Genomic DNA, 72,089 nt, shown 5'->3' on the forward strand with positions numbered 1-72,089 from the left:
CACTCTCACATTGTGTAGTTCCAACATCATATGTGACTGTTCTTTTGTCATATTTGGTGGTTCCTTTATTTTTTTTCTCATATTTGATGGTTCCATTGTCACATTCGGTAGTACAAACATCACATTTGGTAGTACAAACATCACATTTGACAGTACTTTTGTCACATTTAGTGGTTCCCTTATTTTTTTCTCACATTTTATAGTTTCATCATCACATTATGTAGTACCAACTTTACATATGACTATACTTTTGTCACATTTAGTAGTTCCCTTATTTTTTTTTTCTCACATTTCACGGTTTCATTATCACATTAGACAGTAATAACATCACATTTGACAGTACTTTTCTCACATTCGATGGTACTTTAATTTTTTTTCTCACATTTGATGATACCATTTTCACATTGTGCAGTACCAACATCACATATCTTTTGTCACATTTGGTGGTTCCCTTATTTTTTTTATCACATTTGATAGTTCCATTGTCACATTAGGCAGTATTAACATCACATTTGACCATACTTTTCTCACATTCAGTGGTACTTTAATTTTTTTTTTATCACATTTGACAATTCCATTATCACATTGGGCAGTACAAACATCATATGCGATTTTACTTTTGTCACATTCATTGGTTCCCTTATTATTATTATTATTATTTTTCACATTTGATGATTCCATTATTACATTAGGCAGTACCAACATCACATATGAATGTACTTTTGCCACATCCGGTTGTACCCTTATTTTTTTTCTTTCATTTGACAGTTCTATAGTTACATTGGGCAGTATCAACATCATATGTGACCGTACTTTTATCAAATTCAATGGTTCTCTTATTTTTTACTCACATTTGATAGTTTCATTGTTACATTTAGCAGAACCAACATTACATATGGGCATAGCCAACCCAACCCAACTCCACTAAATTACCTAATAATCGACAAATATATATAACAAAAATATTCCTAAAACCTCTAAAATTTTCAAAATACCCTTAAATATTCATAACACGACCAAAATAACTCTGAAACTCTCAAATTTTACTAGGATATCCTTAAAACCTAAAAAATGATTAAAATAACTCTAAAACCTAAAAATGACTGAAATACTCTCTAAACCTAAAAAATAATCGAAATACCCTTAAATACTAAAAAATAACATAAATGACTCTGAAACCTTAAAAATGACTGAAATGACCTTGTAACTTAAAAATAGACTGTAATGCCATTAGAACGTAAAAAATGACTTAATGCACCTTAAACCTAAAATGACCGAAATGACCTTGAAACTTTTAAAAATTTTGAAATACCCTTGAAACCTATAAAATGACCAAAATACCTCATAAAACTTGAAAATGACCAAATTACCCCTAAAACCCTCAATAATTACCAGAATATCCTTTGAACCTAAAAAAATGATCAAAATATTCTAAAAACCTAAAAAAATGATCAAAACACACTTAAAACCTAAAAAATGAATGAAATTACCCTAAAACATAAAAAAATGATTAAAATAACTAAGAAACATAAAAAAAATTATCAAAATACCCTTAGAATAAAAAAATGACCGTAATGCCCCTATACTTAGAGAATATCTAAAATACCCTTAGAAACTTGAAAATGACCGAAATACCCTTAATACCTCAAAAATGGCTGAAATGACCTTGAAAACTTTGGAAAGGACTGATATACCCTTGAATCCTAAAAATAACCAAAATACCCCTAATTCCCTCTAAAATTACCGAAATACCCTTAAAACCTAAAAAATTACCGAAATGACCTTGAAACATAAAAAATTACTAAAATACCCTTAGAACCTAAAAAATGTCTATAATTCCCCCAAAAACCTACAAAATTACCAAAATACCCCTATAACCTAAAAATGACTAAAATACCTCTCAAAACCTAAAAAAAATGATTAAAAAATACCCCCTAACACTTGAAAATGACCATAATACCTTCAAAACCCTTTAAAATTACTAGGACACCCTTAGAACCTAAAAAATACTGAAGTACGCTTATAACCTAAAAAATGACCGTAATGCCCCCCAAACCTAAAAAATGACTGAAGGGCCCTTGAAATCTAAAATTGAACAAAATACCCCTTGAAACCTCTATTTGCAAGATCAAAATGAAAATAAAAATGCATACATATCTTGTTTATCTCTCTCTCTCTCTCTAACGCAGTCTGCCCTTGGTTTTGTGTTTCTGTTTTGTTTTCCTCTCTTTTTAGATCTTAGAAATGGCCCCTAAGAAATCTAGAAATATCAAAATGAAAGCCAAAAGAGTTGTAGGGTCCACTTCTATCTTTGATGAGGATTTTGATCAAATTAGGTTTAGTACTCTCCAAAATGCTCAAAAGTTTGAGAAATTGGTTAAGTATAGGTCTATTTGGGGTGAAAGGCAAATTAACCTAGATGAGTTAGACTATTCTATAAAATACAATCTAGAGTCTAGGAGCTGGTTACCTTTGTGTTTTGATCTTGTGCCCACTCCTGCTTCCTTGATAAAAGAATTCTACTTGAATCTCTCTCCCATTCTGCTTCATCCGATGGTCACTACTTGACTATTTGGATTCGAGGTGAAGAATTTCATATTACTAAACAGATAGTATCTGAAGCTCTTTCAATGCCTCTTTTTCAAAGACTTACTTACCCATACATTGAGTCTCCTTCCTTGGATGATGTCATGTCTCTTCTTTATGGAAGACCTGTCACTTGGGGATCTAAGCCTAGACTCAATTCTCGTGAGTTAACTAAGGTTAACTATTTGTTGTTTAGGATAGCATGCCATAACATATTTCCTATTTCTCATGTGTATAACATTCCTATAGATAGGTGTATCTTCTTGTATGCTTTCATCACTGATGGTTCCATTTGCTTTCCGTCTCTCTTTATTCAAACCATCGTTGAGGTACACAGGAAAAAATCTAGGAAACAAGGTTTATTCTTTCCAGTCTTTATCCACAGGATCTTAGACTACTTAAAGTTACAGTGTTTTCCATCCCTAGAGTTGGTCCATCTCACGCACCTATAAGAGCTATCTTCCTCAAATAGCAAAGTGCACAAAAGAAGACTGTTGAAGCAAGTGCTAGTACAACAAAGAGATCGAGAGTAGAGTCTATAGCTGAGGATGTTTCTAATAATCCTCCTACCGAGGATGTACCTATTGACCCCACAACTACTGTTCCTGATGATGATGATGAGGATGATTCTGATTTGGATGCTGGTGATGCTAGTCCTTCTACATCCTCTCTTCTCTCCGCAACATGATGGAGACATTCATGATGACTCAGGCAGCTCATGGACAATTATTAGATGACCTTATATCATATGTAGCTGCCTTGAGAGCTGATTTTGCTGAGCATAAGAGATCTTTTCCACCTTCTCCACCCTCAGATTCTTAATGGCAATGCGTAACAAAAAGTGGGAGTAGATGTGTGAGCTCTTGTACTTAGGGGGAGAGCAGATTTGTATTTAGGGGCAGTTGTTTTTGTTTTTTGTTTTTGATTAATCTGTTATGCATATTTTTTGGTTATGTACTTGTTTCACAAACTATGATTATTCTTATTGATACTATGAATATTCTCCTGGATATCTTGTTTTTAATTTGCTTTGTGAAATCAAGTTCAAATTATGTTTTATACTGTATTTTCCACACACGCGTTTATGGTTTGTTTTCGGTGTTTTAGAAATTTACAGGTTAATTCTTTTATCATGTTGCTACCTATTCTTGAAACTTATAGATAGTACATTTTGATTGAATTATACTAGGGCAATAACTTGTATTGGGTTAGTTCTTGAATTGAGCAATTATGTTTATGTATGTTTTGTCATGGATTGCCAAATGGGGAGATTGTTAAGTTCTAAATATTTAGGAATAAATGTTTAGGTTCTAATTTTATGTAAGTCGGAAAACCAAGAACAAAAACATGTCTAGTTTAAGTGTTAGACATTGCTCATGATGGTTCAAGTCAAGATTCAAGAACAATCAAGCTACATAAAAAGGAATTCAGAACTTGCAAGGCTCGACCAATCGAAAGAAAGGCTCGACTGATAGAAGATCATGTTTTGCATAATTTTATTTAGGCCCAAAGCCTGCGAAAACGTTTAGGGTTTGTGCCCAACACTACCTAATATAAAAGGAAAACCCTAAATATGTTTCAGAAGTTATTGGAAGTCTTCTAAGTTACTCCTGTGAGATTTGTGTAGTTTCTGTAGCTTTCTAACTCAACAAGCATCTACCGGAAAGAAGATCCATAGACAAGAACTGGTGGAATAAGTTGCTGCATACAAGATCAACTACTACTGATGATTTAAAGCTTTGAGTGGGATCTCAGAGTCACAAATGGCGGTATTTGTGTGCGACAAATTCAGATAGAAGAGTCCATGAATTTAGAGCTGTGTGTGGTCACGTGAGTAAGTACTAGAAGAGGTAGCTTTAGATTTAGGGGAAAATCTATTGTGAAATTTCTTTCTATCATAGTGAATTTGTTGATTTGAGGATAGTTTTGGTTAAATTCTCCCTAGGTTTTTTACCTTGAAACTGTTGGTTTTTTATGTTTTCCTGGGTCATCATACCGCTGTCTTCTTTACTTTTCCCCACTTAGTGATATGATTATTTGTGTTTAACCTAGATCTGAATAATAAACCTAAGTAACAACTTGGTTAATTAATTAGATTAAACAATCTGGTTTACAGTGGTCTAAACAAACTAACAATATATATATATATATATATATAAAAGTTTGTGTCTGTGCAGTTTAACTTTTTTTTTTTTTTGAAAAATATATAAAAATAATATTTAATAAAGCATTAAGTTCATCTTAACCACTAAGGTTGTATCTTAACCACTAACCTTAGGGCATTTGTTAACAGAATTATTATACAAATGATTAAATATGTATTTGTTTTCCAATCTTCCTACATGTTCACTTCTTTTTCCTCTATATAAAGAATCTTTATGGCCCAATATATTGGACCATTTCCTTAATCCTTGTTGTCGTACATTGTGATTAATTCTTGGGTTATATTAATCTCTAGGTAAAGTGAGTTGAGATCATCTTTGTTTCCACTATGTAGTTTCGAGTAGAATAGTGATCAAGTTAAGTGAATATGATGTGAACCAAGTGTTGACTCCATACATCAAAACCATTTGGTGTATTGGTCTGATGATAATTTAAAAAAAAAAAAAAAAACAATCATCTTAATGGAGACGTCATAAGTTGAAATTCTACCATATTAAAGAAAAAAAAGGTAAAGTGTTGACCGAATACATATAAGAGGCAAATAAAATTTTGGCGACAAAGTAGAATTGGTTAAAAATTAGCATGGTTATCAGTATCCCAATCCAAATCTTAGGGTCGATCCTAAGATCTGACATCCCTAAACAGTCTTGAATCTCACAAGGATCTCTACTAAGGTAAAATCTGTGTGAGATCCCGATCTAGATCTTAGGATCTTATAGGATCCCGATCCCATAGTGATACTAAAGATACTGTGATATAAAAGAAATTTTTTTTTTCTTTTTTTCAGCCTCCAAATGGATTCTTAATGCCTTAAATTGATAAAAAAAAAAAATAATAAATAGATTAGCCTAGTGGCCCTAACCCAAATTGATTAAAAAAAACATATACATAAATGAAACCCAAAGGCTTACATCAATAATAAGTCGTCACCTTAATGTCTTAACCTAAAACAAAAAAACAAAAAACAAAAAAAGAAGAGACTAGAGTAGAATACTAGAGAGTTGAAGGCGAGTGCAAGAAGCTAAGAAATACGACATGAGACCATTGTGAGAGAGACCATCGACAACAACAGTGAGGTTTTATTTTATTTTATTTTTTCTAATTCCATTGTCAGTTGCCATGAGAGAGACTATTGACATGAAAAATGAAGTGAATGAACCTCCAAATGCAACATTAAGAGATTTTGATGATTATTTAATGGATGATGCGGACCATTTTGTTGCTAAAAATGATGATAAAATTGTTTATAATGATCAACCGTACTTAGAGGAACCCATCCAAGATAACTAAAACTTTAGTCTTGATGATTAAGTGTGTTTGTGGTGTTGTTTGAAACATTGTTGATAGGTCAAGAATGTATTGACCCCTTGTGATAAATTAACAAATTAATTAGCCAAGTTAATTAATTAATTCAGTCAACATGCAATACGCGTGGTAGCTCAAACAAATCACCAATTAACCAAAAGCAACGGAAATTAAATTAACACGGTGATTTGTTTACGAATGGAGAAAACCTAGACGGCAAAAACCCCATCGGGTCATTTTGAGGTCACCACTCCCGAAAATTCACTATTATCTCAACAAGCTGTTACAAGTAAAGGAATTCTAGTACCTTATATCAACCTACAGTTGAACCCTTACCCCATACCCAATTGGATTTATTTTGTAGTGACAATCTCTTCTTTTCAATGCACGGCTCCTAATACGTGACTAACCAATTCGATGCGCCGATCCTAGTGCGCGGCTCACTCACCAACTTGAGAAAGATGTTGGTTGGAAAGTTCTTCAGTTCTTCACACGATGAAGATCACGAAACTCCTTAGTTACAAAACCTTATGATGTATAAACACAGTAGCTTCTTCAAGAGAAAGATGAAATAGGGCAAATTTTTTCTCCGGTTATAATTTGCATGAACACAACTTTGCTTCACACTCGCACAAACTTTGACGGCCCTTAAAATAATCCTTATATATGTTTAGAGTTGTGAGAAAAGAAAGCCCAAACATATACCCATGGATTGAATGAAAATTAGAGCTGAAAATCTGTTTTTCATAAACCTCGATAGATAGCTTATCTGTCAAGCTAGTTGTTGAGCATCGAGCTTCAACAGCTTTTTAAGTCTTGAAAGATACTAGCTATTGAGATAGTCGTCAAGCTTTAAAATCTAGTACTTCTTCACTTGTTTCTTGGACAGATTTGCATGGTTTTAACACTTGATCTTGAAACCTTGTTTGTTGAAGCATTAAACACATCCTAGATCTACCCAAATACAAGTAAAGTGCATTTTGTCAAAGGATTAGCCGATTCTATATTGACATATGTTCCTAATATTAAATCACATATGTCCTAACAATTGTTATTTGTTTTGTTTTGTTTATTGAGATATTATGTATGCTTTGAGTTGTTTAACTTAGAACTTGGTATTTGTGAGTTATAATTTTTGAACTTTGTAAGTAGTTGTAATTTGGTACTTTTTACGTTTTATTAGTAATTACACTAATTTGTGTCAAAAATAAGTTTTTTTTTAATATATATTATGAATTATAATTATGAGTATTTTTTAGTATTTTTTTTTAATCAAAATGTAGGGTCTTATGATTCTCGTGCCGATCCTACGATTCGATCCCCGAACGCTCTCATCGATCCCACGATTCGATCCTCGAACCCTCTCACCGATCCCATGTAGGATCTCGATTTTGATAACCTTAAAAATTAGACTAGTTTTCCGCCAACTCTACTATGCTCTATCCAAACTGGCTACTAGGCTCAAATCTTATAAAGTAAATAACAAAACAAATAAGCATTGACCCATTCTAACTATATAACCACCATTATTGTGCATACTACTTAACTCTAACAATAATTGTTAAATCGCAATTTTTATTTTTATTTTTTTGGAACAATTTACAAATGATCCTGAAAAGTTGGAGTCCAAATTAGAAAACCTCCTTAAATAGTAATATAGGTGATCACTATTATTGTGCTTACCGCATAAATCTCAGGGTAAATAAAAATTTTCTAAATCCGACAATGATCGGTAAATCGTTATCTTTTTTATTTTTGGGAATAATTTACAAATGCCCACTTGAGATATTTCGGTAACAAAAAAGTTGTAGCTCAAATTGGGCAAGCCCCTTAAATAATAGTATGAATAATTACTATTATTGTGCTTATTGCTTAAATCTAGGAGCACTTAAGATTTTTCCAACTCTGAAAATGATCAACCAGTTGCTATCTTTTTATTTTTGGGAAAATTTACAAATGTCATCCTCGACAATCAGCATGGCACATGGGCTGCAGCTCTAGGAAATTCCTTCTGGCTTGTGAGACCTCTCTTCCTAGTTCTTGCCTTTGTTCTAAATTTCTAATCAAAATAGTTTATAGCCTTCCTTGTGGAACTCTACAATGCAACTTGGCAAAATCTAGTCAACGACATATAAACCATCCAAACTTCTCAAATGGCCTACAACCCAAATGAGCTTTCACCTTCTCTAGATTGAAAACACACACAAATTAATAAAGGGTCATGGTAACTGGGGCTTGAGTAATATAATTATTAATAAATTATTTTAAAAAAGTTTTTACAGCAATTTTATGAGAAATATAAACTGTAAAAAAAAAAAATCATTTATTTATTTTCCAAAAAAAAAAAAAATTAAAAAAATTTCTTAAACCAATACCTTAAACTCTTAATAAAGCATCCGTTAACTTTTTCCACTTATAATAAGTCATTAATCTGAAACTTTTTTTTCAATGAGTCAATATTGTAAAACTGTGATATGCTCTATATTTATCAAAATCTTGTTACACATTCTATTTCAGTATTTATTTCCAACTGACTCATTATATATAAATACGTATCTTGCAACATTGATAACTTAAGAAGGAGTTTTTATTCATCATCTAACACATTAACAAGCGAAAAATTTCTCACCACTGCATCTCTCCATAATGGTATCTCCTAAAGTTATTTTCTACGTTACACTGACTCTCTTCCTTTTCCTAAATGTGTCCAAGGCACAAAACAAAACTTCTACCAAGACTATCATAGTTGATAAGTCAGGCAAGGGACAATTCACCACAGTGCAGAAGGCCATCGATTCAATTCCATCAAATAATAAACAATGGACAACTATCCTTGTCAATGCTGGTGTTTACAAGTAAATCAACATTAGTATATATACTATATACATAACTCCAATTTTCATTTATAAGCTATCCATTAAATTTCAGTCACTAATAATATTCTTTTTTCTTTTATTGTCTAGAGAGAAAGTTAAAATCACTAGTGATAAACAATACATTATTCTTAAGGGAAAGGATAGGCTTTCAACTGTAATCGAATGGAATGATCATGGAAACTCCTTGGGAAGTTCAACCTTCCAGTTGTATGCTTCAAATTTTGTGGCTCGTGGTATTACATTCAAGGTTAGGCAAAACTCAAAAAGTTTCATCTTGGGCTAACACAAAAATATAATAATAGAGAACTAAGAAGTTTCTATTAGCAAGGAAAATTATTTAAAAATAGCAAAAGAATACCAACATTTATTTTATTTATTAATTAACTTTCCTTATATTCCTGCTACTGCTAGAATACATATAACCTCGTGCTGGTGAATGATGCGGGGGAAAAGATTACATGGGCACCAGCAGCTCTTGTTAATGCAGAAAAAGCATCATTTTATGAATGTGGTTTTGTTGGCATACAAGATACACTCACTGACTTACAAGGTCGTCACTATTTCTATAATTGCTATATTGAAGGTGCAGTAGACTTCATCTGGGGCTTTGGTCAATCACTTTATCAGGTTAGAATCAACATGGTTATATCATATTTCTTTTTACCAATACTTAAGGGAAATTTATTCAGCGGTATATATATATCTTATCACATACTCCCCTTGACATTGCTTCATATATTTTGTGTAGAATTCCGAAATACGTGTACAATCAAAAGGTATAGGCGTCGGGAAAGCTTTTATCACAGCTCAAGGTCGACAAAGTGATTCACAAGCCAGTGGTTTTGTGTTTATGTACTGTAAAGTAACAGGAACTGGTCCTGCATATTTAGGGAGAGCATATAAAAGCTATTCGACGGTAGTGTATTACCAGTCAAGTTTCGACAATATTATTGCCCCAGAAGGTTGGGATATAATGCGTCAAGCTGGAAACGAGTAAGTTCTTCTTCTTCTTCTTACATTCATCTTATAGATTGTTAGACCGATCTTCTTCTTTTTTTGAGAAATAGTTAATTTAGAGATCGTTTGGCATTACGATTTCATGGAGAAAATAAGTGATTTTTAAATGAAAACACACAAAAAAGAGCCGCTTGGCTTTGTACTTCGAAGAAAATTGCATTTTTTAAAAAATTGGGGAAAAACCAAAAAAATGCATTTTCAAATCAAAGCTCACAGAGTATTTTTCTAGAATCACTAGAAAATCGTGTTTTCACACCAACATATTTCACATTCATGTTTTCAAATAGTTGAGCCATTTTTCGAAAGAATATCGAGCAAGTAATAATTTTCGTTCTTCCATGTTCTTGTGTGTATAGGAAATATATCACATTCGCAGAGGTGCAATGCAAGGGACCAGGGGCAAATTTGTCAAAACGTGTGAAATGGGAGAAAACATTATCGTCAGGAGCACTACAAAAGTTTATCGATCGAAATTTGTTCATAAACCAAGACAATTGGATTGAAGAACAACGTAAACATGTTTAGTCACACCGTTTTCAACATGTTTGACCATGTGTTTGTAGTCATTCCCTTCAAATGTCACATATTTGTAGTATTTTATAATGTTGCAAAGATGAGCTAGTATGCCAATTTGCAATAGCTCATGTAATAAATACTCAATTATAAGTTGTAATGCACACTTTTCAAAGAATAAAACATAAATGTTATTAATTTATTGGCTGCTTACACGTACATATTCATTATGGTTGTGTATTATATATATATATATATATATATACACTATTAATACGTGGATTTTCCTATTTCATTTTCAATTTTTGGTGTACCAAAATATCTTCATATAAATTCTGAAATAACATACCATTTAGTTTAATTTTTTTTTTCCTACAAAAAAGCAAAAAAGGTTAAAACAGTAATACTATCTCACGTACAAAAAAAAAAAAAAAAAAAAAAAAAACCTGTTATTCTCACCACCCATTTGTATTCAAATGTTTGAATCCTATCTATATTTATTATCTATTCGAATTCAAATGCTTCAATTATATTTATAAAACAAAAAAAAAAAAACCAAAATTACTTCTTCCAAAAAAAAAAAAACCTCATTACCACACGTAAAAGCTACTCATTCTTATCCCGAAATTTCTATTTTTTTTTTAAATTCTTTAAAACAATCCAAAATTTGTTTTTATTCAAATTCCAAATTCTATACAGTTATCACAAATCTTCATCCATCTGCACTAACGTATATCATCTTTCTTTTGTTCAAATCTCAAATTTCTTTTACTTCTCACAATTTTTATCCCAATCAATAAATTCAAATGTTCCATTGGGTTTCAACTTCTTACGGTTCTCTATCTCATTTTTAAATACTATTCCACGTTATCTTACCTCCTCTTTTAAATAAATAAAAAAATAGACAGTTATTTATATATCACTTTCAAGCATTATAACACTAAACCAAAAATAAATAAATTAATAAATAAATAAGAGCATTATTGCACGTGCAAAGCATATATGATGAGTCTAGTATATATATACTACTATTTAAAGAGCTTCCCCTATTTGGGACCCTCCTTTTTTGGGTTCAAAAATGCCCCTATACCCCTATATTTAAGTAGAGACAAAACTAAGAAACAATCCGGTAAAAATACAACTTTAACTCCCACTAAAATATTGCCTAAAAAATAAAGTCATTTTCCTGTTCATTTTCAAATTACTTTATCAACTTAGAAATTAGATTCTTAAAATAAAAACACAATTTTTTTTTTTTTTTGCTACAAAAAAAGCCTCATCACACATGTGAATTCACACATGTGAATTCACACATGTCACACAATTTTTCAATTTTGATGCCTAAAATATCCTCATCATACTCACTTATAAGTTTTCAACCAATGGGGATAAATATGTAAATTAAAACTCTTATACTTTAAGACCCACAAACTCATGCTCCCTTTGCTAGTTTCTCTCATTCTTCTTCAAATTGAAGACATTCAGTTTAACTCTGCATCCTCTTCTTTCTTCTTCTTCTACTTTCAGATTTGATTTCTAAACAATTTAAATAGACTTTGTCAGAAGCTCCAATGGCTTTTCAGGATCTTTTGTAAGTTCCTCTTTTTTTATTTATTTATTTATATTTTTTTTTATCATTAACTTTCTTTGAGTTCTTACCTATCATGGCTACCAAGTATTCATAGCTTGAGGAGTACTTACTTTTGGGTGAATGTGATTAATTAGGGATTTAAGGGTGTTTGATAGTTACTTATTACCTGTGGCTGACTTAGAAATTTCAAAAAGGAGGGTTTGTGCTTGAACTGCCTACTTGAGAAAGGATATTGGCAATGGCTCTTTCTTTTTGTTTTGACTTGCAATCAAACACAAACTCTTTTTTTGGTTTTTTTTATTCAAAGTATTACACTGCTATATTTTTTTATACGCTACTTTTTTTTCCTGAGTGGATTAAACTACTATGTTTGGGTTTTTTTTTTTTTTTTTTTAAGGCATTACACTAAAACTTTTTTTTATAAGACATTACGATGCTACTTGGTTTCCAATTTTAATCAAACACAAACTCTAACAAACCTATACTATTACCTTTAATAACACACACGCTAGCTTTGGTTTATTGATTAAAGTTTCCTTTAAAAAAAAATACTTGGTTTAATTGTTTCCCAATTTCAATCAAACACAAACTCTAACAAACCTATACTATAATCTTTAATAACTCCCACTCTAGCTTTGGTTTATTGATTAAAGTTTCCTTTAAAAAAAAAAAATACTTGGTTTAATCTTAATTCTTTTATCTCTATCAGGTTGACCTATACACAGATTTATTGGATTGCATTGAAAAGGCATTGGAATGGAATATTAGATAAGTTCAGATCAAACATGAAGTGGTTGTTATTTAAGAAATTGTTGTAAAAAAATTTCTTTTGCAACAGAAACTATATTTATCATTTGTATAATTCTATGTGAAATTCAATTTACATTTTTTTATAAGTATTAATTTACTACTCCATCAAAAATGTTACGTACCTTTTCTCGGTTTTAAGGGTGTTGATAAATTTTAAATTTAAGCTCTTTTTAACTTTTTTTTAAGGATATGTAGTAAGTGGCTAACTTTTGGGACTAAAAAACTAAATTTTTGGATTAAACAAAAATCGATAATTGTTATTAAAAATTATTTTTAAAAAACAACAACACCAAAAAGCGTGGATCCTGCCATACATAAAATTTTAAATTTAAGCTTTTATTTACTTCTATTATGGATGTGTAGTAAGTGGCTAAATTTTAAGATTAAAAAAAAAACATTTTAGGATTAACCAAAAATGATAACTGCCACACAAAAAATTTGTAAAAAAGAACAACAACAACAACACCAAAAAAAAAAAAAAAAAAAATCAACAACAACAACAAAACTTTGAGTCTTTTACCATAAAAGAAAAAAAAAAAGTAGTTGCTAAATTTTAAATTTAAGCTCTTTTTAACTTTTTGTTATGGATGTGTAGTATATGGCTAAATTTTAGGATTAAAACACTACATTTTAGGATTAAATAAAAGTTGAAAACTGTCATAATTTTTAAAAAAAAAAAAAAAAAAACAACAACACCACCAAAAAAAAAATCTCAGCCTTTTACCATAAAAAAAAAAAAAAAAAGTGTGCATCCTGTAATTAATCCAAGGAAATAGTATATTAATAAAATAAAAAGAAAGCTCAAAAAAGAAGGATCCCATCTCTCCTTCTCTCTTAGTGAGTGCTATCTCTCTAATTTTAAGTTTAAGCTCTTTTTAACTTTTTGTTATGGAAGTGGAGAAGTGCTACGTCTACAACATTTTCACAACAAATTATAGGTAATTAGTTGTTATTGGTTCAAATTTGAATTTCGCACTGAGATTACTTTTTAACCCAACAATAACAACTAGTAACAATCTGCCACTTAGGATTTGTTGTAAAAATGTTGTGGACATATCATTTCTCTATGTATGTGTAGTACATGGCTAAATTTTAGGATTAGAACACTACATTTTAAATAAAATAAAATTTAAAAAAAACACAAAAAACAACACCCCAAATAAAAATAAACGTGGATCTTGGATGCTTTTCATTTAAAAAAAAAAAAAAAAGCCCTAACACAAAAAAATGTTAGCCTTTTACCATAACAAAAATAAATAAAAATTATTACAATTTTGTACTTTGTTTTGTTATGGATGTGTACTAAGTGGCTACTTTTTACTCTTTTGGATTATCATAAATAGATAACAGCTATGTCAATTCTTCTAAAAAAAACACACATTTATTTTTATTTCCATAAAAAATGTTACGTACAGTTTCTTGGTTTTAAAGGTTATTGTTAAATCTTGAGTTTAAGCTCTTTTTGACTTTTATTATGGATGTGTACTAAGTGGCTAAAACAGAATTTTCTCTTAAAAAACATAAGAAACAATTGAGGAAAAAGATGTAAATAAAAGTTTGGATAAATTTCAAAATGAAGAATACTCAAATATCAGACTAAATTCAGTACTAATAATAAAAAGGAATAGATATGGACTTTAACAATTTTAACTTAGTAATACTATTATTTAAGCATATTTTATATTTTAGATGGTAGAGTCGATCTAATTGGGTGTTGGAAAACATAAACTGCTTCTAATAATGAGTAACTAGATATGATTCAATTGGCCTTGCACTCTACCACGCTTATTATTTGGGACTATAAAATGGACTTGGACTATAACCTAAGCTTAAATTTGATTGTAACTACATTAAAAAAAAAAAAAAAAAAAAACCGTGAAAAAAGCAATATAATATATTTGTATTAGCTCTAGTGAGTAAGCAAATTTCACTGGCTAACTATAACTTGGACTTCGCCTTACAAAAAGGCATGATTTTGTTTTAAAGTGTGTCAAATGAGTCTAGCAAATTTAATCTAATTTTAAGTAGAAATGAGCTTGGGAAATAAAATTTAGACAATTTCTAAATTATATTTTGCTCACATTGATCTAACAATTCATAACCTAAAGCTTAATACTGAATTATAGCATCATCTTCCAATCATTAAGACATTGATGACTACATTAACAAAATTGCCAAAAACAGATGATAATTACCGTATAAAAGCCAAAAATAAAGCTTAAACAAAGAATAAAATCTTCTCTCGCATTCTCACTTATCTCAATATTGGGGGCGAACCAAGCAACGTATATGCACAACAAGATAAAGAAAACTGTTGAATTCTTGAAGCAAATCTTCTCTCACATTCTCTCAATTTTAAAGAGAGATTGTTTTGACAATGAAATTGTTTCTTAATCTTCTCCCATGAGTGTGTGCTCTGTGTGCATTGATCTCCTTTTTAGCATTACGTCGATTTACTCACCGGTGAAGATAAAGATCAAAACAAAACCTTAATTTCAAATGATCAGTGTTGGCTGCATATCATTTAGATCTGCTTGGGTTTAATTACAATGAAGAGCTTTGAACTTGGGTCATTAGGTGTTAGGTCAATGTGTTCTATTATACCATGAAATTGTGTTATTATTATGAGTTTGTTAATAAGATCCTAATCTTGACCTACTCAATTTTATGATAATGACCTCTTGCATGTGTATTCAATTGTCTTTGAGAACTTGTTGATTGAAGAAATCTAATGATAGGTTATGGTTGTGGCATGTTTTGTCGATATCAATATTCACTAGCCGGAATGAGATAATTGTTGAATTTTATTGTGTCTGCCTGGGATAAGTTTGCATAATTCATTTTGTATGTGTCACATGCTTTATGGTTTTATGCATTCTGGTGTAACATGTACTTATATAATTGTTATTGAGAATACTTCCTGTGATAGTTGGAATCCAATCATATTTTTTCATATCTACGCAAGTTTTAATATCACTAGTAAATTTCATACTTCTCTATATATTGTTATTTAGCAGTATGCTTGGAGATTTTTTTGGGCCATAATTGTTCTTTGGTTTGGTAATGGATTGTAGTTGTTTTCACAATTACCTTCACAATATTTATTTAGTTTGGCTTATCTATCTATATATTTTGTTTGTGTTCTTTGAATATAATGAAGCCATTCTGCATCTTGAAATAAGAAAGGAATTGAGGGCAGATAGAGCAAGACAGTGAGAGATACTCTGTGTGTGTGTTTTGTTTATCACATAGTGTCATTAATGTCCCTTGTCATATATGTTCAATTGGTTAGAGTCTAAACAGCTTCTTCTTTGGACTCTATGTTTTAACATCTTTTTTGAGAAGTCACTGTTTTTTTTTTTTACTTCTTTTATGATAGATAATTTCATGTATCATAATGTCTTATATTTCATCTTATAACTTATGAATGTGAGTTTTACTCATAAGCAATTTAGTTATACTAATGCTTAATCAGCCATCGTTTCTTGATATCAAGTAACTAATAATGCTTGATCAATGTAATTGCTTGTTTGCATCATTTACACTTCTAGTATTCTTTAGTAACAAATCAAGGTAATTATAGTCGGGTGAGTATATCAAGTTCCTACCATGATATTTATATTTGAAAAAGAGAGGGTGCATCAGGTTTAGTGATGAAAGCCTTCTGTTAGGTTCTAAAACTTTAAGAACTAATGTATTAGAACTTCAATTTGTATTATGTTAGCAAACCATGATCAAAACATATAGTCCAGGTTTAGGCTTGCTCAAAGGGTGTTTAATTATAAAATTGGAATCGAGTGATTGCAGAAATTAATGGACAAAATCTGCAAGGCTCGATCGATCGAAAATTAGACTCGATCGATCGAACCACGTGTAGATTTATTTTTCTGTAGAAATTCCAATTCAGCCCAAGCCCGTTTGACGTGTAGGGTTTTGTGTTTTTCTCCAAGTATAAAAAGAAAAACCGTAGCTACATTTCAAAAGTCTTTTGGAGAGTTGTGTGTTGAATCTTTTGTGAGATCTAGAAGTGTTTACCTTCATACGCACACTTAGGGTTATCAAGATCAAGATTCATGTCAAGAACTTGAGGATCTCTTTTGTTGTTGCATAAAGAACTTTAAAGAAGACCTGAAACCTTTAAGTGGAGTCTCAAAGTCACAAGGAGGAGAACTTGTGGCTGTAATGGATCAAAGAAAGAAGTAGTTTGTGGACTCGAAGCTGTCACGTGATCGTGGTAGTAAGTTTTCTACACGAGGTAGCAATAGGATGTTAGTGGTCTAAGTTCTATTGTAAAAACTTCAATTCTTTCATAGTGAATTTGTTTTATCTTGAGGATAACTAGATTAAATCCTCCCCATGTTTTTTATTGGTTTGGTTTTCTTGGGTTATCATATCATTGTGTTTTTTATATTTCCGCATTATTTACATGATACGATTTTATTGTGTTAACCTAGAACTGAATAATTTATCTAAGTAATCACTTGGCTAAATAACTAGGTTAAACAACTTATGTTAAGAGGTCTAAAAACATACACCTTTAGTGGTTGATGTTTTGGTTTTAAAGAACTTCTCTTGTATCAAATACTTGAAAATGGATGAGATTATAAAAAGTTTTTCAAATGTTTATATTATGTTTTGAAAAAATTGTGGATATGCAATGATATTTATGAAATTGATTTGAGAAGTGGGTGTTCCTCCTTTCTTTTATTTTGGTTTCTGAAGAGCATGTTCTTTGTATTCATTCCGGTTAGATATTATCTTATAGTTTGGCTGTTCCTAAGTTGTTTTTTTCCTTCTAGTTTCTGGTCTTTGGGCTATAAAAGCTTGCTCCTACATTTTGGCTGTTACTAAGTTGTTCCATTGTCTTCCTTGAAACCCAATCAGGCACCTCATGCATATTTAGAGCAATTTGAGTGGAAATTGCAGCAACTGGAGCCTCATTTGTCAAAGTAAAGAGGCATATACCCGGGTTTACAATTGTCTTGAAGTCTGTAGCTTGTGACTTTTATTTTTCTGCTACTCGTTGATGCTGTATTATCATATCTGCTGACAAAATTTGCTAGTTATTGTAAATTGCAACGCCCTGTATTTTGTGTTCCAGGCTAGATCATCTCTTGGGACATGAGAAAATTGATTAGTAATTTTAGTTCTAATTGGGCCAGGTTTCTCTCTCTCTCTCTCTCTCTCATTTGTAGTGAAAGTGTAAAACCACTCACAATTTAATAATATTAGCATTTACTAGTGGGCTCATTGAATCGAGGTGTGACAAAAACCAAAAGGTTATTGGTCCAATTCACCACACCATCGGTGCTTATTGTTTTCAGAGTATCTCATGGTTAGAAATACTTATATAAATAAATATTATATTATGTTATATATATACACACACACTTCCTCCGACATCTCAAACTCACTCCTCCCTCCCCCAGGCATTTGTGGTTTAGGAAGGTACCAACTCACCCAATTATAAGCATATTTTAATATTTTCACCGGCGTGCTTTGTAGCTTATAATTGATATTTATTATTACTTAATCTATATCCTTTTCTTTTAAGGAAATAATAATACTTATTCGAAACACACAAACACGAAAGTAATATATAGAGTTTTTTAAATAGACTTATAATACATTATATAACCAAAGTACCACTACAAAAGGGCTTAACCCTTGTAGTAATAGCTTGGGGTTATAAGGACTGAAACTCTAACACACACAACCGATGTGGGATAAACATCCGTATATTTTTTTTTTGAGGAAATAATAATACTTATTACAACACACAAACATGAAAGTAATATATAAAGTTTTTTAAACAAGCTTATAATACATTACTTAATCAGAGTACCAATACTAAAAGGTCTAACCTTTGTAGTAGTAGCCTGGGGTTATAAGCGCTGAAACTCTAACACACACAACTAATGTGGGATAAACATCTTTTTTTTTTTTTTTTTGAGGAAACAATAATACTTATTGAACACACAAACATGAAAGTAATATATAGAGTTTTTTAAACAAGCTTATAATACATTATATAACTAGATTACCACTACAAAATGGCCTAATCAAAGTACCACTCATTAATAAGTATGGTTTTAAAAATTGGACCGACCGATCGGTTCAACTATGAACCAAATGACAATGCATGTAATAGTTGAGTCCAAATCTCGTGGTTTTAGTTTGAGTTTTAAATGTTGTAAAAAAAAAAAAAAAAAAAAAAAAAACTCATGCATTTGGGTTCTCTCTTTATATTGATATAGAACATTTTAGTTGTCAACAGTTGACCAAAAAAAATTTAGTTGGCTAAGATGACAGATTTTTAGTCATCATCTTGTCAATTGGATTATCAATGGCTTTTTCATTACCTCATGTATTTATTAAAAAATGTTACTAAAATTAAAATGTAGAAAGTTAAAGAAAAATAATAATTGGAAAAATTATTTTATTGATCTTAAATCCAAATCTAAATCCAAATCCAAATTTAGGTATCCAAACAATGGAATTTCAAATCCTTTATTGTATAAAAAGACCCAAACAAGGAATTTAAAAATCAATGGATTTCAAATCAAGGCTTTTTAAATCTATTAATTTTAAAATCAATGGGTTTCAAATCAAGTAAATAAAGTGGTTTTATAACATTTTTATTGTCATTTTGATCTTGCAAATAGAGGTTTCAGTGGGCATTTTGGTCAATTTTAGATTTCAAGGGTCCTTTAGTCATTTTTTAGGATTTAGGGGTATTTCAATAATTTTTAGGTTTCGGGGGGCATTACGGTCATTTTTTAAGTTCTAAGCATATTTCAGTAATTTTTTAGGTTATAAGGGTGTTCTAGTAATTTTAAAGAGTTTCGAAGGTATTATGGTCATTTTTAAGTGTTTGGGAGTACCTTTTTATCATTGTTTTAGGTTTCAAGAGGTATTTCAGTCATTTTTAGGTTTTAAGGGTATTTTAGTAATTTTGTAGGTTTCGATGGCATTATAGACTTTTTTAGGTTCTAAGGGTATTTTAGTAATTTTTTAGGTTTTTGGGTCACTTCAGTCATTTTTTAGGTTTTAAGGGTATTTTGGTAATTTTAGAGGGAATTAGGGGTATTTTGGTCATTTTTACGATTCAAGGGTATTTTAGTCCTTTCTAAAGTTTTCAAGGTCATTTCAGTCATTTTTGAGGTATTAAGGGTATTTCAGTCAATTTTAAGTTTCTAAGGATATTTTAGATATTCTCTAGGTATAGGGGCATTACGGACATTTTTTTTATACTAAGGGTATTTTGATAATTTTTTAGGTTTGTTAGTTATTTCAATCATTTTTTTTTATGTTTTAGGGTAATTTCGTTCATTTTTTAGGTTTTAAGTGTGTTTTGATCATTTTTTTAGGTTCTAAGAATATTTTGATAATTTTTTAGGTTCAAATGATATTCTGGTAATTATTGAGGGTTTCAGGGGTATTTTGGTCATTTTATAGGTTTCAAGGGTATTTCAAAAATTTTGAAGGTTTTAGGGTCATTTCAGTCATTTTTGTGACTCTGTGGGTATTTCGATCATTTTTTAGGTTTAAGGTGCATTACGGTCATTTTTTATGTTCTAAGGGCATTACAGTCTATTTTTAAGTTACAAGATCATTTCAGTCATTTTTTAGGTTTCAAAATCATTTAGGTTATTTTTTAGTATCTTAGAGTATTTTGATTACTTTTTAGGTTTAGAGATTATTTCAGTCATTTTTTAGGTTTTAGGGTTATTTCAATCAATTTTTAGGTTTTAAGGATATCTTAGTAAAATTCGAGAGTTTTAGAGTTATTTTGGTCATTTTTAAGTGTTAGGCTGTGTTTTGGTAAGTTTAGTATATTTAAGGGTATTTCGAAAATTTTAGGTTTTAGGAATATTTTTGTTATATATATTCGTCGATTATTAAGTAATTTGCTGGGGTTGGGTTAGGTTGGCTACGCCCATATGTAATGTTGGTTCTGCTTAATGTGACAATGGAATTGTCAAATGTGAGTAAAAAATAAGAGAAACATTGAATGTGATAAAAATACGGTCACATGTGATGTTGATACTGCCCAATGTGACGATAGAACTGTCAATGTGAGAAAAAAAAAAGGGTACAACCGAATGTGGCAAAAGTATATTCATATGTAATGTTGGTACTGCCTAATGTAACAATTGAATCATCAAATGTAAAAAAAAAAAAAAAAAATATATATATATATATATATATAAGGGAACCACCGAATGTGACAAAAGTACAGTCATATGTGATGTTGGTACTGCCCAATGTGATAATGGAATTGTCAAATGTGATAAATAAAAAAAAAACAAAATAAAGTACCACTGAATGTGAGAAAAGTGTGGTACAATGTGATGTTAGTATTGCCTAATATGACAATGGAACCATCAAATGTGACAAAAAAAATAAGGGAACCACCAAATGTGACAAAATATGTGATGTTGGTACTGCACAATGTGAAGATGGTACTGTCAAATGTGAGAAAAAAATTAAAGTACTATCAAATGTGAGAAAAGTACTATCAAATGTGATGTTATTACTGTCTAATGTGATAATGGAATCGTGAAATATGAGAAAAAAAAAAAAAAAAAAAAGGAAACTACCAAATGTGACAAAAGAACAGTCACATATGATATTGGAACTGCACAATGTAAGGGTGGAACCATTAAATGTGAGAAAAAAAATAAAGAAACTATCGAATGTGACAAAAGTATAAGCACATGTGATATTGGTACTACACAATGTGAGGATGAAATCGTCAGATGTGAGGAAAAAAATAATAATAAGGAACCACCAAATGTGACAAAAGTACTATCAAATGTGATGTTGAAACTGCACAATATGAGGATGGAACTGTCAAATGTGAGAAAAAAATATTGATCTACCAAATGTGACAAAAGAACCGTCACGTGTGATGTTAGAACTGCACAATGTGAGGATGGAATCGTTAAATGTGAGAAAAAAAAAAGGAACTACCAAATGTGACAAAAGTACTGTCAAATGTGATGTTGGAACTACACAATGTTAGGATGGAACCGTCGAATGTGAGAAAAATAAAGAAAACCACCAAATGTGACAAAAGAACAGTCACATGTACGGGTGTCCACGGGTCAGGCGGGTCGGGTTTGTGCCCAACCCGCAACCGACCCGTAAGAGATCCGGTGGGTAGATTCTCAACCCGCAACCGACCCGTTAAAAGGGTTAGGTTTTGCGGGTCAGTTTGCCATTGGGTGGCATCAATTTTGGGTGAGGCCGAAACCCGATGGAAAACACAGAAAAAAGGGCCAAAATCGGTGAGATCTCGCCCGATCTGGCCAAGTTCTGGTAAGGATTTCGTCAAATCCGATGATTTTTCCCCTAAATCATGCCCAGAATAACCAGATCTGGTGTATCTATGCCTGATCTGATTATTTTGGTTGTCGAAATTTGCCAAATCAAGTTGAAAACTCGTCGGAATCGCTGGAGAATTCGCCAAAATTTGATGTCTTTGGGTGGGTCAGGTTTCACGGGTTTTGAACGAGGGGACTCGAAACCGACCTGTTGACGTCGGGTTTTGGAGCTTGGGACCTGCGGCCGACCGTCGGAGCAGTCGGATCGGGTGAACACCGGTTGGGTACGGGCGGGTGGCCGGGTGGGTTGGACAGCCCTAGTCACATGTGATGTTAGAACTATACAATATGAGGATAGAACTATCAAATGTAAGGAAAAAAAAAAGGGAACCATCAAATGTGACAAACTGTTAAATGTGATGTTAAAACTGCACAATGAGAGGAAGGAAGTATCAAATGTGAGAAAAAAAAAAAAAAAAAACTATCAAATTTGACAAAAGAGCTATCCCATGTGATGTTAGAACTGCACAATGTGAGAATGAAACTATCAAATTTGGTATTATGATAACCTGGTATAACAAATTGCCTACTAGTGGATACCGTACCAAAAAAAAAAAAGAGTATGACAGAAGTGTGTATAGTTTAACCTTTTTTTTAAATGTATAAAAACATTCTTTAATAATGCATTAAATGCATCTTAATCACTACCCTTAGGATATTTGTTAACAAAATTATTAAAACAAGGATTAAATGTGTGTGTTTTCCAAATCTTCGTACATGTTCCCTTCTTTATCCTCTGTTCAATGAATCTTCATGGTCCGATATATAAGAACTATTTCCTTAATCCTTATTGTCGTACATTGTGATTAATTCTTGGTTTAATTTAATCTCTAGGTAAACTGAGTTGAGATCATCTTTGTTTTCACTATGTAGTTTGGAGTAGACTAGTGATCAAGTCAAGTGAATATGATGTGAACCAAGGGTTGATCCCATACGTCAAAATCAATTGGTGTATTGGTTTGATGATTAAAATAGTCATCCTAAAGTAGACGTTGTAAGTTGAAATTTTATCATATCTAAAAAAAGGTAAAGTGTTAATCGAATACATACAAAAGGCAAATAGAATTTTGGTAACAGAGTAGAGTTGGCTGAAAATTAGACTAATTTCCGGCCAACTCTACTCTACTTCCCCTCCATCCAAACTGGCTATATATTTGGCCCAAATCTTATGAAGTAAATGAAAAGTGCTACGTCCACAACAAATCATAGGTGGTTAGTTGTTATTGATTCAAATTTGAACCTACCATTGAAATTACTTTTTTGCTCCAATTATAACAACAAATAATAACCTACCATTTAGGATTTTTCATAAAAATGTTGTGGATATAACATTTTTTAAAATAAATAACAGAATAGATAAACATAGACCCATTATTTTAGGAGCTTTCCTAATTTGGGAAAAATTTACAAATGCCCTCTATTATTGTAAGTAGGATCATGATATTTTTGGAACCCAAAAGTTAGAATTCAAATTGGAAAACTCCTTAAATAGTAGTATAGATGACCACAATTATTGTGTTTACCGCTTAAATCTGAGAGTACTTGAAAATTTTCCAATTCCAACAATAAACAGTAAATCGCTATCTTTTTTTTTGGTAACAATTTACAAATGTCATCCTCGATAATCAGCATAGCACATGGGCTGTAGCTCTAGAAAAGTCTTGGCTTGTAAGACCTCTCTTCCTAGTTCTTGACTTCCTTCTAAATTTCTAATCAAAATAGTTCATAGCCTTCCTTGTGTAACTCTACAATAGAACTTGGCAAAATCTAGTCGATGATAGATGAACCACCCAAACTCCTCACATGGCCCACAAGCGACAACCCAAAAGAGTTATCACCTTTTCTAAATTAAAAAAACACAAACACGCAAATTACAAAATAGTCATGTTAACGGTGCTTTAGAACAATTGTGGTATTGTTAATGGGTGTCAATTATTAATACACCATTTTAGAAAAGTTTTGATACAATTTTTTAGAAAATAGAAAAAGCTATCAAAATATTTATAGAAAATATTACTAAACCAATACACTTAAGACAAATGTTAACTTTTATCGCTTAATACAATCACTAATTTAAAACTAAGCCCCACACACGAAACAGACACTGAAGTTTAGAAAAAGTTTTGACGCTATTTTTTATGAGAAATATATACAAAAAAAAAAATTATCAAAAAAAAATTTAATAAAAAAAAGATTTTAAAAAGATTTATTAAATCAATATGCTCAAAACAATAGTTAACTTTTATCACTTAAGTCACTGATTTAAAACTGAGCCCACACACAGAACAAACACTTTGAAGTTGAACTGTCCGCCCAACTGGCTGTCTCAAACACACATTCTCACAGTTCAGGAGTGGTGGAGCCACGTTGGGGCCGAGGGGGGCCTTGGGCCCCCCAAATTTTTTGAAAAAACAAATAGTAGATATACAATCTATGAGTCATCCAAACCAAATTTGAAAAATTCTAAGCAATAGATATGCAAGAACCACACATTCACAAACTTACAATAAACATACAGATATTTTAACAATTATCTCACAAAAAAAAAAAGAGAGAAAAAAAAAAGGGTTTCTATCTTTTCATCCATCGCCACAAGTCCGTTGGAATATCATTCCAACATACCTAAAGCACTATAGCAACATATGCATGATGCAGCGGTGGCAACCATAACAAGTGAGTCTTCACACTTTTCTTAGTCTTTGGCATCCTAATCTGATTTGCTCTTTTTTTTCTTCTGTTTTTCTTTTCATTACTTCTTTAGTTCTTCCATTGTTTACGAAGTAGAGTACTAGAGTATTACATTTTGCCCAACCAAGAAACATTTATCAATTGCCTGTTGCCTCTACCACATGTATGGTTGAAACTTGAAGTCTTCAAAAGCAATTTATAATCCCCAACCAGATGGTTAGGTATGGGCCATATGATTTTTCCTTTTCATGCTTATTTGTTGTTAAAGTATTTTATATTATATAAAATTATGAATGAATATAATATACTACATTATATCATATATAAAATAATACTAGAAAATTTAATTAGTTGTATTCAATAAGATTTTTATACATTTTAATTTTTTATGAGCATTTTAGACATTGAAATTTGAAAAACAATTTGCCTACTATTGGTATTTATTGAATCTCAGTAATTATACTTAGTGGGTTATAATTTAATTGATAATATGGGCAAAGATAATAATCATTAATTCATTCTTTAAAAGAAAGAAAGATAATAATTCAGAAAATAATACACTTCTAAGTTTTAATGTAAATCTTTGACATCCAATAAGCGTTCTTCTAAATTTTTAGTGATTGAACCAGAAGAGCATCCTTTTGGATCGTCAATGGTGGAACTTGAAGAGATTAATTTTAAAGCTCAAATGATATAATTATATTCTATTCGGCCCCCCCAAAGATAAATTCCTAACTCCGCCATCACTTCAAGGTCCTCACTTCAAACCCCAAAACTAACACTCTAGGCTAAAACACATACAAACAGATAGGCCTATGTAGCCAAACCTAAAAAACAAATAATATTCTTTGAAAATAAAATGAACCCAGATTTTTTAATTTTTTTTTTCTAATGTAAATTCTGAAAAGCCATTTGGGATTTAAACTCTGAGAGCCTGACCAAACCCACTTCTCAAAATTCAATCTTTTTTGCTTCTGTCTTTGAGTTTTGCTGTAGGAGTAGGAAGGAACCCATTTGGTTCTCCTCCTTCTAGCCACTTCACTTGAAGAAGAAGAAGAAGAGGAAGCAACCATAGCTACACTGGTCACAACAACAATCAACTATTCCTCACTTTCTTAATTCACTCCCTTCAACGAATTCTTGATCCCCAAGTTTCTCTATAGTTGCCACCACCTTCTTCTCGAGTTCATAATCGATTCTCTTCTCACAAGTGTTTGAGTTTCCAGCCTTATAGTTCCTGCAGGTAAAACTAAATTTTTAGGGTAGAATTGGCCCACTACCACTATTTCCAGAAAAAATTAGCAATACATAACTGTTTTGGAAATATGTTGAGATCTACCACCTTTTTGAAACTTGAGTTTGTGAAACTCGAGTTCCAAAAACTCAAGTTTTTTTTTTTTTTTTTTTTTTAAATAAACTTCAAATTTGCCGGAAAATTTTGATGGAGCTCGAGTTCCATCAAATATTTTCAAAATTTTTCCATGGAAATTGAGTACCATGGGAAACTCGATTTCCTTAAAATCAAGTATCTAAAAAGCAGTAGATCCCTATATATTTTCAAAACAGTGGTAGATTGCTAATTTTTTGGAGAAATAGTGGTAATGGGCCATTTTCACCAAATTTTTGGTCTTTTCGGTTTGGTTGCTAATAAAGTGTGGGGAAAAAAAAGAAATGATTTCTTGCATGATTTGATGATGTTTGGATGGTTTTACTCTACTGGGTATGATACAAGTATTTGGGTTGATTAGGCTGAACCAGGGGTAGAGCCAAGGGGGGGCCCCCCCCACACCCACCCCCCCCCCCCCAGCCTTACCCAAAAAATCTGTTAATATTTACTTACTAGCTAGTCTAGACGTATTTTAGGTAAAAATATAAAACTATTATTAATGATGAAAAGTTATAAAACCATATACACAATACAAGCAGCAGCTTTCATGGGAGGATTGAGAACATGGCCCACTTATGCCATCTCAAAATAGCTCATCTTATATTAACATAGCCTAATTCTATTAAATAAAAAATAAAAACAAATAGATACCATGATGCATATCTAACTTATAATCTAATATTGTTTGATTTTTCTCCTCTCTTTCTTTGGTGACTTTTTAAATGCATTTCTTCTATTATATAATATAATACAATAAATTCATTTAAAAACTATATTAATAAATGGTTAATAAATTGGATAGTTTTTTAAACCAAAACCAAAACCCTTTTGATATAACATTTTTTATAATTACTGTAGGGGCAGTTTTTGGGGCTCAGGCCCAACAGGCAAGCGATTCTGGCCCAAAAGTCCCTCAACAATGAATTTATAGAGAGTAGGTTACAGAACTAGGTCTTGACAGAATGAACATAGTTATGAACAAGCCATGCAACCATTTGGACGTGGGGATATTCCTCTAAGCTTCTTGGGATAACAGTCCGTGGGGCTGTATCTTATACTTTGTTCCTCCAACTCCTTTTCTCTTTCTCTCTCCTTCTCTTCCTCCTTCTTGCGATCCCTTGGCCATGGGGATTTTCTTCTCTTATATAGCATCCTTCCTACGATAATGACCCTACACTTGTTAATCATCTGGGCCTCTACTTTAGTGCCTGTCCCATAGGACATCCTCCTTCTTTTCTGTGAGTTGCACTGGCCAAGATAATTCTGTTCTCCTGTCCTTTCCACATTAATGCGGTTGGAAAAGTAGCTTCCTTGCATTTAATGCGGCAGTTGTGGTTGCCCCTCCCCCCCCCCCCCGGAACGTCCTGCATTCTTCCTTGATTTTGGATGACCTTTCACCATGTAAAGGGTGTGAATCGGACTCCCATTTGGTGCGTCCGAGGAGGTACTCCTCCTCGGACGCCCCTAAGCAAGCCCGGCCCAACATGATTGGGCTGGGGGGTCCTCTGCCCGTGTCTTTGTTTCTTATTGTGGTTGGGCTTAGTACAAGTACTATGGCCCAACGTTGACTGGCGAATTTTACCCCCACAGTAGCCCCTCAAAATTCCGGCTTTTTCTTCTAGGTCCGAGGAGGAAAGACGGGATTTTGATGTCTACTGGACAGTTCGTTGTGGATTCCTGTTTCACACGTGTAAGGGGGGGGGGTGCGCCCTCACGTGCCTCATTAATGGTGAGGGCGTTTAATGACCCGGGGGAAAGTAATTGCAGCTTTTGGGGTTTTACACTCACCCAATCCAACGGTTGGAGACCGGATCTACGGTGGACAGCGTTTCACTTGCTCCAGACGGAAGTACGTCTATCCAACTTCTTCTGAGTATATAAGGTTTTGAAGGCGTTCGTCCCTCACTTTTGACGAACACTCCAGTATCCAGAACGTCTCAGAGCCTTCTCCTTCAGTCCATTCTCACTTTCGCCGTCATTCTCTTGAAGACTCCGTCGAGCTTCTTACCCGTAAGTGCGCGCTTCTTCTTCATTATTCTTCATTAATCAAACTGCCTTCAAGTTGTTTAGGATTAGAGGGGATGGGTAGGCTTGAGAAAATGGTAGATTCTCTGGCCGGTATGGCGGACTTTAGGGCGAAGTATCGTATTCCACCGGAGGTAGGTTTAGAGTATTGCTATCAGGAGGACATTTTGTTCAAGAGGAGAACAGGGGAAGTCGCAATTCCAATGATAGCCTTCGTGGAAGGAGGAATGGCGATTCCAATGGGGAGAATAACTAGGGATTACCTACGTGGTCATAGATTGGCCCCCCATCAATGCACCGCGAACCTGTTCCGGATCCTGGGGTGTGCCGACGCCCTAAACGATCAGATGAACCTCGGCCTTTCATGGCACGACGTGGTTCATCTTTATGAATGCCACAAGCTCGGTGACTCATACTACCTAAAGTCCAGGACTGACGAAGTGAGGTTGATATCCTGCCTTCCAAAGTCCAGCAAAGGCTTGAAGGACGACCATTTGATCGTCTCCGGACCATGGCATGACGGCCTTCACTGTCCGACTAGGGCGGGAACGCCAGGTAGGGTGTCATAGAACTAGATTCCGTGGGGAGGACCTTAGTTTTGAGCTCCTCTCCCCCCTTTTTTCTTTTTATTTTAAACTTGTTGGTTTGGTTGCATGTCTCCTCGGACTAACATAAACCTTTTAACGGCCTTTGCAGACAAGGAGCGAACATCCCCTCGGCTGAGCTTGGTCAACATCCAGGCTCTAAATTACCTCTTGAGATCCGAGATCTTCGTAAGCGAGGATGGGCAAATACGGTCGGCTCCTTTGATTTTGGACTACGTTTCCCTCACTTGATCCCTGGTAGATGCCGGCCAAGCTATAAGGGTTGGCAGTCCGAGATTGGCACGCATTGACGTATCCGTACCAGGGTTCCTCATTGCAACAGACTTACCTCCTATTCAGCTACCTCCCCAACGTGCCTTTCCCCCAGTAGTTATCCCAGAGGAGGAGGCTGGTTCTTCGCATTCATCTTTAGAGGATCAAATAGACCAGTTCCAATTTACCGAGGAAGGAGAGGCGTCGGTCAGAATAGTAGAGCTCTCGGACTCTAACGCCGATCTAGACCGCGCCTTAGCGGCTCCTGATACTGGTTTAGTCATCGTACAACCTGATATCAGCGAAGAGACAGAAGAAGAAGAAGGAATGGATCTGCAGCCAAGGACTGGCCTCAGGGGTCTTCTATCTAACATGACCAAGGGGCAGACCTCCAAGGACGTCTCGAAGGGACAAACTGCCCCTAAAGCTCCTGTTCCTCCTCTCCCTCCCTCGTCGGATGCGGCGCTGCAGCCTATGCCTAACTTAAGGCGAAAAAGGCCTGTAGAAGAGACGGAGGAGGGAGAGATTGCCCGTGAAAAGGCCGGGCCTAAAAAGAAGGGCAAAGAGACAAAAGAGCCCCGAGAGAAGAGGACCAGGTCCACTGATAGCCGAGACGAGGCGGCCATTCTTAGGGAACAACGAACATGGTCTCCTCAGATCGAGTTAGACGGTGCCCCAATCCCCTGGGATGCGACCCTATGGGAATCCCAACGAGGGCAGGCATCATTCTTGGCCGAGGCCCTGCAGCAGCCTCTTCTCTTGCCTCGTGATATGGAGGGTCTCAGGAAGACTCGTCAGCCAGAACTTTTCATGTCACTGAAGAGGGACATGGCCATGGTAAGTGGAATCTTCTATCTCGTCTCTATACTGTGTACCCTCTTATTGTCATGTTTTAATAGTGTTTTCATTTCCGTCCGAGCGCAGGTCACTCAACAAATTTTTGTTGCTGAGGAGTGGGCCAAGAAGGCTCGTGAGGACATGCATAGGGAGGCTCAGTCCCGTTCTGCAGCTGAGAAGGCCGTTGGCGATCTCAAACGAGATTTTGATCGTCAGAGTAATGAGCTAAAGGAGGTGAAGAAGGCTAATGCGAGTGCAGAAGCTGGCCTTAAAAATGCTGAAAAGCAAGCTGACGAGCTGCGCATACAGCTTCGCCAATCTGAGGAGAAACTGACAGCGGAGTAGCAGGCGGTTTCAAAACTTAAGGCTGAGCTTGCAAGGACCAAGGAGGAGGCTCGCTTGTCCAGGGAAGCTGCCGAGAAGGCTGTGGCGGCTTCATATGATCGTGGAGTCCGCGATACTAAGGTCAGACTGACCGAGGAAGTTGCCACCGTCTGCAGGGAATACATCACCGTGTCCTGGGGTGTAGCCCTGGATCGAGCAGCCGTCCCAGCAGATTCTGATCTCCGGAAGGCTGAGAACATCTTTTTCCCGGAGGATATACGCGAGGTTCCTGACGAGGTTGCCTCCACCGAGCATCTTCCAACAGACTCCTCTGTTCTCGAGGCTGGGGGCACGGAGCAGGCCGCGCAGGGCAAGTCACCCGAGGACAGTCTTCGCATCAGCGAGATCCTTGCACAGGCCAAGGAGATTGCCCCGAAGAACCAAGCAGTAGATGATCAGCCTGCTCTGACTCAGGGCTCTTAGGAAAGTAGTGTAGGAGTTCATTTGTTTTGCTTTTCGAGGTTCGTTTTGTTTTGCATTGTTAATGTTTGTGAACCGAACTACTTTGAAGATTAAATGATAAAAGTTATTTCCTTTTAGATATTATTGCTTTATTCTATTTTGTTTTCATCATGAATGGATATCGGTTTTGTCATTTACTGTTGAAAGTTAAGTATAAATGAATGAGTTCGTTTAAATAACGATAATCCATAATTAGGCAAAAACGGCTGCGAAGCTAATTTCTCCCAAGTCCGTGGCCGAGAAGTCGTGCAGGACTTGGGCTCCATTTAACACTTAGTGAGAATCGCATAATGGTTAATTTCCCCCAAGTCTGTGGTCTGGGGAGCCATGCAGGACTTGGGTTCTGTTTAACACTCATTGAGAATCGCGGAGTGGTTAATTTCCACCAAGTCTGTGGTCCGAGGAGCCATGCAGGACTTGGGTTCTATTTAACACTCATTGAGAATCGCGGAGTGGTTAATTTCCCCCAAGTCTGTGGTCCGAGGAGCCATGCAGGACTTGGGTTCTGTTTAACACTCGTTCAGAATCGCATAACGGTTAATTTCCCCTAAGTCTGTGGTCCTGGGAGCCATGCAGGACTTGGGTTCTGTTTAACACTTAGTGAGAATCGTGGAGTGGTTAATTTCCCCCAAGTCTGTGGTCCGAGGAGCCATGCAGGGCTTGGGTTCTGTTTAACACTCGTTCAGAATCGCATAATGGTTAATTTCCCCCAAGTCTGTGGTCCTGGGAGCCATGCAGGACTTGGGTTCTGTTTAACACTTAGTGAGAATAGCCTAACGGTTAATTTCCCCCAAGTCTGTGGTCCTGGGAGCCATGCAGGACTTGGGTTCTGTTTAACATTCGTTCAGAATCGCATAACGGTTAATTTCCCCCAAGTCTGTGGTCTTGGGAGCCATGCAGGACTTGGGTTTTGTTTCACACTTAGTGAGAATCGCAGAGTGGTTAATTTCCCCTAAGTCTGTGGTCCGAGGAGCCATGCAGGACTTGGGTTCTGTTTAACACTTAGTGAGAATCGCGGAGTGGTTAATTTCCCCCAAGTCTATGGTCCGAGGAGTCATGCAGGGCTTGGGTTCTGTTTAACACTCGTTCAGAATCGCATAACGGTTAATTTCCCCCAAGTCTGTGGTCCTGGGAGCCATCCAGGACTTGGGTTCTGTTTAACACTTAGTGAGAATAGCCTAACGGTTAATTTCCCCCAAGTCTGTGGTCTTGGGAGCCATGCAGGACTTGGGTTCTGTTTAACATTCGTTCAGAATCGCATAACGGTTAATTTCCCCTAAGTCTGTGGTCCTGGGAGCCATGCAGGACTTGGGTTCTGTTTAACACTTAGTGAGAATCGCGGAGTGATTAATTTCCCCCAAGTTTGTGGTCCGAGGAGCCATGCAGGACTTGGGTTCTGTTTAACACTTAGTGAGAATAGCCTAACCGTTAATTTCCCCCAAGTTTGTGGTCCTGGGAGCCATGCAGGACTTGAGTTCTGTTTAACACTTATCCCAAATAGCTGTACAGTAACACGGCATCAAGTGTGGTGTCTTTCATTAATAAAAGTACCTTTTCAGGTTATTTACATTCCACGGACGTGGCACTACACGTTCGTCCAAGTCTTCCAAAAAGTACGCTTCAATGCCGGCCACGGATGTGATACGGTATGGGCCCTCCCAGTTTGGTCCAAGCTTTCCCCATGCAAGGTTCCTCGTGGTGCCCAGGACTTTCCTCAGCACTAGATCCCCGGGCGTCAAGGGCCTTGACTTCACCTTGGCGTCATAGCCCTGTTTGAGCTTTTGCTGATAATAAGCTAGGTGCACCATCGCGCTTTCCCTTCTCTCTTCGAAGAGGTCCAGGCTTTTCTCCAGAAGTCCGTTGTTAGCAATGGGGTTGAATGCAGTAGTCCTCTGGGAGGGAAAGTTTATCTCTAATGGGATGACGGCCTCGGCCCCGTAGGTCAACGAAAAGGGGGTTTCTCCCGTGGACCTGCGAGGCGTGGTGCGGTACGTCCACAAGACATGGGCTAGCTCTTCAACCCACCTCTCTTTCGCGTCGTCCAACCTCTTCTTCAGTCCATTCACTATGGTTTTGTTGATGGCTTCCGCCTGTCCGTTACTCTGCGGGTAGGCTGGTGTGGAGTATCGGTTGACAATCCCCAGTTCATTGCAATATTCCCTAAAGGCCTTGCTATCAAATTGGAGGCCATTGTTCGAGATCAGGGTGTGTGGGGTCCCGAACCTGGTGACAATATTTTTCCAGATAAATTTCTTGACATCAACATCCCTAATGTTTGCCAGCGCTTCAGCTTCGACCCATTTCGTGAAGTAATCGGTGCCGACGAGAAGAAACTTCTTGTTCCCGGCAGCTTTGGGGAACGGCCCTAGTATGTCTAGGCCCCATTGTCCGAATGGCCAAGGGCTGGACAACGGGTTAAGTACTCCGCCCGACTGATGTATGTTCGGGGCGAACCTTTGGCATTGGTCACACTTCTTCACATATTCCAGAGCCTCCTTATGCATGCTCGGCCACCAGTAACCCAGCGTCATGGCCCTGTGGGAAAGGGACCGGCCCCCCGTATGGCTTCCGCAAATTCCTTCATGCAACTCCTCCAGGATGAGTTCCGTAGCCCCTGGGTGCACACACAGCAAGTATGGCCCTGAGAATGAGCGTCTGTAAAGTTTGGAATCCTCGGACAACCAGAATTGAGAAGCTCTCCTCCTGATTTTGTCAGCCTCAACCTTATCGTCCGGTAAGGAGTCGTGCTTTAAGAACCGGACAAGAGGGTCCATCCAGCTTGGTCCCTCCCCGACGTTGTGTACCCGAATACCGTTGGGCTCCTCTTCCGTTGGGCGGCAGAGGTCTTCAACTAAAATAACCCGCGGAAGGGGCTGAGTCGAGGAGGTGGCCAGTGTCGCTAGAGAATCAGCGTGGGTATTCCCACTTCTGGGTATATGCGTTAAATGGAAGTCGTCGTAATGGGCCTGCAGGTGTTTAGCCCGGGCAAGGTACCCTCGCATTCTTTCATCCTTCGCCTCCAATTCCCCATTTACTTGTCCCACTATGAGTCTCGAATCCGAGAATATGCTCGCGCATTTCCCACCCAATTTCCGGATCATAGACATCCCCTCCAACAGTGCCTCATACTCGGCTTCGTTATTCGTTGCCGGGAATCCCAGCCTTAACGACTTTTCTAAGGTTATACCTTCGGGAGAGATTAGAACGAGTCCCACCCCGGAGCCCCTTTGGTTTGCTACACCATCGATGTATGCTCCACTTATCGTGTTCTTGCTGAGAGATCGTGCCGACCAATTTCCTATCGGCACTCGGTGATCCCGACACTTCCACCTCTTCTAAGGTGGGCTCCACGAATTCAGCAACCAGATCGGCGAGGACCTGACCCTTTATGGCGGTGCGAGGCATGTATCTAATGTCGAAGGCGCCCAAGATGGTTCCCCATTTAGCTATTCTTCCTGTGTAGTCGGCGCTACGGAGGACTGATTTCAGTGGAAGTTGGGTTAGCACAACTACTGTATGTGCCTGAAAATAGTGGGGGAGCTTCCGCGTAGCTTGCACGACGGCCAATATTGCCTTTTCGAGGGGGAGGTACCGAGTCTCCGCCTCCTGTAGCGATTTGCTTACGTAATACACGGGCCGCTGCGTGCCGTTGTCCTCTCGGATTAGCACTAAGCTCACCGCATGCCGGTAAGCTTCTGGACCTCTTTGGGATTCCGAGGAGGCTGCATGCTATGAATGGCTCTTATTTGGTCAGGGTTAACCTCGATTCCTCAGTGGGTTACCATATAGCCCAAGAATTTCCCCGATCCCACCCCAAATGAGCATTTGGATGCGTTCAGTCGCAGCTTGTACCTTCTCAGGATTTGAAGCACTTCGCCGAGGTCTCTGATGTGGTCGGCCACAAATTTACTCTTTACTACCATGTCATCTATATACACCTCGATGGTTTTGCCCATTTGCTACTCAAACATCCTAGTCATCATCCTTTGATAGGTCGACCCGGCATTCTTCAGGCCAAAGGGCATCACCTTGTAATGATAGTTGCCGACTGGGGTGACGAAAGTAGTTTTTTCCTGGTCTTCGGCGGCCAAGGATATCTGATGGTAGCCCTGGAAAGCGTCCAAAAAACTCATTCGGGGATGCTCGACAGTCGCATCTACCAGTCGGTCTATCCGCGGCATCGGGAAAGGATCCTTCGGGCAGACCTTGTTTAAGTCCGTGAAGTCCACGCAGACCCGCCATTTCCCGCTCTTCTTCTTCACCACGACTGTGTTTGCCAACCATTCGGGGTAGAATACTTCCTTGATAGCCCCAGCTCTCTTCAATTTTGCGACTTCCTCTCTCACAGCGTCCGTATGCTCCTTTGACGGGCGCCGGGGAGGCTGCTTCTTCGGTGTAATAGCCGGGTTAACATTAAGGTGATGGCGTATGAGGTCTGAGTCAATCCCGGGGGCTTCGTAAGGATCCCAGGTGAATACGTCCTCATTCCGTCGAAGAAAATTAATTAGCGCTGACTTCTCCTGTGCTGGTAATTCCGAGCCGATTTGGAAAAACTTCTTGGGGGTTGATCTGACGAGCATTTTCTCCAGCTCCTCACAGCTCACCTCCATGGCCGGTCCTCCGTTACCCGTAGTTAGGACCGGGGTCCTTGATTGCTATAAGCTATTCCCGGCTGAAGTGGAAGGTCCGTTGCTTGATCGTCAAGAAATTGCCGACACCATGCATTGTCTGGCCATTCCTTGGTCCCCTACTATCTCTTTGATTCGACCTTCTGATGGATATTTCACTTTCTGGTGCAGGGTTGACGACACAGCCCCTAGTGCATGAAGCCATGGCCGTGCCACAATAGATGTGTAGGGGGAGTATGCATCTGCCACGATGAAGTCCACTTCCACTACTTCTGAGTCTGTTTGCACAGGCAGCCTAATCATGCCTTTCGGGATGACGATTTTTCCTTCAAAGCTAAGCAGGGGTGAATCGTATGGCGACAAGTCTTCCTGCTTCAAGTTCAGCCCTTTACACAAATCTGGGTACATTATCTCCACGGCGCTACCCTGATCAACTAACACCCTCTTCACGTCATAACCTCCTATTCTGAGCGTCACGACTAGGGCATCTTCATGGGGTTGAATAGTTTCTTCGTTATCCTCCTCCGTGAACCCAATTAATGGCGGGGCCCTCACTCTGACTCTCTTGGATCCTCTTTCGCCTGGCTCTGTCAGGAACCTACCCACTGACATTACTCTGAACAGGCCGGAACCGGTTCTCCCAGGTACGGCAAGAATGACATTTATCGTGCCTATGGGTGGCCTCAATGCGCCTTGTCTGGTTTCGACATTCGACTGCTCAGGGCGGTGCAACAGATGCCTTAGCTTTCCTTCTCGGACAAGCCGATCCAAATAGTTTTTCAGGTTCCTGCACTCGTCGGTGGCGTGACCGGGCTCTTGATGGTACGCACAGTATAGATTCTGATTGCATTTTGAGGGGTCGCCTGCCATCCTGTTCGGCCACTGAAAGAAGGGTTCGCGTTTTACTTTCTCCAGGATCTCGTGCAATGGTTCTCGGAACACAGCATGGACTACCTGAGCCCCAGTAGGTCCGGACTGTTCCATGTAATCTCTCCTCGGCTTGTTACTGCTACTAAAGCGGTCCGACCTGAAGTCCTTCCTCTCCTGAGGGACAACCTTCGCCTTTCCCTTCCCAATCTGCAGGTCCTCCTCGACCCTTTTGTACTTGTCTATTCTGTCCATGAGTTGTCGCACGCTGGTGACTGGCTTACCAGTGAGAGACTTTCTCAATCCATGCTCTGTCGGCAGGCCCCTTTTGAATGTACTAATGGCGATGTCATCGTAGTTTCCTTCTATCTCGTTGTACGTTTCCCAATATCTGTCCGAGTAGGCCTTCAGCGTTTCTCCTTCTCGCATGGATAAGGATAAGAGGGAATCGAGGGGCCGAGGGACTCTAGTGCTGGTGATGAAACGAGAACCAAAAGCCTGCGTCAGCTGTTTAAAGGAATCTATGGAATTCGGCGGGAGGGCATCAAACCATCTCATTGCCAGGGGTCCCAAGTTGGATGGAAACACCTTACACATTAACGCCTCGTCCCTGGAGTGGACGGCCATCTTCTGGTTGAATTGGCTCACGTGCTCCACCGGGTCAGTTCGACCATTGTATATGGCAAACGTTGGCTGATTGAACCGCCGAGGAAGCATCGCCTTCTCTATTCTACGTGTGAATGGCGACTGGGAGATTCGATCCAGGGCCTTGCTCATGGCGTCATTGGCCAGGCCCTGGTAAGACGGGCTTTTGCGGCCGCGTTTGCGAGGCCGTTCTTCCTCATAGGAAAACGTCTCGCTCAGAAGGGTTCTCGACCTTCGTCTGTATTCACCGTCCTCACCACTGCTAGTGTCCGAGACGGGTGAAGGACGTTTTCGCTGGGCTTGACGCAGCTTCTTCTTCAAATCGTCAATCTCTTGCTGTAGAGCCTTTCGCTCGTTGTGCTGGTGGGACACGTGATCCTTCCCTTTTGAGTGGCTTCTATTCGTGTGAGAGGTGTTCACACTGCCCTCTCGTTGATTATCTTGGTCCTTCGCTCGTTCGAGGTTTAGAAAGTTGTCCTGTCATTGAGATTCTGCACGTCCGGTTTGGCGCGGACCTGATCCTTCCATCCCTTACTGTTTCACTTGTCGAGACACAAGTTCTTCCCACAGACGGCGCCAATTGTAGGGGCAGTTTTTGGGGCTCAGGCCCAACAGGCAAGCGATTCTGGCCCAAAAGTCCCTCAACAATGAATTTATAGAGAGTAGGTTACAGAACTAGGTCTTGACAGAGTGAACATAGTTATGAACAAGCCATGCAACCATTTGGACGTGGGGATATTCCTCTAAGCTTCTTGGGATAACAGTCCGTGGGGCTGTATCTTATGCTTTGGTCCTCCAACTCCTTTTCTCTTTCTCTCTCCTTCTCTTCCTCCTTCTTGCGATCCCCTGGCCATGGGGATTTTCTTCTCTTATATAGCATCCTTCCAACGATAATGACCCTACACTTGTTAATCATCTGGGCCTCTACTTGAGTGCATGTCCCATAGGACATCCTTCTTCTTTTCTGTGAGTTGCACTGGCCAAGATAATTCTGTTCTCCTGTCCTTTGCACATTAATGCGGCTGGAAAAGTAGCTTCCTTGCATTTAATGCGGCAGTTGTGGTTGCCCCCCCCCCCCCCCGGAACGTCCTGCATTCTTCCTTGATTTTGGATGACCTTTCACCATGTAAAGGGTTTGAATCGGACTCCCATTTGGTGCGTCCGAGGAGGTACTCCTCCTCGGACGCCCCTAAGCAAGCTCGGCCCAACATGATTGGGCTGGGGGGTCCTCTGCCCGTGTCTTTGTTTCTTATTGTGGTTGGGCTTAGTACAAGTACTATGGCCCAACGTTGACTGGCGAATTTTACCCCCACAATTACAATTTCAAAATGATTTTTTTTTAATGTAAATAAGCCCCTAATAGATAAATATAATATAATGATTAAGTTATTTTATTTTGAATTTTCTTGCATTCAAATATTGCCTAGCATACACATTAAAGGATTGTTATTTTGCAAATTGATCTCAATACTATATGTATATGTTCGCTTGCACATGCATAAATGTGATGTCAAATGAAATTTTTGCTCCCTCTCAAGTTGGATCTTGGCTTTGCCACTGAGCTAAACCATAAAATGTAATGGAAACATTGAATTTTGAATTGTTTTTGTGAATTTGGGGGAGTAAAGGAGTTACTGTAGTGGTTTTTGTTTCATTAATGTTGTATTCTTTTGAGAGGGTAGATGAGTGGTGGGTAATTGATGTTGTATTATTTTAGGAGGATAGGTGACTAAGGTGAGTGGTGGGAACTAGGAATATGTGAGTGACAAGCTGCTAACTTTACTATAATTATTATTACTTTTGAATTTATATTAATGGTGGAGCTAGGGCGGAACACTATTTTTTTTTTTTTCAAAAGAAACATAAAATAATATTTACATTTTAAATTTTGACTTTATAAGTCACTAGTATCTAATTTTGCACCATTTATTTGTAGTATAAGTATCTATTAAAAAACTTATCAAATCATATAAAATTTTATTTGAAGGGGGTCCAATTAAATCCATAATTTTCAATTATATTGTAAAGGATCATGGAGGAAAATTGTTACAAAATAATTATTAATTTTGTAATGTTAATTTATTGTTTATACTTATTTAGTATAAGGCATTGGATAGTTGAAAACTCTTTTAAATATTTTTTTAAAATTTTTTTATTAAATATGATGAGTTATTAATATTATACATTTATTTCATTTTTAAATTTATTAATTAAATTATTTATGACATTACTAGTTAGACTTCAGTTCGATCTCGAACCAAATAATGAGAAATCACTCATCTTTTTGGTTCTTTAACTAGTTCAATTTTTAAAACCATGCCTAAAATAAACCCAAAAAAAAAAAAAAAAACCAGTTATATTCTGTGAAAATAAAATAAACCCAGTTTTCTTTTTTTCTTTTTGTGATGTGAATTTTAAGAACCAATTTGGGATGCTTGAGTGACCAAACCCACTTCTCAAAATTCAAACTTTTTTTTTAAATTTTTTTTTTTAGTTTTTGAGTTCTACTACATGAGTAGGAAGGAACCCACTTAGTTCTCCTCCTTCAAGCCACACTTGAAGAAGAAGCAACCATGGCTAGGGGTGGCAAAATCTGACACGACCTGCGAACCCAACACGACTAACCTGTTTATAAAAAGGTCATGGGTTGAGGCTAAACGGGTTTGGGTTATATTCGGGTTAACACGGTGAATCCGTTTAATAAACAGGTCGTGTTCGTGTTTAATATGCGAACCTGTCTGACCCGTTTGACCAGTTTAGCTTATTAAGTTATTAGTTATTTTGATATTATTTCTTAATTTATGGATTTTTATATGTTTATTACTATATTTATGGTTGTAATTGTATTTTAATTTTATATATATGGAAATTGATAAAAATTATATAGGTTAGGTATGACCTATTAATCAAATAGCTTATTAAACGAGTAATTTGTATTGACCTTTACATGACTTGTTAATTAAATGAGTTAAACGTGTTTGGTCGAGTCGACCTGTTTAATAAATTGGTCATGTTCGGTTTGAGAATTCCTGACATGTTTACTAAATAGGTCGAGTTTAGGTCAACCCATATAACCAAATACTCATGGCTTGACACGACACGAACTTGACCCGCGAACACGAATTGTCACCCTAGGCTACACTGGTCACAACAACAATGAACTATTCTTCACTTTCTTTCACTCCCTTCAACAAATTATTGATCCCCCAAGTTTCTCTACAGACTATAGCTGCCACCACCTTCTTCTCGAGTTCATAATCCATTGTCTTCTCGCAAGTGGTTGAGTTTCCAACCTTACAGTTCCCGCAGGTGAGACTAAAATTTTGGTCTTTTTGATTTGGTTGCTGATAAAGTGCAGGAAAATAGCTTTGATTTTTTTAGTTGTTATATTATTTTTTGCATGATTTCATGATTTTTGGGTGGTTTTACTCTTTTGGGTATATACAAGTATTTAGGTTATTTTTTAGAAAACAAGTATTTAGGTTGATTAAGCTGAACCATGAAATGTTATGGAAACATTGAACTTTGAATTGTTTTTGTGAATTTGGGGACTTTTGCTCTATCTGGTTGCTGAGATATAGTGTGGGGAATAGATAAGGTTGTGTTTATTTACGGCTTTGGGAGGTGTGCTTAATTGAATTGATTTAATGTAATTTGACTATTTCATAAATTTGATTTTTGCACTATTTGTTTGTTGAAAAAAAGTGGCATAGGTAACGCAAATGTTTGTTGTTGAGATAGGAAATGCTGAATTTTGAATATATATTGTAATTTTTGCAAGGATCCAGGATGGTTCTTGCAGTTGAGCCTAAATTATCACTTTGTTTGGTTACAATTGAGAGAAGAGAAAGGAAAAAATATAAGTGAAAGGAAAAGAAGGGAGGAGAAAAGGAAAAGAAAATGCTTTCCTTATATATGTTTGGGAAATGGGGAGGAAAGGAGAAAAGAAAGAAGATGTAATCTTTTTTTGACTTGCAAAGGGAAAAGAAAAGAAAAGAATAAAAAATTTATTGAAGATATTATATTTAAATATAAATTAGGAGTAATTCTACCTTACCCTCCTCAAAAAAGGAGGGGTACGATACCCACTAGTAGGTAACCTAGTATAACAGGTTACCTTTTTCTCACATTTGATAGTTCCATCCTTACATTGTACAGTTCCAACATCATATGTGATAGTTCTTTTGTCACATTCGATGGTTCCCTTACTTTTTTTCTCACATTTGACAGTTTCATCCTCACATTGTGCAGTTCCAACATCACATGTGACAGTTCTTTTGTCACATTTGGTGATTCCCTTATTTTATTTCTCACATTTGACATTTCCATTCTCACATTTGACATTTCCATTCTCACATTCTGCAGTTCTAACATCATATGTGACAGTTCTTCTTTCACATTTGACAGTTCTATCCTCACATTGTGCAATTCCAACATCACATATGACTGTACTTTTGTCACATTTAGTACTTCCTTTTTTTTTTCTCACATTTGACGGTTTTATCCTCACATTATTCAGTTCTAACATCACATGTGACAGTTCTTTTGTCACATTCGATGGTTTCCTTATTTTTTTTTCTCACATTCGAGGTGTTGCATCCTCACATTGTGCAGTTCCAATATCATATGTGATAGTTCTTTTGTCACATTTGGTGGTTCCCTTATTTTATTTCTCACATTTGATAATTTCATCCTTACATTCTATAGTTCCAACATCACATGTGACAGTTCTTTTTTCACATTCGGTGATTCCCTTATTTTTTTTTTCTCACATTTGATGGTTTCATTCTCACATTGTGCAGTTCCAGCAACACAAGTGGCTGTACTTTTGTCATATTTGGTGATTCTTTTATTTTTTTTTCTCACATTTGACAATTTCATCCTCACATTGTGCAATTCCACAATCACATTTGACAGTTCTTTTGTTACATTCGGTGGTTCCCTTATTTGTTTCTCACATTTGACGGTTTCATTCTCACATTGTGCAATTCCAATATCACATTTGACAGTTATTTTGTTACATTTAGTGATTCCTTTATTTGTTTCTCAAATTTGATGGTTCCATTATCACATTGTGCAGTTTCAATATCAAATATGGCAGTTTTTTTGTCACATATAGTGGTTCCTTTATTTTTTTTCTCAAATTTGATGGTTCCATTGTCACATTAAGCAATACCAACATTGCATCTCACTCTATTTTTGTCATATTCAGTGGTACCCTTTTTTTTTCTCAAATTTGATAGTTCTATTATTACATTGGGCAGTATCAACATTACTTATGATCGTACTTTTGTCACATTTGGTGGTACCCTATTTTTTTCCTTACAATTGACAGTTTAATCGTCATAGTAAACAGTACCAATATCACATATGACCATAATTTTACATTTGGACTCATCACTAAAGTCACTTTTTTACTTACTAATAACCGTTCATCACAATAGTAATTTTTTTTTAAGTTATTAAAAAATTTAGATCTAAAATCTAAAACCAATCCCAAGAAATTAGTCTAACCACAGTAATTACTCTTGTTCACAAAAAAAAAAAAAAAAAAAAAAAAAAAAAAAAAAAAAAAAACTGGAATTATCTTGGTTTCTTCCACAAATATTTGAATATATCAATTAACGTCCTATGTATCTCGCTTGGCAGCTTCCATCTCGTTCAGGAGCATACCTCCCTATAAAATAACATAGTTGAGGTCACTTTTTTGATGTTTATATTTTTTTTATTTATATATACTATAAAACCAAAGATGTATAACCTTATGTGCTCTCTAATTGTTCTTATGCAACATCTGCAACTTAATCACAATTGTGTGTTTATTGTGGTGTCTAAGGTTGGAAATAGGGTGACTATACAATGAGCAAGTTATGCAAAAAATCCAATACAAAGATTGTTGACAATTTTAAAATTTTCATTAAACACTTGAATTGAAACTATAGATCCAGTATGAAATAGTCATCAATCAAGGCCACTACACTAGGTTTTATATTTTTTAGGCATTTTCATTAGATCCACGTGTGTGGAAGTGTCAAATGACTGTGTCCGACACAGGTATAATCACCCTAACTAAAGTGTCTATGCAATTTTGTTTCATAAAATTATTATTACATTTAGACCCATCTAAAACAAAATAAACATCCCAAAAAATTTCCACAATAACAAAAATTACCAATAGAAAAGCTAAAAACAATTAAACACAATTTAAGTAAGACCTATTTACTAGGATTTGAGACTAAGCCATTCTCACATTTGAAGGTTCCATTCTCATATGGTGCAGTTTCAACATCACATTTGACAGTACTTTTGTCACATTTGGTAATTCCTTTTTTTTCTCACATTTGACAGTTCCATCCTCACATTGTGCGGTTCCAACATCACATGTGAATGTTCTTTTGTCACATTTGGTAGTTCCTTTTTTTTTTTTCCTCACATTTGATGGTTCCATTATCACATTCGACAGTACTAACATCACATTTGACATTATTTTTTTCAAATTTAGTGGTTCCCTTTTTTTTTTTCCTCACATTTAACAGTTCTGTCCTCACATTGTGCAATACTAACATCACATATGACTTTACTTTTGTCACATTCAGTGGTTCCTTTAGTTTTTTTCATATTTTATGGTTCTATTATCACATTAGGCAGTACCAACATCACATTTGATTGTACTTTGTCACATTTAGTGGTATTTTTTTTTTGTCACATTTAATAGTTTCATTATTACATTAGGCAGTACCAACATCACTTCTGACCGTACCTTTGTCAAATTCGGTGGTAACCTATTTTTTCTCTCACAGTTGACAATTCTATCGTCACATTGGGCAGTACCAATATCACATCTGATCGTACTTTTATATTTGAGCCTACCACTAAAGTCACTTTTTTACTTATTAATAATCGCTTATCACAATATCAATTTTTTTAAAAAAATTGTTGCTTTAGCTTTTTCCTCATTTTAAAAGCTATTAACAAAAATTTAGATCTAAAATCTAAAACAATATAAACATCCCAAAAAATTAGCCCAACCACAAGAATTACAAATAGTAAAGTTAAAATATGGTTTTCTATCCTATGTTACACTTTCTGGTCTAGGCATATCAACTTCCCACCCCCCCCCCCCTTTTTGGATCAATTCAAAGATGCAACTTTAGGCCCTAAACTTTTAGATAAAGCTCTGGTGTTGTTGTGCTTGATCGTATGCTAGACAAGGCCGGTATCGTGCCTACGATTCATTATTACAGTGAAAACATGATAAAAGAGCTTCATGCATCAAGTACCCCACAAGAAATCATTAAGTTTAGAGAAAATTGATAATGTGGGGAAAATAAAAAGGAAGATAATAACAAGTTACATTGTGTTTGACAAAACCTCTAACCTAATCTCTCTCTCTCTCTCTCTCCAATGAGCTTTTGCTCATTGGGGTGACATCATTAAAATACTAAAAATTACACTTCCAAACAAAGGCAATCTCTTAGACATTTGTATTGCAATATTTCCCATCCATCTGGTTATGAACAGCTTTGACAATAGTAACTCTAATAGCAGTGGCAGCTCTACCTGCAACCAAGAGTACTTTAGGGAAGATTAATAGCATTCTTTGCAATTTTCTCACAGCAACCTGCAATTTTGTCACATAAAGGAGTGTGAAAGTGTGTTGCAGTATTTACTCGGAACAAATTGGTGGCCATCCCACAACTTGTGCCCTGCCACACACAAAACACATACAATTAAAAATTATTTACTCTGAAATTCTTTAAAAGGGTGTCATAATCAACTTCATAGGTAATGCAATTAAGATTGTATAACGAACAGAGAGATTCAATTTCCTTTGTGAAGGGCCAAACAGTTGAAATTCCAAATGAAAAAGACTCAGCTGAAAGATTTAGAGACAAACCTCTCCAAAATATAGGCAGGGCAGATCTTATTTACTTTTCTATTTAAGAGAAACTGCAAAACACAAGTACTGGGGGAGGGATCTTGAGGACAAACTTATGAACTTATGCTTATGCAAAGCCACAACGAGATCACCAAAAAAAAAGGAAAATAAACAACTAAGTGAAGCTCAAGGACAATATCATTTGGTTGTTATAACTTTTCCACCCTCAAGAATGGAGCCAATATCATCAAGGACAAAGCCCTAACGATAAAAATGGTTGGGATGTTAATACTGAGTTACTTCAGGAATCCTTCAATATGAGAGCAATAATCATACTCATTGTGACAAAAACGTTATTCCCAACAAATCAGATGTGTGAATCTGGTTCCAAAATTTGCCAAATATTTAATAAAAATCTCATAATTTCAACACTTCCATCATCTGAAAAATAGACAAGACATAGTGACATAGTCATACCGGCCTTTTGTTATCAAAGAGCAAGATCTTGGAACCAGCTGGACTTTAAACCTGGTATATGCTCTCCATCATAAACCATATGATACAACCTAGCACAATAAGATTTACTTGAGTAAAATCCACAAATGCAGTGGTCATATGTTAAGCCTATTCTAAATAGGTCTTAAGGTCAAGATAGAGAATTGAAATACTGAAAAAATATCATAAATGATCAAGGGTCTCTCAGGCAATTGCAAGAGATTAAAATAAATAAATAAATAAATGAATAAAAAAAAACAAACAAATAAGTGAAACACATGAATGATCCCAGATATTTTCTCTCAATACTTAATCATCTGCAAAAGTCTAAGTTGACAGACAACATGGATTCTCCAAGAGGTATATTCTTGGTGCCTCCTAATTATTAATAACTTCAATAATTGTTGAAGTTCAAAATTGCGTAGTGTCAAACTCGGCAGGACAAACAACTTGGTAATGCATTCTCATGACTACCAGTAATAACACCACAAAAACAGAATAGCACTAGCACAATATAAGAGCCTTAAACAAGAAATAGACAATATGCTTAAAATAATATAACAAGAAACCCCATGGTTTTGTTGATTAAATGCTAGATAACTGTATACAACGACCAAGCTAAAACCAGCCACAAAATTTGTATGTCTTTATATATAAGATCATTTCATTTTCCGCATTTGCCATGACAATGTTGAGCCAATCTAAGTTTATACCCTCCACCTCTAAAACAAAATCAACTAACGAATTGCAAAGCCTGCATTTTGGTGAGCAGAACTCAATCACTGTAGCCTCTTTCCCTGCTGCCAAGGTTGAAGCAAATGCTATTTGCTCTACCTCTACTTGCTCTTCAGGAGTTAAGTTCAACTTTATCTGACTTTGGTTGGTTCGACATCGAATTGGAACTAAGCCATGGATAAGAGGATTTTGAAATAGAGGTGACGAGATTGAAATTTTATAAGTAAAAGACCCAAGATTTTGCAAGGATTTGAATATCCAAGGACCGTCAAACATGTAGAGATTAGGAATTTTAGGATTAAAAAAAAGAAAAAAAGAAAAGAAGGACCCAATATCAAACACAAATTGGTAAGATCATTAGACTTAAAAAACCTAAAAGTAAAAAGAATTGAAGAAAGCTCACAGTCACAGGTCAGTGATAGAGATCCACTTGAGAGTGGAGACAGAATCTGGGTCGTCAGGTTTGAAAGAGTTCTTGAAGGAGAGAATGCTGACTCCTCTCTCTTGGGTCACCGGTGAAAGAAGAAGAACTCTTGCTAGGTTTTCAGTTTGGGAGAGTAGAACGCGAGAAAGAAAAGACCGTTGTTTGTTTTTCGATGTGTTTTTGCTTTTATACATTACCCGCTTATTCGGTAACTAGTTTTCATTAAAAATAAATAAATGGTCAGGATTAGGACATATAAAATATCCAGTCAAGATTTAAAGGGGTACGGTACCCACTAAAAAAAATAGTGGGTACTGTAGAATGACCCATAAATTAGAATTTAGAACAGATAATAGATTTTTTTTTTTTAAAGATATAATTAAAACATATGGCTAAGTATGAACCCTTTCCTTCCTAAATAATAGTCCCTAAATAGTGGAATGTAGATATTGTTAAAAGTTGATATACTAAAGTAGAAAAAAGAATTTATCTTATCCAAAAGTAGAACAGAAATTTTAGGTAAGGAAATGTGATATGCTCTATATTTGTCACAATATTGTCACACATCCTATTTTAGTATTTCTTGGCAACTGATTCCTTGTATCTTACAACATTGATAACTTTAAATAGAGAATTTATTCATCATCTCACACATCAACAGGTGAAAAAAATTTCACCATTGCATCTCTCCATAATGGTATCTCCTACATTTATTTTCTACCTTACACTGACTCTCTTCCTTTTCCTAAATGTGTCCACTTCTACTAAGACCATCCTAGTTGATAAGTCAGGCAAGGGACAATTCACCACAGTGCAGAAGGCCATCGATTCAATCCCATCAAATAACAAACAATGGACAATTATCCTTCTCAATGCTGGTGTTTACAAGTAAATCAACATTAGTATATATACTATATATATAACTCCAATTTTCATTTATAAGCTATCCATTAAATTAATTTCAGTCACTAACAATATTCTTTTTTCCTTTATTGTCTAGAGAGAGAGTTACAATCATCAAAGATAAACAATACATTATTCTTAAGGGAGAGAGTAGGCTATCGACTGTGATCGAATGGGATGATTCTGGAAACTCCTTGGAAAGTTCAACCTTCAAGTTGTATGCTTCAAATTTTATGGCTCGTAATATTACATTCAAGGTAAGGCAAAACGCAAAAAGTTTCATCTTGGGCTAACCCAAAAGGTTAATAATTGAAAACTAAAATGTTTCTATTATTAGCAGGTAAAAATATTTAAAAATAGCAAAAGAATTCCAACACTTATTTTAATTATTAATTGACTTTCCTTATATTCCTGCTACTGCTAGAATACATATGACCTCGTGCTGGTAAATAATGTGGTGAAAAAGATTACATGGGCACCAGCAGCTCTTCTTTATGCAGACAAAGCATCATTTTATGAATGTAGTTTTGTTGGCATACAAGATACACTCACTGACTTAGTTGGTCGTCACTTTTTTGATGGTTGCTATGTTGAAGGTGCAATAGACTTCATCTGGGGTTATGGTCAATCACTTTATCAGGTTAGAATCAACATCGTTAAATCATTTATCTTTTTACCAATACTAATGGGAACATTATTCAGCAAACAGCAATATATATATATATATATATATATATATATATATTATCTTTATCTTTTATCACATACTCCCCTTGACATTACTTCATATATTTTGCGTGTAGAATTCTGAAATACATGTAAATGGAAAAAGTATAGGCAATTGGAACGCTTATATTACAGCCCAAGGTCGAGAAAGTGATACACAAACCAATGGTTTTGTGTTTAAGTATTGTAAAGTAACAGGAACTGGTACTGCATATTTAGGGAGGGCATATAGAAACCATTCGGCAGTAGTGTATTTCAGGTCAACTTTCGACAATATTATTGCCCCAGAAGGTTGGGATATATGGAAACAAGCTGGAAAGGAGTATGTTCTTCTTCTTCTTTTCTCCATTTTACATTCATCTTATAGATTGTTTGACTGATCTTGATAAGCTAGCATTTGTTTTAAAAGCTTAAGTTTATAGGAAATAGTTAATTTAGAGCTCGTTTGGCATTACGATTTCTTGGAGAAAATGGGTGATTTTTAAATGAAAACAAACACAAAAAAGAGCCATTTGGCTTTGTATTTTTAAGAAAATTGTATTTTTTTTTTTTTTTTTAATTGAGGAAAAACCAAGAAAGTGCATTTTCAAATCACAGCTTAAAGAGTATTTTTTTAGAATCACTAGAAAATTGTGTTTTCACATTACAGTTTTCACATATTACCAATGTGTTCAAAATAGTTGAGCCATTTTTCGATTGAATATCGAGCACGTAAGAATTTTCTTTCTTATGTGTTCTTGTTGTATAGGAAATATATCACATATGCAGAGGTGGAATGCAAGGGACCAGGGGCAAACATGTCGAAACGTGTGAAATGGGAGAAAACATTAACGGCCGAACAACAGAAAAAGTTTGTCGATCAAAAATTGTTCCTAAACCAAGATGGTTGGATAGAAGAACAACGCCTGCATCTTTAGTCGCACCGTTTTCAACATGTGTTAATCATGTGTTAATTTGTTGTCATTCCCTTCTACTATCACATATTTGTGGTATTTTGTAGTGCTGGAATCATGAGCAAGTATACGTATTAGCTGTAATTCATGTAATAAATGCTCAATTATGAGTTGTAATGCTTTTTTCTTTTTCTTTTTCTTTCATGTAATAAATGCTCAATTATGAGTTGTAATGCTTTTTTCTTTTTCTTTTTCTTTTTTAGTTTATGACATTTGTAAACAGAATTCTTTATAATAAAAAAAGAAAAGAAAAAAGGATTATATATGTTTGTGTTTTCTAAATCTTCCTAAATGTTCCCTTCTTTTTCCTCTATATAAAGAATCTTCATGGCCCGGTATATAGGACCGTTTCCTTAATCCTTGTTGTCGTGCATTGTGGTTAATTCTTGGGTTAATTAATCTCTAGGTAAATTGAGTTGAGATCATCTTTGTTTCCACTATATGTAGTTTCGAGTAGACTAGTGATCAAGTTGAGTGAATATGATGTGAACCAAGTGTTGACACCATACATCAAAATTGATTAGTATCTTGGCATGATGATAAAAAATAATTATTCTAAAGTGGACACCATAAGTTGAAATTCTATCATATCTATAAAACAAATTATTTTAAAAAAAAAGTAAAGTGTTGACCACATACATACAAGAGGCAAATAAAATTTTGGTGACTCTTTTAGATTCAAATCTTATGAAGTAAATGACAGAATAAATAAACATAGACCCATTTTAATTATATGGCCACTATTATTGTGCTTATTGCTTAACTCCGACAATGATTGATAAATTGCCATCATTTTGTTTTTAGGAACAATTTACAAATGACCACTATTATTGTAAACTAGTGTGTAGTTCGGTACATATGCACGGGTACAATTAAAAATAATCACAATTATACAGTTTAAATTATACATTTTTTTTAGAAGAGGTTCAAATTATACATAATATTAACCACCACTTTTTTTAAAACATACATTTCTCATATATGTAATGGTTTTGTAGACACTCAATTTTGCACCCATGATTTAATCAAGGAAGATGACTGGAATGACCATCCATGTACCCCAAAAATCATGATCGCATTACATGCATCAATTTGTTTTGGCATTACATGCATCGGTTTATTCATGGCATATCATAAAAATGATCTTGAGGTTCTAACGGTCACAACGGTGTGCCCGGTTTTTGAATTGGACCATTGGATCGAAAGATATTGCATGATTAAGTTTGCATGGTTAACATGCATTGTGTCTAGGTAGAGTTGACCACGCATGATTAATTTAAATTAATTCTGATTGGTTAAACAATTAAAATTAATTAAATAATTTTGTGATTGGTTGATAATTAGTGTCTAAAATAGGGATGCATGCATAGGAATAAAATGGATGATTGGATAACAATAAAATTGAGAATAATCTGAATTTTATCAAGATTTATTTTAAGGAATTTATTCACAAGATAATTTTTCCTAAAAAGTCTGAATTATCCACAAAAGAGATAAAAAAAAAAATCATAGACTAAAAATGAAAACACGTCTAGGTACAAGGATCGGATCAAAAAACCCTAGAAGGATAGTCCAAAACGCACCTGAACACGGAAGAACGTTCGGCATCCAAAAGCACCATTCGGCACTTTTGGAGTGCCGAACGACACTTTAAAAGGGTTGAATTTCCCCCATTTGGGCTTTGGCCCAACTCCTTTCGGGACGATAAGGTACACCCTTTTCGATCTTTTTTGTAAAAGGACGAGTCCCGATTCGTGTTCCACACTTCGGGGCTATTTTCTAGAGTCTTCTAGCCTCTATAAATAGAGACTAGATCTCATAATTTAGCACCTTTTTTTACACTCAGGGAGGCATACGTTTTGAGGCTTTTAAATTGCTTATATTTGTTGATCCTCTCTGAGATTTGTTGCTAAAATTAGGGTTTTTAGGTTTCAAAGATAATTGAATAAGTTTCTTTGAACCCTAAAACATCCTCTCAAGAACAAGGAGTGCTTATGCAAGAGGTTGTTTTCAATCACCCTATCTTTTTTTATGCTTCTTTTTTATGTTGATGAATGTTTTTATCCATAACATGAATGGTTCGTCATTGTTTTGTTTAAAGCATGATTGTTTTTTATGTAATTGTTATAATCTCTTTCTTGAATGTCAATAATCTGGCTTCTCTACCTCGATCTTGACGAAAGGCAACCAAAAGGCTTCTCTACCTTGAAACTGGAGCTGTCTGCGACCTAAGGGCTTCTCTACCTTGATCTTGACAAAAGGTAACCAAAGGGCTTTTTACCTTGAAACTGGAGTTGTTTGTGACCTAAGGGCTTCTCTACCTTGAAATTGGAGTTGTCTACGACCGAATCGGACCATTGGATCGAAAGATATCGCATGATCAAGTTTGCACGGTCAACATGCATTGTGTCTAGGTAGAGTCGACCATGCATGATTAATTTAAATTAATTCTGATTAGTTAAATAATTAAAATTAATTAAACTCAGCTCAAAGTCACTGGATCATTTCCTATTGACTATAAAGGATAGACCATGCCGTTTGGACCAATGCAATGCTCATTACATTACAAGTTGGGAGGTGTAACATCCTAGCTATGGAAAACAATGAAACAACAAACCCACCCTACAACATAATGACTTAGAACCTACCCTTAGGTCGGTCCCGATTAAAATTGCATTACACGTTGTGTGTGTTTATTTTGCTTGGTTGTTTGATGCAGATGGTGATCTAGCTTTAATTGACCAAAGAAAGCGAGAGAGAGAGAGAGGGGATTCTTTTAAAAACTAGGCCACATTAGTATTCAAATCTAGTATAAACGCATATATAGCCTTTGAGCACGCGCGTGAGGCTCTTCTATTTTTTGGGTAAAGATTAATAATTTGCATTTATTATAATTTGAGATTTTTACTTTTCCTAATCACAAAAAAAAAAAAAAAAAAAAATGAATACGTGAGATGAGTTTTGTAGATTGGAGGAGTTTTAAAACTATTTTTTTTATTATCATAAAACAAATCTGATCTTTTACCCCAAAAGAAAAACCATTTTTTTAGTTCTTAAAAAACAGATCTGATATGTTTCAAATCAAAAGACTTTGTTTTATGTAATAAACATAGATTTGAATTTTTATCTCCAAAAACCACTTTTTTCTACATACTATAAAACAGATCTAGTATTTTGACAAATCAAAATCAATTTTTTTACCAACCAAAACAAATCTGATTCTTTTCCAAAAAAGTGATTTCATTCATAAATAAATTTGTGTGATTTAGTTTTTAATTCACATGTTCAACATATCATTCATGACATGCATAAAAGGGTACATAGGTCACAAGAGTCTAGAAGACCAGACTCCGTAACCTACCCTCCGAATTTAGGTCTTTGGATAAGTAGATCTAGCCTTATCTTTACTTTTTATTTTGGGTAGAATGTAACTAGGACAAGAATCCATTTAATTATTTTGGTAGATTGTAACTAGGACCCAAAGCTATGTAATTTTCAAATTTATCAAACATATATTTTTTTTTATTCAATCAATGAAAGGATGCAATTCAGTCATGTATTTTGTAATTGGTATTATTTTTCTTATTTTTTGTGTAAAAAAAATAAGTGATGACTCCACATCACTTACCCAAAAAGAGAGGTGCCCTAAAAAGCACTCCAAAAATCTCTCTTTTTTAAGAGGCAACTTTCGAGGTCTCTCACAAGTTTAAAAATGACCACTATTATTGTAAACTAATGTGTAGTTCCGTGCATATGCATAGGTACAATTAAAAATAATCACAATTATACAGTTTAAATTATAAATTTTTTTTAGAAGAGGTTCAAATTATACATGATATTAACTTACACTTTTTTTAAACCATACATTTCTAATATATATAATGGTTTCTCATTATATATATATATATATATATATATATGAGATGAGTTTAAGTTATACTTAGTGTAAGAGTTACACATTTTTTAAATTAGATTTAAGTAGATCCAACAGTCAAAAAAGACCCTCATTAATGCTAATATTTTGATTAGGATCTCATTAATTAACCCTCATTTATTATATTTTATACCTATCGTTAAACCCAAAAAAATTGTTACATTGACTCTCTCTCTACGTTTCTCTCATTGTCTCTTTCTCCTCCACCGTTGTTCCACCTCTATGGATAGGTTGCCAGCAGGAAAAAACAAAAAAAACAAAAATAAAAACAAACAGCGGAACACTGAAGTTGAAAGGAACACTCGTTTTTATCATACGTTTTCTACGGTTTGCTGGATGACATGTATCCTTACAAACCTTTAATTTATTGGAATTGAAAGTTCAAAAACGTGTACAAAACACCTTTGAACGTTTAGACCCCCAAAATACAACATAACCAATTCAAGCAATATGTCAAACAACTAATGTGCGGAAACTTAACACATGCTATAATATGAAATTGGTTAAAATCTATCTAAGCCATAACATAATAAAACCACAGCAGATAATATAAAGGCAAAGATAGAGAGGAAGGAAGATGCAAACACAAAGACAACACGCGATGTGTTATCGAAGAGGAAACCGAAGTCCTCGGCGAAAAACCTCTCCGCCGCCCTCCAAGCGGTAATCAATCCACTAGAAAATACAGTTGGGATACAAGGACAACAATAGACCCTCCAAGCCTAATCTACCCAGTGCACCTAAGCCCTCCAAGCTTCTTGCTCCAACGAGGTTGCGCCGAACCTTTTTCTTTTCTAGCTTCCCGGATTCCGCTACTAGACCGTAGCATCAACCAATGAAGATTGGCTCCTTCCTAACTGCTTCCCAGAAATCCAAACAACTGTCTCACAGTGATGATGATGGTGAGAACCAGGTTTGGTATAATGCCTCTCAAGGATTTGACAATGGAGAGGAAGAGAGTTGAGGAATTTGAAGAGACTCTAAGGTAGGGATTGTGGGTGAAACAATCTTGTTTTTCTTTAGGGTTTCTCTCTCAAAATTATCTCTGGAAACTCTCTTTTATCGTGGGTAAAAGGGGTATTTATACTGGAGTGGGAGAGGAATGTGAAACGTCAGGTTTTACAAAACAGGGGTGGCTCGCGGCTTGACCTCGCGGCTTGACCAAGTCGCGAGATCCAGTCGCGAGTTAACCGTATGGCCAGTTGTCCTGTTTTGTCCTGTAGTGCTCCAGCTAGCATGACTGTTCATCTTCCAGCATGCTTGGCACGTGTGCTGCTTCTGGCGGCTTGCAGCCGCGAGTCCACCCGCGAGTCCCAGCCGCGAGTCTCTGTTTTCTTGCACACTCTTGAGCATTCTTCACTCTATCTCACTCACTACCCTTACAACAAACCCACCTAAGTACAGGGTTACTAAATGCTGAATTACAAGCAAATTTGGCACGGAATAAAGCCAATTAGATGGTTGAATAAATTCAACCTTACAGGAATAATAAGTTCCTCTCAACGCTGAATATTTCAGAATTATTGGAATTGTTAATTTCTTCGAGCTTATTGGAATTGTTTATTCCTTCCATCGAGGTATTACTAGTTATAGTTCTTTCTTTTGATGATTTGCAAATTAATTTCTTTCAATATATTATACTTTTGGAATTATCATATAAGTGCAAAATGGCTGAAGTTCTTGCTTTCTGTTTGCATTTACTTGTTTTCCTTCTCTATCTCTTTCTCTTCATTTTCATTTTTGTTTTCCTTCTCACAAACCTCTAATGTCAGTCTTTTGTAGTTATTTTTTTATTATTTTTTTTCCTTCTTCTACCGGCAATCTATCCATGGAAGTGGAACAACGGTGGAGGAGAAAGAGATAGAGAGAAAAACGTAGAGAGAGAGTCAAATATAACACTTTTTTTGGGTTTAGAGATAGATATAAAATATAATAAATGAGGGATAATTAACGAGATCCTAATCAGAATATTAGCATTAATGAAGGTCTTTTTTTGACTATTGGATCTACTTAAATCCAATGGTTTAAAAAATGTGTAACTTTAAAGAGTTACACTAGATGTAACTTGAACCCATCTATATATATATAATTTATAATTTAATTGGTTTTAGACTATTCATTTTTTGCACCCAATTATTCACTTGTCACAAAAATTAATAAGGGTAAATTGCGTATTTGGTCCCTATCCTATACACCATATTTCAATTTGGTCCCTATCCTTTTAATTGTGTCAATTTGGTTCTTAACATTTCAGTACTGTGTCAATTTAGTCCTTATTGTTAATTTTTGGATGAAAATTGATGACACGTCTAATGGCCAGAATAAAAAATTAGCTTTCATTGATGTGACAATACAATAAAATTTTATTTTGGCCATTTGACATGTCATCAATTTTCATCCAAGATATAACAATAGGGACTTAATTGACACGATACTGAAAGGTTGGGGACCAAATTGACACAATTAAAAGATTAAGGACCAAATTGAAATATGTTATAAATGATAGGGACCAAATATGTAGTTTACTCAATTAATAACTTAGATAGACACTTGGCGGAAAAATTGAACTCTAATTGAAATCCAATTTAGAATCTTATTGGATTTGGACTCTTCGATTTTTACAATACTTCACTTTGCACAAAATTAAAAATTAAATGAAACACAGAGCGCAAAATTGAGAATTCAATTAAAATCTAATTGGATTTTTCTCTAAGCTTTGGATATATATATATATATATATAGAGAGAGAGAGAGAGAGAGAGAGAGAGAGAGAGAGAGATGAGTAAGGTTTGGATATTTTGGGAATGTAATAGTTGGAATCCAAATAAGAAAAAGGTTTGGCTTACCTCTAGTCCAGTACTTTTTTAAAAGGAATCTTCTTTTATTTTAATAAGAGACTGCCACATTACCCACTAACTAAATAAAATATGGGGATTAAAACCTACTACCACTTGTCATTGTATATTTAAAACAAAATGACATATCCAATTAAAAAAGTATTGAAAGTAAGCCAAATCCATTAAAAAAATCATTTAAATTGTAGTATAAATGACCATTATTATTGTGCTTACTTAATTTTGACAATCATTGGTAATTAAATTGCTAAATTTTTATTTTTGGGAACAATTTAAAAATGTCTTCCTCAACAATCATTGCTAATTAAATTGCTTGTAAGACCTCTCTTCCTAATTCTTGATTTCCTTCAAATAACATTCAATTGTGCCTTCAAGTCAATCACTAATTTCTATTTACTTGATGTGTTCATTTTGTTCTTACATTATTACTCTTTAATTTGGTGAAATCCCCAACAATCTTAGACAATATTTGCTATAAGACAAGGAATGAATGATGGTACAACTTTGAAGATGTTGAACCATGATTTGATGAAATTGGATCACTTTGATGGAACCAATTCCTAAGTGATTTTCTAAACTATGTGAAAACAATAAAAACATGTCAAAAGATCTCACTTTAGATCAATTCAAAAGTGATTGTGAACTATGTTCAACGTGGAAGTTCTAGTAAGACCAATAAGCACTTGAATGTGAATAATAGTGTGAGTGGTTTTAAAAAAACAACTCCAAGAATCCCAACGATGACAAGTAGAATATGTCACGTTTCCTTTGTGGAAAGAAAGACCATTACATTTGAGAATGTAAGTTCTTAAAAGAATAAGAAGGATGATGATGAAAATGCCAATGAAGCAATTTTCATAGAGGACATTATTGCTATAGTGAGTGACATATGTAATAATACGATCACTATAATTCATATGGCTGTAATTACAAATCCTTCCGATTTATGGTTTGATTCAAATGCAATGTTGCATGTGTGCAACTACAAGACATATTTTAAGACTTACGAGGAGTCTTCCATAGAATTAGAGGTGCTTGTGGGCATCCACAGTAAGATAAAAGTTCATGGAAAGCTCATTGTTGAAGTGAAATGAAGTTTTGGCAAGAAGTTCTCTTGACCAGAGTTTTTCAAGTACTTGATATTAAGAAAAGCCAATTTGTTATTTAAGAATGGTCTTGTCCAAGAATGGGATATTAGTAGGCAATGAATATGCTGCTAATGACATGTTCAAATTGAGTGTTATTACTTAAGATGTTTCTAGTTGTGCTTATATTGTTGATTCTTTTATTTGTGGCATGCTAGACTAAGACATTTAAATTTCAAATTCTTGAAGTTTATATCAAAGCATGATTTAATTTTATATAAACATGATTTGAGTTGAATGGTGTATTAACTAGAGATGGTGAATATTTTTAAATGGATATTCTTCTTTGTGAGGAATATGTCATAATACACCAAAGTGTAGTTCCTTATACATCCTAATAAAATGTTTTTGTCAAAACGAAAAGAGAAGAGAACTCTAGTAGATATGATGAATGACATAATCTTGAGTGCAATTAGCTAAATTCCTATTTGATCAATGGGAAGAAGCTTTGCTATGTGCATAATAGAATTCCATCTCAAAGGTATTTCACGTGTTATGAAATGAGAAAGTGACCAAATGCTTATCATTTTAAAATGTGGGGGTGTTTAACCTTTTGTAAAACGATAGACCAAAGAGGACTAATTAGTCAAAGAGCTATAATAAAGTGTCTATGTAGGTTTTATGTAAATTCGTGGGTATATAATTTATTAGACTTAATGTCTAAAATAAGAGTGAAATCAATAGAGATTGAATTTATTCAGTTTAAATTCAAAGATGATTTCAAGGATACCCCGATATCTACTTAAACACGAGTAAATGACTCTAATGTTAAATATCACATAAAAGGGTATTAAAGATTTAAATGTGGTTCATCAAGTGAACAAAGGTGGAATCAATGTGTAAGAAATAAAAGGATTTTGATCCAAATTTTATTTCATGAGAAGCTCTTGTTTACCATGTTGAAGGTAATTAAAGTGTAGTCCTAAACAAATGCCTATAGTATTCATTGAGGGAAGTGATCCTAAACTTTTGAGAAAGCTTTGTGCTTCTAAAAGATGCATCTTTCTGATATAAAAACTATTAATGTTGAGATAGACTCAATAATATTTAATAATAATTGGGTGTTAATGGATCTACCTCTAGTTTCAAAACCAATTGGTTGAGAGTGGGGTATTAGAACAAGATATAAAATCTTTTGGCCTAAGGTTAGTTGTGTAAGGTTTAAAACAAAGGGAACAGATAGAATTTTGATATCTATGCACTAGTAACTATTTGTGTCATTAGTTTGAATCTTTTAAACAATTCATATAATTTTAAAGAAATTCACTATATTCGATTATTACATTTTGATATATGTAGTTATAGTGTGTGTGTATATATGTGAATTTTGGAATGGTTGAAAACCCAAAATGTGGGGTTTTAGAAACTCAAATTGTGAAATTAATATCCAAGAAGTGTGGGGGTATAACCCTTAAAAGAGTCATGGACTCATAAGGATGCTAATGTGCATCAAAGATGTGCTTGTTAAAGTTATTGAGAATTGTGAGGGATTTCACAATTCGCTCCAATACCAATGGGCTTGGCCTGTGACCGATTGCTATAAAAGATTTGTGTCCCCTCATCCTTCACCAATTGGTGGTTGGATGGATCGGTAAGGCACACGATCTGACAAGTGGTATCAAAGCTTGGTCATAGGTTTGAGTCATTGGAGCTGTATTGTGAGGGATTTCACAATTCACTCCAATACCAATGGGCTTGGTTTGTGATCAAATGCTATAAAAGATTTGTGCCCCCTCATCCTTCACCAATTGGTGGTTGGATGGATTGGTAAGGCACACAGTCCGACAAGAATTAACATCGAGAGATGTTAAATTCATTGTGGTTAAATTCTGCCATGTGTGGTAAATGTCTCAAGTTTAATCAAGCACATGTTGTGATCCTATTTTGAAAATACCTCTTTGTGTAATAAAGAGAGTACAAGTGAGTACATGAATTGAACATTCAAGGATCAATAATGAATATTGGATTGTGTGTCCACATATAATTTGAGTATGCATCATATAGATGTGAAGTGGCTTTCTTAAATAGTGATCTTGGTAAGGAAGTTTGCTTGAAAGACTTGTGGGTTTGTACTTCCTTAATTAATTAAATGAAAGTCTTTTATTAATGAGAATCAAGTAAAGAAATATAGTGGATTTTTGCACTATATTAATCTCATTTTGGGATTTATGTTATCTCATTGTGTTGAGATTAGTGTTGAGAACTTGTTTCTTAGATTTTGATATCTTTAAAGAGGCAAAGACACTTTGATTCTAATATTAAATAAAGAGGTTACTGGAAGGGAAGATGCACAGCTCGAGTTTGCTAGTGTATTAAGTATATGTTGCATATCATGTATGGAACTAAACTAGACATTGCCTTCACAGTATGTAGACTTTCAAAGTTTCTAAAACTTGAGGTTGATCACTAGAAAGTAATTAATTGTGATGAATATCTATTATATAGAATATTCAAAGTTAATTCTATTATTGATGTGAGTGATAATATCTATGTCTAGTTAGATAATCACCACATGTGGGGGTACTATGTGTAAGCATTAAAGAATTAAGGTGTATTTTTTACTCTACTATAGAATTAAATTTAGAGCATTGATTATAATGGTAACAGGCAAGGAAAGAAAATGATTAACATTTTGATAAAATGTCGTGGCCACAACCATAGTAAGCCGTTCCTTGTACTGTAATTGTGAAACCACAACGCGTAAGGTATACATGAGTTGTACACAATGCGAACTTAGACTTAAAAGTCTAAGACAAGAATATGTAAGGCTAGTCAAATGTGGTTGGACTAGTCCATTGCCTATGTAAATTCAAAATAGGTCCTTTACCGAAATGTGTCTTGAGACTTGATAAGGATAACATCCATTGGAATGAGACTAAAACCCTTCTTTTAAGAGAATCACTAATAGTGGGAACTCAACCTCAAATTGATTTAATCCAAGAGGTTTAAAGGTTAACAAGAAGCTATTGATATATGGTTAGTAAGAGCACTAAATTTGTGTCTCATTTAGGATGGATTAGTGTAGACTATTATGATGAAAATAGAAGATGAGTTTTAAACTCTTAATGAAGTTCATAAATCATAAATGTCTATGTAACAAGGACATAAGAAGGAACTTCACCTTTGTGGATATAGAAGCGGTGCCACTTCTAGCAAGAGTAAAAGGGTTTTCTTTTGTACATGTTCACTAAACCGAGAAGAGCACAAGGCCATAATAATGCTAACAACATGGATTTCTAAATGTGTTGTGGATATTCTCATGTGTGTGTTGTTTTCGATTTCAACACATAAGAGTTTTGGTTTAAGCACCAAGCCACCATTAACTCTGTTGATTTCTTGATCAATTACACTAAATGGAGGTTTAAGTTGAAAGACACCTTCCCTTATGTATGATAGAATATCAATCAAATAAGACATATATTATTACAACCAAATGGGGGATTGTTGTATATATATAGGTATATACAAGGATAGGTTGTAATAATGATATAAGGTTAAAGAGTATTCATTTGTAAAAAATAAAGTGGAAAATTTGAGTACTGGAATTTTCTTTGTGAAAATTCAAGTTCCATATATATATATATATATATATATATATGAAAATGTGTCTATTGAAAGGACATAACCTTTCATATTGGATATATAACAAAAGTACATTTTGATGAAAAAGTGTCTATTAAAAGGACATAACAAAGTGTCTATTAAAAAGACATAACCTTTCATATTGGATATATATCAAAAGTACCTTTTAATGAAAATGTGTCTATTGAAAGTACATAACTTTCATATTGGATATACATCAAAAGTGTCTTTTGTCCAAAAGGTACCTATTGAAGGGTTATAATAATTTAGGTATAAATAATGGCTTATATTCACTTGATAACTACTTTTCCCTTCCAAAAAGTTAGTTTATAAGAAATACAAGAAATCCTGTGAGTATTCTCCAAAATTGCTCTTTGTAGAACCCAATAAACTGGGTAGTATTCTGAGGACAAGTTTGTAGAAAACCTATAACAACTTGTGTATATGGACAAATATTGTCTAAGGATAACAATCAATTGTGCCTCCAAGTCAATCACTAATTTCTATTTACTTAATGTGTTCATTTTGTTCTTACATTATTATTCTTTGATTTGGTGAAATCCCTAACAAGCAAGATACACGACATGAAATGTAAATTTCATTGGCCACCTTCTTTGTCTGCATAAAGAAGTGCTGCTGGTGCCCATGTAATCGTTGTTATCATATCATCCACCATCTCGAGGTCAAATGTATTCTAGCAATAGTAGGAATATAAGGAAAGTTAATAAATAAATAAATATATCTTGGAATTCTTTTTGCTATTTTAAAATATTTTTAACTGCTAATAGAAACTTCTTAGTTTTCCATTATTAAAATTTTGTGTTAGCCCAAGATGAAACTTTTTGAGTGCCTAACCTTGAATGTAATATCACGAGCCATAAAATTTGGAGCATACAACTTGAAGGTAGAACTTTCTATGGAGTTTCCAGAATCACCCCATTCGATCACAGTCGAACTCTTACCCATTCCCTTAAGAGTAATGTATGGTTTTTCTTTAAGGATCATAACTTTCTCTCTAGACAATAAAAAGAAAAAAAAATTATATATTGACTGAAATTTAATGGATAGCTTTAAATGAAAATTGTAGTTATATAGTATATACACTAATGTTGATTTACTTGTAAACACCAGCATTGAGATGGATAACTGTCTATTGTTTGTTATTTGATGGGAATGAATCGATGGCCTGTTGCACTGTGGTGAATTGTCCCTTGCCTGACTGATCAACCACGATAGTCTTGGTAGGACTTTGGTTTTGTGCCTCGGACGCATTTAGGAAAAGGAAGACAGTCAGTGCAAAGTAGAAAATAAATGCAAGGCATTGCATTATGGAGAAATGCAATGGTGACAAATTTGTAAGTTTAAATTCCCCATTTAAAGTTTTCAATGTTGCAAGATATATATACATAATGAGTAAGTTGGAAAGAAATACTGAAATAGAATGTGTGACAAGATTTTGTCAAATATAGAGCATATCACAAATTAATAGAGAGCATCCCCTTACCTAAAATTTCTTTTCTACATTAGGAAAAGATAAATCTACTTTTTCTTTTTCTTTTTTTATTCTTTTTTTTCTTTTTTCTTTTTTTCTTTTTTTAGTTAATCACTTTTCTATATATCCACATTCAATAATAGACCTAGTGAATATAAGCCACCACCACAAACCAACCTAAATCACAAATATAGACCTAGTGAATACATGCCACCGCGATCTAGTTATGGAGGGCTTCAACACACATAAGTTTGGGTTGGGTGCGCTGGGTACAAAGGGAGAGAGTACTTTTGGAAGCTAGCATTTTTGCTGAGATAGAGTAAGAGTGGTATTTAGATTACTGTTAGATTAGCTGTTCGTTTGATAACCGTTAGTTTCTAGAAGCTTATTTGTTAAATTATGAGAGGAAAGATATAATTTTTGATAAATTTTGTGCTAAATTTATAACATAAATATAAATTAGCTTATCTTCAAAAAAAGAAACTATTTTTGTTATTATTATTTTTTTTTTTTTAATTTGAGACAAAAAGAAAAAGAGTAAAAAAAGCATTTTACCAAAGGGACATATGATCTATGGCAACTTGTTGAGTTTAGGTTGGAAAAAGTAGTTTCCAAATTTAAATCTTTTAAATATTCTACATAAAAAATTCATATTAAATTTTAGAAATTCAATTTTAAATCCATTTTACTTTATTTTGGAACATCTAAATGTTGGAAAATATACTTTTGTATTCCATACAAAACAAGCAGTAGGAGTAACATAAGAATCTACTTCATTAATGAGAGATAAAATACAATTTTGAATTCTAGAACAAAAAATAAAAAGTGTACCTTGATGCAGTGAAAATTAAAAACAAAAAGTAGATAGTATATCTACAGAAAACCTTCAATCTTCATCCCAATTCTACATGGTGCCCAAGATGTGTGGTCTCAATTAGTTCATATGTACATTAATTTTCTTTTTGGAAAAATACGTTCAAGAGATGTTCTAGAGAAAACTATTTTCTCTTCTTTTAATCATACATACATTTTAATTGGTTGTGCAGTTATTTTATTTATAATACTTATTAAATAAATAGTTGATTATCTAATTAGGTTAGCCTTTTGAACCACCCAATTGGGTTTTAGTGTGTGACTTGGGATGGGACCAAAGGAACAAATAAGGTTCTAACTCTAATGGGCTTCGGGCTTTCATTAACTCTTGTTAAACTCAAAGTTACCATTAATTATATAACAAGTACCACTGCAGACTTTGCATTTGCCACCCCTTATAAATTGAGCCCCCGTTCTCCAATGATGTTAGAATTTTAAAGCCCAAGGTTGGTTTAGGGGTCAATCAAATGAAAATTGACTTGAGGAAAGTTTTTATGAAAAATAAAACTTATTTTTTGAGGAAATAAACTATTTTTGGAAAAGAAAGGCCACGGAAACTCTAGGGCATGCATACGTATACACGCGTATGTGTACGCATGCTCAAGCTCTGCATACGCATGCTTCATACATGTGTACGAATACACGTGCATGCGTATGTATGGTAGGGTTTCAGAAACTATGTAAGGCAAATTTTCTGCATTTAAAACTTGGTTTGGAACAAATCCTACATCGTTTGAGAGCCGCCTAAAACCCTTATTTTTCTACTATATAAAGCCATAAAATGTACTTTTTTAAGGAGGACGAATTCTAGTGGTAAAACACATAAGATTCACTAGAAAATAATGAATCAAAAAAGGAGTTTTTCACAAAATATCCTCAAGTCATGTTTTATTTGATTGGGACCTTTTTTGGACTTGATCTTGCCTAGAAATCCTAATTCACTTCTGTTTGCCTTTCCATTGTTTTATTTACATGTTTTAGTCTTTTTTTTAACTATGTATCTTTAAGTCTCTGCCACTTTGTTTTATCTTTTTGATTGTTTATTAGGATTTTGGATTGCTTGAATATCATGAACATGCATTTGAATATGATCATGCATTGATGCACAGGTGCTGTAATGCAATGAGGTAAGTCATGCATAAGAGTATGAACATGCATTTGATTTGGTTGATGAATGTGATATGGTTGAACATGATATGTTTGTTTGAATCCCATGACCTTGAGGTTTAGATGTGTTGGAGAAATTACCTATAAAATGATATTTTGATTACAATAAACGAACAATGTCGTACTGAGGCACGAAAATCTCACTCTCTTTAAGGATATTCAAGCCCTCTATAGTTGGCAAAGCCTAGAAACTGATGCAGAAAAAATTCACTTCTGACTTGTCCTTTCTAGGATACAACAGCCCAATGGTTTGTTGTGTAGCTCGGACCAACTTTACATAAGTGGTTAAGCTCTAAGCTCCACCAAAAGAAACACATTTCTTTGGCCCAAAATCTCTCAAGTATTTAGGAGTATTATTGAATTCACTCTCTCACACGATACTCTTTGCTTTAACTATTTCTCTTTATTCACTCTTGATATAAAATTAGTCCATAGCATAGCCATATATATAGTCTTCCAATCTTTCTCATAACCTACATGTTATTTTTTAGTTTAGATAACTCCTCTTAATTTATTTAATTTAACTTACGTACAAGTTAACACTTTCTTTAACAAATTCCACTATAACTCATCTCTTTATTAATCTTTAGTTAATTTAAGTTTTAATGTAATTTAATTTAAAATGCACTAACATTCCCCCACTCATTTTAATATTAAATTAGGAAACTGAGAGATTACTGGGCAAAGAGTGATTATTATGCATCATGAAGGTGTGCTTTGCATTGAACCTTGACTTAGTGAAACAACAATCTCTACTCTAGAGTTAGTAATGGTCTCCGACTTGAACTATGATTGCTTAAGGGAAATAAAGTATTACTACTCACACATAATGATTCAGGTGTTGACATGAGCTTTATGAGCTAGCACGTTACAACCCTGTGCTGATCCCAGTTTTCATAAGCGTCTTTGAGAATAAGCCCAATTCTCATAAGGAGCGGCCCCACTCCCTCGCTCACATAGGTAAAATCTGTTTAGGGTGCTCCTGTAACTTTGACACCCCACTCATAAGAGCCATAGATTGTTCATTAAGAGTTTTAAAAAACTCAACCTCCTACACATTATAGGATAAATGCATTTACACCATAGGGATGGATTATTTCTTTTTTTTTTTTCAAATAAAATTAAAATTAATAATGCATTTTCTTATGACCACCATATGATTTGTTTTTCTCATTGAACTCAATTCTCAGGATCTTTGGTCCCCGAGTTGGGTATCCTCATACATGGCTCATGATTGCATAGACTTCAATCCCATCCCTCTCAATGTATTCCAGACCCTTTCTCTTGTTAAGGCGTTAGTTAATGGATCTGCAAGATTATCATAAGATTTAACATATTCTATATTAATGATGCCATTATTCAAAAAAGATCTCACAGTACTGTTTTTATTCTTATGGGTTTGGATTTTCTGTTATAAAAATGGTTAGGCACTCTACCAATTGTAGTAGTGCTATCACAATGAATTAAAATAGGTGGTATTGTTTTTCCCAAAGAGGAATTTCATGCAACAAATCTCTCAACCAGTTTGCTTCCTCACTTGCTGAAGCTAAAGCTATAAGCTCAGCCTCCATAGTAGAGTTAGCAATAATGGTTTGTTTTTTAGATTTCCAACATATTGCACCACCACCCAAAGTAAAAATGTAACCAATGGTAGACAGAGAATCACCTAACAAAGTATTTTAGTTGGCATCACTGAAACCTTCAAGTATAGCAGAATTTTTTTTTATAGAACAAACCATGTAATTTGTTACCAAATAGATATTTCATAACTCACTTAATGGCTTGCCAATGATCTCTACTAGGCTTGCTAGTAAATCTGTTAATTACTCCTACTGCATAAGCAATGTCAGGTCTAGTACAATCAGTCGCATATCGCAAACTACTGATTATGCTAGCATATTTCTTTTGATTAACAACCTCATTGTCATTATTAACAGGAAACAAATGAACACTAGAATCAAAAGGAGTAACAACATGTTTGCAATCATGATAGTTATATTTTTTTCAAAATTTTCTCAGTATAATGAGACTGCTCAAGATAAATTCCATCACATGTTTTTGTAATTTTCATGCCCAAAATAAAATTAGCCTCACCAAGATCTTTCATATCAAAATGGCTTCTAAGCATATTTTTTGTTTCATTTATAACATGCAAATTAGAGCCAAATATTAGTAAGTCATCCACATAGAGGCTAACAATGACATGTGAGTTTTCCCAAGTTTTATAATAGATGCACTTGTCACATTCATTTGACTTATAGCCATTTTCAATCATGCAAGAACCAAATTTTTCATGCCATTGTTTAGAACTTACTTTAAGCCATATAAAGATTTAGTTAGCTTACATGCCTTACTTTCTTGACCAAACTCTACAAAGCTTTCAAGTTGGTCCATGTAAATTTCCTCATCTAGGTCCCCATTCAAAAAAGCTGTTTTTACATCCATTTGATGAATTTTCAAATCATATATAGTTGCAACAACAATTAGCAATCTAATGGATGTAATTCTAGTAACAAGAGAAAAAGTGTCGAAAAAATCAATATCAGCTTTTTGCTTAAAACCTTTGCAACAAGTCTAGCTTTAAATTTGTTTATTGTGCCATCAGGTTTAAGCTTTTTCCTAAGGACCCATTTACAACCTCTTGTTTTACAACCAAGTGGTAAATCTACTAACTTCCATGTTTTATTAGAAATTAGTTAATCCATTTGATCATTCACAGCCTCTTTCCAAAATACACAATCAGGTGATAACAAAACTTCTTTCAAAGTAAGAGGATTTTCATCAACATTAAAAACATAATAGTTAGGGCCAAAATCTTTTCCAACTCTAGCTCTTTTACTCCTTCTAAGTTTGATTTCAATATTTTCTTGATTTTGTGAATGAGGAATAGAAGAACTAGGCTGAGATAACACAATTTCTCTAACTTCTTTGCCCCCACTATTTTCAGATTTAAAAGGAAATTTTTCCTCATGAAAGATAGCATCACCTGAATCAAAAATCACATTATTTTCAATATTCAAAAATCTATAGGTTATACTGTCTATTGCATGTCCAAGAAAAACACAGGTGGTAGCTCTAACACCCAATTTAGGTATTTTGGGATCCGTTAACCTTACAAAGGCTGAGAAACCCCAAACTTTAAAATATACAAAATTTGGCTTATGCCCCTTCCACAACTCAAAAGGTGTGAGTTTAGTCTTTTTGTGTGGCACCTTATTTAAAACATGGCAAGCTGTTAAAATTGCTTCCCTCCACAGATTTAGAGGAGCACCTAACTCAATTAGCATGGCATTTGTTAAATTAATCGAAGTTCTATTTTTTCTCTCAACCACACAATTAAATGCAGGCAAGGTTGTCAAAATCGGGATCTTACATAGGATCGTAGAAGGTAGGTGGGATCGTAGATCACAAGATCCTACATTATTTGAGGAGAAAAAAAAAGCACATTAGTATGTTAAATGATCACATAAATTATACAGTCATTCATAAATTTGCATCCATTTGATGTAATTACCATACACTACTACATCCATTTATAAGCATCATTTAAAGAGGCCAAAAACCTCAAAACATGACTCTATTGGAATGTTATTTTTCATTTGGGTCCAACTGACACTCTATCTCTCTACATTAGAATAGCAAAACTTGGTCTATTAGGATGTTATTTTTCATTTGGGTCCAATTGAGCCTTCTCTCAAGTTAAAAAAGATTATAAGAAACCAGGATCGTTTGGGATCGTTAGAATCATACGATCCTACCAATCCTAAACAATCGCTAAGATCCTTGAAAGATTCAGATCATTTTGGGCAGGTGGAATCATAAAATTGTTAGATCGTATTATCCAAATCGAGATTTTGACAACCATAGATGCAAGTGAGTATGGAAGACTAGTTTCATGGATTATTCCCAAAGACGAAACAAATGAGTTGAACTCAAAAGATTCATACTCCCGGCCTCTATCACTTCTAAATCTTTTTATTTTTCTACTGAATTGGTTCTCAACTTCTCTAAGAAATTCTTTAAATTTCTCAAAAGCATCACTTTTATTTTTTAATAGATAAACATATGCATATTTTGAGAAATCATCAATAAAAGTGATGAAATACTTGTTTCCTCCACAAGCTAATTTTCCTTCAAATTCACAAAGATCTGTGTGAATTAGTTCTAACAATTCAGTATTTCTTTCAACATTTTTATGAGGTCGTTTAGTAATTTTAGCTTGATTACATGCTTCACATTTTTCAAAATCTTTTGTTAGTCTTGGGATTAATCCTATGTTATTAATAATTTCCACATATCTACTGTTTATATGACACAAGCGAGCATGCCAAAAATTCACAGAAGACAATGTATAAACAGAACTAGCTGATGATATATTATTTTCAATATTTAGTTTGAACATTCCATCACAAGCATACCCTTTACCAACAAATAATCCTTTCTTAGAGATTACATATTAATTAAATTCCATTGTTTGTTTGAAGCCAACCTTATTCAGCAAATAGCTTGACATTAGATTTTTCCTCATGGACAGAGTGTTTAGCACATCTTTTAAAGTGAGCACATGTCCAGAGGTAAATTTCAGCTCAACCTCACCACTCCCAAGTACCTTGGTTTTCCTAGAGTCACCAAGCATAATTGTTTTTTCTTCTTCAAAAGGAGTGTATATTTTGAACCAATTTTTATCATAGTGGACATGCCTATTGGCACCAGAGTCTGCCCACCACCCTTCAACATATTGGATCATGTAAATGTCTGTAATCATAGCCACTAAAGGCTCTTCGGTAACATTAGCTTGTGGGTCAGACCCATGTTTTCGAAATTTGCAAAATTGAGCAATATGCCCACTCTTGCCATGGACAAAACATTCATTAACTTGTTGGTTATTTGAAGGGGGTCCTTGGTTCTTATTCCTTTGACTAGAGCTGCCCCTATTGTGAGGTCTACCATAATTTTTCATATTTTTCTTTCTTGGCCTCAATTGAGTATTTTTAGGAAAATGATCTTTGGGTTAAATATTGCTTGTAGAAATTAAATTTACCTTGGTGGTAGAATGTCCATTACCCTCTTGCTTTATAAGTGCATCTTGTCCTCTAACTTCCTCCTCTACACGGATATGCGAGTGATCAAAGATTCTAGGGACGTCTCCTTTTGCTTATTGCGCATTGATTTTTGGAACTCTTTCCATGATGGTGGTATCTTGTCAATGATACCAGCTACAATAAGGTTGTCCTCAATTTTTATGCCTTTGGATCTAACTTCTTCCACAATCATTTGAAAGTTTTGAACTTGTTCCATAACAGATTTGCTATCCACCATTTGATAGCAAAAGAAATGACTAACTGCATATTTTTTGCACCAGCCTTTTCAATGTCATATTTGCTTTGTAAAGCTTTCCAAATTTTCTTTGCAGAAGTGTATGTAGTATTATAATAATCATAGAAATGATCCGTAAGACAATTTAAAAGATATGACGACATTTATACTTATCTTGTTCATACTTATCTATTTTTTCTTGATGATCATAAAGTTCATTTTCGGTCATGTCATCAGTAGAAACCTTGTTTGGATTCTTCTTAGTGAGGATGTAGGCTACCTTAAGAAGGCTTATATAGAAAAGGACCTTTGCTTTCCATCGTTTGAAATGGGCTCCCTTAAAATAGAAGGGCTTGTTGAGATCTCCAACATTGTCGTTTGGCTTCTCAGTTGTTGGCTCCATTTTGAATCTACTTAAAATTATTGGAGAAATTACAAATAAAATGATATTTTGATTACAATAAAAATATAAATATAAACGAACAATGTCAGACTAAGGCACGGAAATCTCGCTCTCTTTAAGGAGATTCAAGCCCTCTGCGATTAGCAAAGCCTAAAAACCGATGCAGCATAAATTCATTTCTGACTTGTCCCCTCCAAGATACAATAGCCCAATTGTTTGTTGTGTAGCTCGGACCAACTCTACATAAGTGGTTGAGCTCAAAGCTCCACCAAAAGAAACACATTTTTTTTGGCCTGAAATCTCTCAAGTATTTAGGAGTATTATTGAATTCACTCTCTCACACGATACTTTTTGCTTTAACTATTTCTCTTTATTCACTCTTAATATAAAATTAGTCTGTAGCATAGCCATATATATAGTCTTCCCATCCTTTTCATAACCTACATGTTATTTATTAGTTTCCATACAAGTTAACTCTTTCTTTAACAAATTCCACTATAACTCATCTTTTTATTAATCTTTAGTTAATTTAAGTTTTAACGTAATTTAATTTGAAATGCACTAACAAGATGCTACAACATGTTTATCCTAATTTACCTTGTGATGTTTAAGCCATTGGAGATATATGCTTATATACCATGATAGATGAATGCTAGGTTTGGGGATGATTGTGCCTTGTTGATTGCTTTAGATGCATGCTAGAGTGTGTGTGAGTTAGAATAACATGCTAAATATGTCTTTAATGAGATTAAGACTTGGAACACAATGAGTGGAAGCTGACCCATAGGTTGGGTGCCTAACACCTTCCCATCCCCATACCTAAACTCCGAACATGTGCTCTGGTAAAGATCATTCCTTTCATGAAATGACACTATATTTATGGTTTCTAGACCTAAACTAGATGAGACTCCATTTACACCCTCCGCCATGGTCCACCCTAGGCCAAGGCGTACTTCCCATGAAAGGGGAGGATGACCCACGTCGCAAGCACTTGCACCCACAACCACTCTGGAAATATAATTACACTCTAAGCCTTATTAATAAATTATATTCTAAGACTATAATATACCATCATTTGACCCCTCCATGAAACATCCATAGTGAATAAAGTTATAATAAATTGTCACTTTGTAAATCACTATTTTATTCTTTGAATCCTTGGTTTAATCTTTTAGATATTCATATATTTTTATGAAATCTAATTTGATTAAATATAAACTTTAGTAACTCTTTACTAAAGTGTCTAGGCCTAGCACCTTGAATAATTAGTTCCCTTTAAACTTATATTTATGAGATATTTTTTGTCTCTATAGAAAGAGATTATTAATTTCATCTCAAAAATATGTGTTTCCTCAACACTACTAGTAATTACCCAACATACTAAGGTTTTTATCGTTAGATTAGATCTCACTCCTAATATGTCAAAGGAACCTACATTTCATAATTGTTCACAATTCTCTTAGGATTGAGAGTCTAGGAAAATAGAAGCATGAGATTTATTATTCAGGTAACATTTGTTAATTGAATAATTAATCTCACAATGATCCAGTTGCTAAAATAACACATGGCTTGTGCAACTTGCTGAGTTTAGGATGGAAATAATAGTTTCCAAATTTAAATCTTCTAAATATTTTGCATACGAGATTCATATTAAATTTTAGAAATTATATCTTAAATCCATTTTACTTTATTTAGCAAAATCTAAACCCGCCTTTTTATCCTAACATGAGTCCAACTGAACAGATCATATTACAAACGGTGGAATATAATGGCTTGTTTGGAAGTTTAAAAAAGGAGGGGGAGTAGAGTAGAGGGAAGGAGAGTAATTCAATTACCTTGTTTGGAAGTTTTTTAAGGAAGGAGGTGGAGGAGTTTGGAGGAGTTTCAACCACCTCTAACCCCTCATTTTTAATTCCCCCAAATTGGAGAGATTTGGAGGGAGAGTAAAGTAGATAAATTATTGACTAGATAAATTTCCCAATTTACCCTTTATAAATTAATAATAGACCAATGTTGCAAGTCCATTTTTAAATAAGGGTAAATTTTTCTATTTTAATCATTTCTTCTTCTCTCCATCCTAATTTTTAAAACATTCAAACAAGGGGAATGACTGATTACTCCCTTCCCCCTTACTAATTTTAAAAACATCCAAACAAGGTGGAGGGAAACCATTCCCC

General features: G+C 34.8%; 1 protein-coding gene and 1 long non-coding RNA gene across 2 annotated transcripts; one reads left to right on the forward strand and one right to left on the reverse strand.

Annotated features, from left to right (window-relative positions):
* Window positions 1–44,319: 44,319 nt before the first annotated feature.
* On the reverse strand, window positions 44,320–46,729 carry LOC126716761 (uncharacterized). The gene is made up of 2 exons (XR_007652269.1): window positions 46,543–46,729; window positions 44,320–44,651 (listed from the first exon to the last, which is right to left on the reverse strand). It is a non-coding gene; the product is annotated as an uncharacterized LOC126716761 (long non-coding RNA).
* Window positions 46,730–47,257: 528 nt separating this feature from the next.
* Window positions 47,258–49,109, forward strand: LOC126716555 (probable pectinesterase 55). The gene is made up of 5 exons (XM_050417365.1): window positions 47,258–47,451; window positions 47,564–47,723; window positions 47,891–48,106; window positions 48,270–48,514; window positions 48,941–49,109. Exons 1-5 carry the CDS (start codon window positions 47,258–47,260, stop codon window positions 49,107–49,109), a joined length of 984 nt encoding a protein of 327 aa, XP_050273322.1.
* The last annotated feature ends 22,980 nt before the right edge of the window (window positions 49,110–72,089 follow it).

This window comes from Quercus robur, chromosome 3, assembly GCF_932294415.1.
Source record: "Quercus robur chromosome 3, dhQueRobu3.1, whole genome shotgun sequence".
NCBI classification, from domain to species: Eukaryota; Viridiplantae; Streptophyta; class Magnoliopsida; order Fagales; family Fagaceae; genus Quercus; species Quercus robur.

What these genes read in the sequence shown, in the direction of transcription:
- LOC126716555 (XM_050417365.1), top strand. Translation starts at nt 47,258, where the DNA reads ATGGTATCTCCTACATTTATTTTCTACCTTACACTGACTCTCTTCCTT. An exon ending in CTCAATGCTGGTGTTTACAA is followed by an intron (nt 47,452 to 47,563) that starts GTAAATCAACAT and finishes TTTATTGTCTAG; the next exon opens with AGAGAGAGTTACAATCATCA. An exon ending in CTCGTAATATTACATTCAAG is followed by an intron (nt 47,724 to 47,890) that starts GTAAGGCAAAAC and finishes TGCTACTGCTAG; the next exon opens with AATACATATGACCTCGTGCT.